General features: G+C 46.1%; 1 protein-coding gene across 1 annotated transcript; it reads left to right on the top strand.

The window, feature by feature from the left end:
• The first annotated feature begins 32,277 nt into the window (after positions 1–32,277).
• On the top strand, positions 32,278–36,678 carry LOC123150499 (65-kDa microtubule-associated protein 1). The gene is made up of 10 exons (XM_044570340.1): positions 32,278–32,491; positions 33,299–33,354; positions 33,469–33,672; positions 33,954–34,211; positions 34,355–34,570; positions 34,663–34,818; positions 34,907–35,218; positions 35,303–35,390; positions 35,518–35,666; positions 36,008–36,678. The coding sequence occupies exons 2-10, from the start codon at positions 33,310–33,312 to the stop codon at positions 36,326–36,328; spliced, it is 1,749 nt and encodes a 582-aa protein (XP_044426275.1). The 5' UTR covers positions 32,278–32,491; positions 33,299–33,309; the 3' UTR covers positions 36,329–36,678.
• Positions 36,679–72,089: the final 35,411 nt, after the last annotated feature.

Genomic DNA, 72,089 nt, shown 5'->3' with positions numbered 1-72,089 from the left:
TCTGAGCATCCAAGAGTCATTGTGGATCGCCGGTGAACAAAGTCTGTGAAGGTTTGGGAGTCTACCTTGAAGACTTACCAGAGTGATTGGGCAAGGTCCGTGTGACCTTAGCTCAAGGGGAATACGGTGAGGACTGGGTGTCCTGAGCTGCATGTTCAGGACTGGGTGTCCGGGACTGTGTGTCCTCAGGTTTGAATACCTAGCCGCCCTAACCAGACGTACAGTTGTCACAGCAACTGGAACTGGTCCAACAAATCATTGTCTTCAACGAGTCACTGGTTTCATCCTCCCCTTCCCTTTACTTACTGTTGGTCCTTGTGAAGTCATCGTATGATTGCACTATGTTTTGTCTTCACTGAGTGACTGCTTGTTCTGATTGGCTTCTTAATATCTTCCTACCTGATCCTTACTACCTAGCTGCTATTAGTCATTGTGATTTCACTTCATTGAATACTTGACTATGGTTTGCCTAGTGTAATCTACCTTCCGCTGCATGGTAATAGGTTTATTTCTATCGTTTGTCTTCGAAACTTCCCTGTTTTGAAGACTTTCATAAAAATCGCCTATTCACCCCCCCCCTCTAGTCGATATAACGCACTTTCAGTTTCTTCAACAAGCGGTAAACTAAGACCATGTATTTCTTCAATAGGAGGTAAATTCTTAACATCTTCAGCTTTAATACCTTTTTCTTTCATAGATTTCTTTGCCTCTTGCATATCTTCAGGACTGAGAAATAGAATACCCCTTTTCTTCAGAGTTGGCTCAGGAGTTGGATCAGAGATTGGATCAGGGAGTGTCCAATTATTTTCATTAGTCAACATATCATTCAATAGAATTTCAGCTTCATCAACAGTTATTTCCCTGAAAACACAACCAGCACAACTATCCAGGTGGTCTCTGGAAGCATCGATTAGTCCATTATAAAAGATATCAAGTATCTCATTTTTCTTGAGAGGATAATCAGGCAAAGCATTAAGTAATTGGAGAAGCCTCCCCCAAGCTTGTCGGAGACTCTCTTCTTCAATTTGCACAAAATTATATATTTCCCTTAAAGCAGCTTGTTTTTATGAGGGGGGAAATATTTAGCAGAGAAGTAATAAACCATATCCCGGGGACTACTCACACAGCCAGGATCAAGAGAATTAAACCATATCTTAGCATCACCCTTTAATGAGAACGGAAATAATTTGAGGATATAATAGTAGCGAGTTTTCTCATCATTAGTGAACATGGTAGCTATATCATTTAATTTAGTAAGATGTGCCACAACAGTTTCAGATTCATAGCCATAGAAAGGATCAGATTCAACCAAAGTAATTAAATCATGATCAACAGAGAAATCATAATCCTTATCACTAACAAAGATAGGTGAAGTAGCATAAGCAGGATCATATTTCATTCTAGCATTCAAAGTTTTTTGTTTTAGCTTAGCTAAAAGTTTCTTAAGATCACTTCTATCATTGCAAGCAAGAAAGTCTCTAGCAGTTTCTTCATCCATAACATAACCCTCAGGAACAATAGGCAATTCATATTTAGGGGGAGAATCTTCATCATCACTTTCATCAATATTATCAGTTTCAATAATTTCATTCTCTCTAGCCCTAGCAAGTTGTTCATCAAGAAATTCACCAAGTGGCACCGTAGTATCAAGCATAGAAGTAGTTTCATCATAAGCATCATGCATAGCAGAAGTGGCATCATCAATAACATGTGACATATCAGAATTAATAGTAGAAGCAGGTATAGGTGTCGCAAGCTTACTCAAAACAGAAGGTGAATCAAGTGCAGAGCTAGATGGCAGTTCCTTACCTCCCCTCGTAGTTGAGGGATAAATCTTGGTTCTTGGATCTTTCAAGTTCTTGATAATGATAAGCAGATATAAATCCCAAGTGGCTCAAAGAATAGAGATATGCTCCCCGGCAACGGCGCCGAAAAATAGTCTTGATAACCCACAAGTATAGGGGATCGCAACAGTTTTCGAGGGTAGAGTATTCAACCCAAATTTATTGATTCGACACAAGGGGAGCCAAAGAATATTCTCAAGTATTAGCAGCTAAGTTGTCAATTCAACCACACCTAGAAACTTAATATCTGCAGCAAGGTATTTAGTAGAAAAGTAATATGATAGTAGTGGTAATGGTGGTAAAAGGTAACGGTAGCAAAAGTAATATTTTTGGTGTTTTATAGTGATGATAACAATAGCAACGGAAAAGTAAATAAGCGAAGAACAATATATGGAAAGCTCGTAGGCAATGGATCAGTGATAGAGAATTATGTCGGATGCGATCGATCATGTAACAGTCATAACCTAGGGTGACAAAGAACTAGCTCCAGTTCATCAGTGTAATGTAGGCATGTATTCCGAATATAGTCATACGTGCTTATGGAAAAGAACTTGCATGACATCTTTTGTCCTACCCTCCCGTGGCAGCGGGGTCCTATTGGAAACTAAGGGATATTAACGACTCCTTTTAATAGAGTACCGGACCAAAGCATTAACACATAGTGAATACATGAACTCCTCAAACTACGGTCATCACCGGGAGTGGTCCCAACTATTGTCACTTCGGGGTTGCCGGATCATAACACATAGTAGGTGACTATAGACTTGCAATATAGGATCAAGAACTTGTTGGAAATATGCCCTAGAGGCAATAATAAAAGTATTATTATATTTCATTGTTCATGATAATTGTCTTGTATTCATGCTATAACTGTATTATCCGGAAATCGTAATACACGTGTGAATACTTAGACCACACTATGTCCCTGGTAAGCCTCTAGTTGACCAGCTCGTTGTGATCAACAGATAGTCATGGTTTCCTGACTATGGACATTGGATGTCATTGATAACGGGATCACATCATTAGGAGAATGATGTGATGGACAAGACCCAATCCTAAGCATAGCATAAAAGATCGTGTAGTTCGTTTTGCTAGAGCTTTGCAAGTGTCAAGTATCTCTTCCTTCGACCATGAGATCGTGTAACTCCCGGATACCGTAAGAATGCCTTGGGTGTACCAAACGTCACAACGTAACTGGGTGACTATAAAGGTACATTACAGGTATCTCCGAAAGTAGCTGTTGGGTTGACACGGATCGAGACTGGGATTTGTCACTCCGTATGACGGAGAGGTATCTCTGGGCCCACTCGGTAATGCATCATCATAATGAGCTCAATGTGACCAAGGTGTTGGACACGGGATCATGCATTACGGCACGAGTAAAGTGACTTGCCGGTAACGAGACTGAACAAGGTATTGGGATACCGACGATCGAGTCTCGGGCAAGTAACGTACCGATTGACAAAGGGAATTGCATACAGGGTTTTGATCGAATCCTCGACATAGTGGTTCATCCGATGACAACATCGAGGAGCATGTGGGAGCCATCATGGGTATCCAGATCCCGCTGATGGTTATTGACTAAGAGAGTCTCGGTCATGTCTGCATGTCTCCCGAACCCGTAGGGTCTACACACTTAAGGTTCAGTTACGCTAGGGTTGTAGGGATATGTATATGCAGTAACCCGAATGTTGTTCGGAGTCCCGGATGAGATCCCGGACGTCACGAGGAGTTCCGGAATGGTCCGGAGGTAAAGATTTATATATGGGAAGTCCTGTTTCGGGCATCGGGACAAGTTTCGGGGTTATCGGTATTGTACCGGGACCACCGGAGGGGTCCCGGGGGCCCACCGGGTGGGGCCACCCATCCCCGGGGGCCACATGGGCTGTAGGGGGTGCGCCTTGGCCTACATGGGCCAAGGGCACCAGCCCCACAAGGCCCATGCGCCTAGGGTTTCCAAGGGGGAGGAGTCCTACTAGTGGAAGGCACCTCCTAGGTGCCTTGGGGGGAGGGAATCCCCCCTTGGCCGCCGCACCCCCTAGGAGATTTGATCTCCTAGGGCCGGCCACCCCCCCTTGGCACCCCTATATATAGTGGGGGGAGAGGAGGGACTTCATACCTTGTGCCCTGGCCTTTGGTTGCCTCCTTCTCCCTCCCCAACACCTCCTCCAACTCCATAGCGCTTAGCGAAGCTCTGCCGGAGTACTGCAGCTCCACCAACACCACGCCGTCGTGCTGCTGCTGGTGCCATCTCCCTCAACCTCTCCTCCCTTCCTTGCTGGATCAAGAAGGAGGAGACGTGGCTGATCCGTACGTGTGTTGAACGCGGAGGTGCCGTCCGTTCGGCGCAGGTCATCGGTGATTTGGATCACGTCGAGTACGACTACATCATCACCTTGCAAGCTTCCGCACGCGATCTACAAGTGGTATGTAGATGCAAACTCTCTCCCTAGACTCGTTGCTTAGATGAACTCATAGATGGATCTTGGTGAAACCGTAGGAAAAATTTTAATTTTCTGCAACGTTCCCCAACAGTGGCATCATGAGCTAGGTCTATGCGTAGTTCTCTTTGCACGAGTAGAACACAACTTTGTTGTGGGCGTGGATTTTGTCATCTTACTTGCCTCTACTAGTCTTTTCTTGCTCAACGGTATTGTGGGATGAAGCGGCCCGGACCAACCTTACACGTACGCTTACGTGAGACCGGTTCCACCGACTGACATGCACAAGTTGCATAAGGTGGCTGGCGGGTGTCTGTCTCTCCCACCTTAGTTGGAGCGGAATCGATGAACAGGGCCCTTATGAAGGGTAAATAGAAGTTGACAAAATCACGTTGTGGTGATTCGTAGGTAAGAAAACGTTCTTGCTAGAACCCAATTGCAGCCACGTAAAAGATGCAACAACAATTAGAGGACGTCTAACTTGTTTTTGCAGCGATTGATCATGTGATGTGATATGGCCAGAAGTTGTGATGAATGATGAATTGTGATGTATGAGATCATGTTCTTTGTAATAGGATTCACGACTTGCATGTCGATGAGTATGACAACCGGCAGGAGCCATAGGAGTTGTCATTATTTTTGTATGACCTGCGTGTCATTGAATAACGTCATGTAAACTACTTTACTTTATTGCTAAACGTTAGTCATAGAAGTAGAAGTAGTCGTTGGCGTGACAACTTCATGAAGACACGATGATGGAGATCATGATGATGGAGATCATGGTGTCAAGCCGGTGACAAGATGATCATGGAGCCCCGAAGATGAAGATCAATGGAGCTATATGATATTGGCCATATCATGTCACAACTATATAATTGCATGTGATGTTTATTATGTATTATGCATCTTGTTTACTTAGGACGACGGTAGTAAATAAGATGATCCCTTATAAAATTTCAAGAAGTGTTCTCCCCTAACTGTGCACCGTTGCTACAGTTCGTCGTTTCTAAGCACCACGTGATGATCGGGTGTGATGGATTCTTACGTTCACATACAACGGGTGTAAGACAGTTTTACACAGCGAAAACACTTAGGGTTAACTTGACGAGCCTAGCATGTGCAGACATGGCCTCGGAACACGGAGACCGAAAGGTCGAACACGAGTCGTATGGAAGATACGATCAACATGAAAATGTTCACCGACGATGACTAGTCCGTCTCACGTGATGATCGGACACGGGCTAGTCGACTCGGATCGTGTAACACTTAGATGACTAAAGGGATGTCTAATCTAAGTGGGAGTTCATAATTTGATTAGAACTTTATTATCATGAACATAGTCTAAAACCTTTGCAAATATGTCTTGTAGATCAATGGCCAACGCTAATGTCAACATGAACTTCAACGCGTTCCTAGAGAAAACCAAGCTGAAAGATGATGGCAGCAACTATACGGACTGGGTCCGGAACCTGAGGATCATCCTCATAGCTGCCAGGAAACAATATGTCCTAGAAGGACCGCTAGGTGACGCTCCCGTCCCAGAGAACCAAGACATTATGAATGCTTGGCAAACTCGCGCTGATGATTACTCCCTCGTTCAGTGCGGCATGCTTTACAGCTTAGAACCGGGGCTCCAAAAGCGTTTTGAGCATCACGGAGCATATGAGATGTTCGAAGAGCTGAAACTAGTTTTTCAAGCTCATGCCCGGGTCGAGAGATATGATGTCTCCGACAAGTTCTACAGTTGTAAGATGGAGGAAAACAGTTCTGTCAGTGAGCACATCCTGAAGATGTCTGGGTTGCACAACCGTATGACCCAGCTAAACATTAACCTCCCAGATGAGGCGGTCATTGACAGAATCCTCCAGTCGCTCCCACCAAGCTACAAGAGCTTTGTGATGAACTACAACATGCAGGGAATGGAAAAGACCATTCCTGAAGTGTTCTCGATGCTGAAGTCAGCAGAGGCTGAAATCAAGAAAGAACATCAAGTGTTGATGGTCAATAAGACCACTAAGTTCAAGAAGGGCAAGGGTAAGAAGAACTTCAAGAAGGACGGCAAAGATGTTGCCGCGCCTGGTAAGCCAGTTGCCGGGAAGAAGTCAAAGAATGGACCCAAGCCTGAGACTGAGTGCTTTTATTGCAAAGGGAAGGGTCACTGGAAGCGGAACTGCCCCAAATACTTAGCGGATAAGAAGGCCGGCAACACCAAAGGTATATTTGATATACATGTGATTGATGTGTACCTTACCAGTAATCGTAGTAACTCCTGGGTATTTGATACCGGTGCCGTTGCTCATATTTGTAACTCACAGCAGGAGCTGCGGAATAAACGGAGACTGGCAAAGGACGAGGTGACGATGCGCGTCGGGAATGGTTCCAAAGTCGATGTGATCGCCGTCGGCACGCTGCCTCTACATTTACCTACGGGATTAGTTTTGAACCTCAATAATTGTTATTTAGTGCCAAGTTTGAGCATGAACATTGTATCTGGATCTCGTTTAATACGAGATGGCTACTCATTTAAGTCTGAGAATAATGGTTGTTCGATTTATATGAGAGATATGTTTTATGGTCATGCTCCGATGGTCAATGGTTTATTCTTAATGAATCTCGAGCGTAATGTTACACATGTTCATAGTGTAGATGCCAAAAGATTTAAAGTTGATAACGATAGTCCCACATACTTGTGGCACTGCCGCCTTGGTCACATTGGTGTCAAGCGCATGAAGAAGCTCCATGCCGATGGACTTTTAGAGTCTCTTGATTATGAATCGTTTGACACGTGCGAACCATGCCTCTTAGGCAAAATGACCAAGACTCCGTTCTCCGGAACAATGGAGCGAGCAACCAACTTGTTGGAAATCATACATACCGATGTGTGCGGTCCAATGAGCGTTGAGGCTCGCGGAGGATATCGTTATGTTCTCACTCTCACAGATGACTTGAGTAGATATGGGTATGTCTACTTAATGAAACACAAGTCTGAGACCTTTGAAAAGTTCAAGGAATTTCAGAATGAGGTGGAGAATCAACGTGACCGAAAGATAAAATTCTTACGATCAGATCGTGGAGGAGAATACTTAAGTCACGAATTTGGTACACACTTAAAGAAATGTGGAATCGTTTCACAGCTCACGCCGCCTGGAACACCTCAGCGAAACGGTGTGTCCGAACGTCGTAATCGCACTCTATTGGATATGGTGCGGTCTATGATGTCTCTTACCGATTTACCGCTATCATTTTGGGGATACGCTCTAGAGACAGCTACATTCACTTTAAATAGGGCACCGTCTAAATCCGTTGAGACGACACCGTATGAATTATGGTTTGGAAAGAAACCTAAGCTGTCGTTTCTAAAAGTTTGGGGATGCGAAGCTTATGTCAAGAAACTTCAACCTGAAAAGCTCGAACCCAAGTCGGAAAAATGCGTATTCATAGGATACCCTAAGGAAACTATAGGGTATACCTTCTACTTAAGATCCGAAGGCAAGATCTTTGTTGCCAAGAACGGGTGCTTTCTGGAAAAAGAGTTTCTCTCGAAAGAAGTAAGTGGGAGGAAAGTAGAACTCGATGAAGTACTACCTCTTGAGCGGGATAGTGACGCAGCACAGGAAACCATTCCTGTGATGCCCACACCAACTGAAGAGGAAAACCATGATAATGATCAAGGTACTTCGGATCAAGTTACTGCTGAACTTCGTAGGTCCACAAGGACACGTTCCGCACCAGAGTGGTACGGCAACCCTGTCCTGGAAATCATGTTGTTAGACAACAATGAACCTTCGAACTATGAAGAAGCAATGACGGGCCCAGATTCCAACAAATGGCTTGAAGCCATGAAATCCGAGATAGAATCCATGTATGAAAACAAAGTATGGACTTTGACAGACTTGCCCGATGATCGGCGAGCGATAGAAAACAAATGGATCTTTAAGAAGAAGACGGACGCGGATGGTAATGTTACCATCTATAAAGCTCGACTTGTCGCTAAGGGTTATCGACAGGTTCAAGGGATTGACTACGACGAGACATTCTCTCCCGTAGCGAAGCTAAAGTCCGTCCGAATCATGTTAGCAATTGCCGCATACTATGATTATGAGATATGGCAGATGGACGTCAAAACAGCATTCCTTAACGGGCATCTTAAGGAAGAACTGTATATGATGCAGCCGGAAGGTTTTGTCGATCCTCAGAACGCTAACAAAGTATGCAAGCTCCAGCGATCCATTTATGGACTGGTGCAAGCATCTCGGAGTTGGAACATTCGCTTTGATGAGATGATCAAAGCGTTTGGGTTTATGCAGACTTATGGAGAAGCCTGCGTTTACAAGAAAGTGAGTGGGAGCTCTGTAGCATTTCTCATATTATATGTAGATGACATACTCCTGATGGGAAATAATATAGAATTTCTGGACAGCATTAAGGCCTACTTGAATAAGTGTTTTTCAATGAAGGACCTTGGAGAAGCTGCTTATATATTAGGCATCAAGATCTATAGAGATAGATCGAGACGCCTCATAGGTCTTTCACAAAGTACATACCTTGATAAGATTTTGAAGAAATTCAGAATGGATCAGTCCAAGAAGGGGTTCTTGCCTATGTTACAAGGTATGAGACTGAGCTCAGCTCAGTCACCGACCACGGCAAAAGATAAAGAAGAGATGAGTGTCATCCCCTATGCTTCAGCCATAGGATCTATTATGTATGCCATGCTGTGTACCAGACCCGATGTAAACCTTGCCGTAAGTTTGGTAGCAAGATACCAAAGTAATCCCGGCAAGGAACACTGGACAGCGGTCAAGAATATCCTGAAGTACCTGAAAAGGACAAAGGACATGTTTCTCGTTTATGGAGGAGACGAAGAGCTCGTCGTAAAGGGTTACGTCGACGCTAGCTTCGACTCAGATCCGGATGACTCTAAGTCACAAACCGGATACGTGTATATGTTGAATGGTGGAGCAGTAAGCTGGTGCAGCTGCAAGCAGAGCGTCGTGGCGGGATCTACGTGTGAAGCGGAGTACATGGCAGCCTCGGAGGCAGCACATGAAGCGATTTGGGTGAAGGAGTTCATCACCGACCTAGGAGTCATACCCAATGCGTCAGGGCCGATCAAACTCTTCTGTGACAACACTGGAGCTATTGCCCTCGCAAAGGAGCCCAGGTTTCACAAGAAGACCAGGCACATCAAGCGTCGTTTCAACTCCATCCGTGAAAATGTTCAAGATGGAGACATAGAGATTTGCAAAGTGCACACGGATCTGAATGTCGCAGATCCGCTGACTAAACCTCTCTCGCGTGCAAAACATGATCAACACCAGAACTCTATGGGTGTTCGATTCATCACAATGTAACTAGATTAGTGACTCTAGTGCAAGTGGGAGACTGTTGGAAATATGCCCTAGAGGCAATAATAAAAGTATTATTATATTTCATTGTTCATGATAATTGTCTTGTATTCATGCTATAACTGTATTATCCGGAAATCGTAATACACGTGTGAATACTTAGACCACACTATGTCCCTGGTAAGCCTCTAGTTGACCAGCTCGTTGTGATCAACAGATAGTCATGGTTTCCTGACTATGGACATTGGATGTCATTGATAACGGGATCACATCATTAGGAGAATGATGTGATGGACAAGACCCAATCCTAAGCATAGCATAAAAGATCGTGTAGTTCGTTTTGCTAGAGCTTTGCAAGTGTCAAGTATCTCTTCCTTCGACCATGAGATCGTGTAACTCCCGGATACCGTAAGAATGCCTTGGGTGTACCAAACGTCACAGCGTAACTGGGTGACTATAAAGGTACATTACAGGTATCTCCGAAAGTAGCTGTTGGGTTGACACGGATCGAGACTGGGATTTGTCACTCCGTATAACGGAGAGGTATCTCTGGGCCCACTCGGTAATGCATCATCATAATGAGCTCAATGTGACCAAGGTGTTGGACACGGGATCATGCATTACGGCACGAGTAAAGTGACTTGCCGGTAACGAGACTGAACAAGGTATTGGGATACCGACGATCGAGTCTCGGGCAAGTAACGTACCGATTGACAAAGGGAATTGCATACAGGGTTTTGATCGAATCCTCGACATAGTGGTTCATCCGATGACAACATCGAGGAGCATGTGGGAGCCATCATGGGTATCCAGATCCCGCTGATGGTTATTGACTAAGAGAGTCTCGGTCATGTCTGCATGTCTCCCGAACCCGTAGGGTCTACACACTTAAGGTTCAGTTACGCTAGGGTTGTAGGGATATGTATATGCAGTAACCCGAATGTTGTTCGGAGTCCCGGATGAGATCCCGGACGTCACGAGGAGTTCCGGAATGGTCCGGAGGTAAAGATTTATATATGGGAAGTCCTGTTTCGGGCATCGGGACAAGTTTCGGGGTTATCGGTATTGTACCGGGACCACCGGAGGGGTCCCGGGGGCCCACCGGGTGGGGCCACCCATCCCCGGGGGCCACATGGGCTGTAGGGGGTGCGCCTTGGCCTACATGGGCCAAGGGCACCAGCCCCACAAGGCCCATGCGCCTAGGGTTTCCAAGGGGGAGGAGTCCTACTAGTGGAAGGCACCTCCTAGGTGCCTTGGGGGGGAGGGAATCCCCCTTGGCCGCCGCACCCCCTAGGAGATTTGATCTCCTAGGGCCGGCCACCCCCCCTTGGCACCCCTATATATAGTGGGGGGAGAGGAGGGACTTCATACCTTGTGCCCTGGCCTTTGGTTGCCTCCTTCTCCCTCCCCAACACCTCCTCCAACTCCATAGCGCTTAGCGAAGCTCTGCCGGAGTACTGCAGCTCCACCAACACCACGCCGTCGTGCTGCTGCTGGTGCCATCTCCCTCAACCTCTCCTCCCTTCCTTGCTGGATCAAGAAGGAGGAGACGTGGCTGATCCGTACGTGTGTTGAACGCGGAGGTGCCGTCCGTTCGGCGCAGGTCATCGGTGATTTGGATCACGTCGAGTACGACTACATCATCACCTTGCAAGCTTCCGCACGCGATCTACAAGTGGTATGTAGATGCAAACTCTCTCCCTAGACTCGTTGCTTAGATGAACTCATAGATGGATCTTGGTGAAACCGTAGGAAAATTTTTAATTTTCTGCAACGTTCCCCAACAGAACTCTCATATATTGATGAAAACATAATAGGTTCAGATCTGAAATCATGGCACTCGGGCCCTAGTGACAAGCATTAAGCATAGCAAAGTCATAGCAACATCAATCTCAGAACATAGTGGATACTAGGGATCAAACCCTAACAAAACTAACTCGATTACATGATAAGTCTCATCCAACCCATCACCGTCCAGCAAGCCTACGATGGAATTACTCATGCACGGCGGTGAGCATCATGAAATTGGTGATGGAGGAAGGGTGATGATGTGACGCCCCCGATTTAACCGTACACTAATCATACACGCAAACATGTACGATCAAGATCAGGGACTCGCGGGATGATATCACAACACAACTCTACAAATAAAATAAGTCATAGAAGCATCATATTACAAGCCAGAGGGCTCGAATACAAGAGCTCAATCATTGACGAGTCAGCGGAAGCAACAATATCTGAGTACAGACATAAGTTAAACAAGTTTGCCTTAAGAAGGCTAGCAAAAACTGGGATACAGATCGAAAGAGGCGCAAGCCTCCTGCCTGGTATCCTCCTAAACTACTCCTGGTCGTCGTCAGCGGCCTGCACGTAGTAGTAGGCACCTCCCGAGTAGTAGTAGTCGTCATCGACAGTGGCGTCTGGCTCCTGGGCTCCATCGTTTGGTCGCAGCAATCGGGTATAGGAAAGGGGAAAAGGGGGAGCAAAGCAACCGTGAGTACTCATCCAAAGTACTCGCGAGCAAGGAGCTACACTACATATGTATGCATTGGTATCAAATGAAAAAGGGGGTAACCTATGTGGACTGAACTGTAGAATGCTGGAATAAGAGGGGGATAGCTAGTCCTTTCGAAGACTACGCTTCTGGTAACCTCCATCTTGCAGTAGAAGAAGAGAGTAGATGGTAAGTTCACCAAGTAACATCACATAGCATAATCCTAACCGATGATCCTCCCCTCATCGCCCTGTGAGAGAGCGATCACCGGTTGTATCTGGCACTTGGAAGGATGTGCTTTATTAAGTATCTGGTTCTAATTGTCATAAGGTCAAGGTACAACTCCAAGTCGTCCTGTTACCGAAGATCACGACTATTCGAATAGATTAACTTCCCTACAGGGGTGCACCACATTTCCCAACACGCTCGATCCCCTTTGTCCGGACACACTTTCCTGGGTCATGCCCGACCTCAGAAGATCAACACGTCGCAGCCCCACCTAGGCACAACAAAGAGGTCAGCACGCCGGTCTAAATCCTATGCGCGCAGGGGTCTGGGCCCAACGCCCATTGCACACCTGCATGTTGCGTGGGCGCCCCGAGAGCAGACCTAGCAACCTCCATTACAAAGGAAGTTACGTTACGCGGTCCAACCCGGCGCGTGCCGCTCAGTCACTGACGTCACGAAGGCTTCGGCTGATACCACGACGTCGAGTGCCCATAACTGTTTCCGCGTAGTTGGTTTGTGTGTATACGCCAGTGGCTAGACTCAGATCAAATACCAAGATCTCGTTAAGCGTGTTATCTTGAAGTAACCATGAACGCCGACCAGGGCCAGGCCCACCTCTCACCTGGGTGGTCTCAACCTGCCCTGTCGCTCCGCCACAAAGATCCACACAGAGGGCCGTCGAGAAAGTATGTCCTTTCAGCCCCCAATTTGTGAATCACTCGCGGGTACTCTACGAGCCGACTCGTCTTTAGTCATCACATGTATCATGTGTATTATGTATAGTATATACCCGTGATCAACACCCGACGTGATCACGACCCGATAGTATAGCATGGCAGACTGACAAGAATGTAGGGCCACTGATGATAAACTAGCATCCTATACTAAGCATTAGGATTGCAGGTGAAGGTAACAACAGTAGTAGCAAGGACAGGCTATGCATCAGGATAGGATTAACGGAAAGCAGTAACATGCCACACTACTCTAATGCAAGAAGTAGAGATAAGAGTAGGCGATATCTGGTGATCAAAGGGGGGGGGCTTGCCTGGTTGCTCTGGCAAGAGAGAGGGGTCGTCAACACCGTAGTCGTACTGGGTAGCTGCTGCATCGGTCTCGGTGTCTAGCGAGAGAAGAGGGGGAAGAAACAATAAATATTAAGCAAACAGATGCATAGCGATGCATGACATGACAACTAGCAATGCTAGGGGTGCCCTAACGCGGTATGAGGTGGTACCGGTGAAGGGGGGAAACATCCAGGAAAATATCCTTGGGGTTTCGCGTTTTCGAACAGATGAATTGAAGGGGGAAAGTTGAGTGTTCGCTGTGCTAGTGATGCGTGGCAGACGAACGGGCTGCGTATCCGGATTCGTCTCGTCGTTCTGAGAAACTTTCATGTACAAAGTTTTCCCATCCGAGCTACGGTTTATTTTATATTAATTTTAAAATATTTAAATCATTTTTAGGATTTATTTAATTATTTAATTCAACATTATCCAGAACAATGTTTGCTGACGTCAGCATGACGTCAGCAGTTGACCTAGTCAACCTGACAGGTGGGTCCCACTAGGCATAGACTGTTTAGTTAATTAACAGTAGTTAATTAGGTTAATTTGAATAGAATTAATTAAGTTAATTATTTAGTTAATTAATTAATTAATTAATTTTATTATTATTTCTTTCTTTCTTTTTTTAAAATTTCGTTCTCAGGGCGCTGGGGCCCGCATGTAAGTGGCCTAGGGGGGGCATAGCGGTTACGGGCGTGCAGGCGCACGGGTGTTGTCGTGGAATTGTCACGGCAGATGTCCTTAGTGTCAGGACTTAGTCGCGAGGCCAACACATCTATGTGGTAGCTTGAGAGGGGTTGAGCGGGACGAGAGACGCGATGTTTTACCCAGGTTCGGCCCCTCACGGTGGAGGTAAAAGCCTACATCCTGCTTCATTGATATTGATGATCATGATCACGGTTACAAGAGTGCTCTATCTCGAGAGCTATTGTCTAAACCTAACTTATCCAACTTGTGGAACTTGTGAATCTTGTCCCTTCTGGGGAGCCTTGCCCCTCCTTATATAAGTTGAAGGGGCGGTTTACATGTGGAGTCCTCTTAGGATTAGGACTAGTCTATCTCTAATACAAACCGGATACAAGTCCAGGTCTTAACTCCTTGTAAGATAAACGTTCCTCATGCCTTTCCTCTTAAACTGGCCCACCGTTAAACGTGAACCAGCCTTTTGGGCCTTGGGCCTTGTCATCCGTTTGTCCCGCTTGCCGGATCACCAGTGAGTCATAATGACCAGGTGGGTTTTTATGGTTATTAATAACCGGTATTGTCGAGTTTTCAAAGTCGCTTTAGCGCAATGGCTATTATTTTATCAAAGGATATGATTTATTCTACAATGGAAGGAATAGTCCCGAGTCGTTGCAGGCTTACAACCCGGCACTTGGGGGCTACATTATTCAAATTGAGATTACATGCAAGTCTCATGTCGCTGCAAGCATGCACCATGACACTTGGGGGCTAATGCAAAGTCATTTTTACTAGTCTTATTGAAGACTTGACTCATCATTATCATGAGCTGGCCCTTGGGGGCTACCAATTGCTCCTGTCAACAATTCAAGGTACACAAGTTTTCGTCCATAATATTGAAGGATCCATTGCTTAATTGGTAAAGCATAAAGCTCTTAACCTTGTGGACGTGGGTTCAAGCCCCGTGATGGGAGTTACATAATATAATATTATTCTCAATGAAGTATATATAAAGTCCCAGCTCAATATTATCTTACTGAGCCGGCCCTTGGAGGCTACACGTTGCTATTAAAGTCTACATGATCATATTTTCAAAGTCCCTGCTCATTCTTTACATAATGACCCGGTCCTTGGGGGCTACACTGGTTGAAGTTTTTTATGAGCATCGGGAAATAACAACTCCCAGGTTGCTGCAAGCATGACAACCCGGCACTTGGGGCTACATATATGGAGTATTCAGTTTATATGACTGAGATGAACTAATCGGATTTCTTCAAGGTTGAAACACTTATTGGAGCAAGTCTTAAGTTATCACTATGTTCTCCTCTTAAGGCTTGGGGGCTACAGGTATTATGCATATAAACGAGGAACATCTTCATTTTATCAGTTTTGAGCAAATCAGGAAGATCAATTACATGACCCGGTGTCGACAACAATTATGACCCGGCGCCATCAATATTTATAAACCGACTATTTTGGTAATATTAAACCGGCAAGTTTTACATCTTCAAACCGGTTGAATATCAGATAAGTATTTTCAGACCCATGTTTCTTAAACCGGCGCTTTGGGAGCTGAGTCAAAGGAGTTATTCTTCACGATATTTCTCGGTGACAAACCAAGGTCGGCAAATTGATTATGAAGCTGGTCTGTTGACCCAGATTTCTCAGAAGGAGGAAATAACAAGGACTTAAGGATGATCAGGTACCGGTTTACAAAAATTCTTAACCCGGAGCATAACCTGTCAAATTTGTTCTTGTGTTTATTTTGCAGCATAAGTTTACCATGAATAAATCCAAGCTAAACTTGGGGGCTAATGTCGGGGATATACCCTGCGGCGTAAACCGGACGGAAGTTAACCCGGCCAGGACTTGGCGGTTTTTCTGAAGACCCCGCTAACACTTGGCGAGTTACTGGCAACCCGCCCTGACCTGGCGGTTTACAAGCAACCCACCTGGTCATTATGACTCACTGGTGATCCGGCGAGCGGGACAGACGGATGACAAGGCCCAAGGCCCAGAAGGCCGGTTCACGTTTAACGGTGGGCTGGTTTAAGAGGAAAGGCATGAGGAATGTTTATCTTACAAGGAGTTAAGACCTGGACTTGTATCCAGTTTGTATTAGAGATAGACTAGTCCTAATCCTAAGAGGACTCCACATGTAAACCGCCCCTTCAACTTATATAAGGAGGGGCAAGGCTCCCCAGAAGGGACAAGATTCACAAGTTCCACAAGTTGGATAAGTTAGGTTTAGACAATAGCTCTCGAGATAGAGCACTCTTGTAACCGTGATCATGATCATCAATATCAATGAAGTAGGATGTAGGCTTTTACCTCCACCGTTAGGGGCCGAACCTGGGTAAAACATCGCGTCTCTCATCCCGCTCAACCCCTCTCAAGCTACCACATAGATGCATTGGCCTCGCGACTAAGTCCTGACACTAAGGACATCTGCCGTGGCAATTCCACGATAGGTGTGGTGCCCGTGCCCGAGGCCGACCGGCCAGTGCTACGCCCTGCAGCGGCGAGCCGAGGCAGTGACCGGTCGCGGGAGGGCGACGCGTGTGCGCGGCGAGCGGCGGGGAGAGCGGCCGCAGGGTGGGCGCCGCCTGGCGAGCGCCGGTACCGCGGTGGCGCGCGGGCGTGTAGGGGAGGCGGTGGTGGCCGGAGCGTGTGGGCGGAGGCGGGGCACGGCAACGGAGGTGGCGCGCGCGAGCAGAGGCGCAGGTAGGCACGGGCGAGCGCGGGGAGCGGTAACAACGACGGCCGGCGTGGAGCTCCGGCGGGAGACAGAGGAGAGCGGGGTGGACAGCAGTGGGGCAAGCGGGCGGCAGGGCGAAGCGGGGCCACGCGGGCGAGGCGCTGGAGAGCAGCAGCAGCGACCGCGAGCAACGAGCGGCAGCGACCGGCGAGTAGCGCGGGAGGGATGGCCACGGCGGAGCAAGGGCGGTAGCGGGCGACGGCGCGGGGAGTTTGGCAGCGCGGCTCGCCGGCCGGCCGCGGTAAGTGGAGGCGCCGCAGGGGCGGCGATGCGCGCCGCAGGCAGGCGAGGAGGCCAGGAAGCGTCGGGCGGGGCGCCCGTGGGGTGCGCCGAGCGCGAGCGGGGAGGGTGGTGGTGCACGAGCGCGCGCGTGGCCAGGGCGCGGCCAGGCCACGATGTCCAACGGGGCAGGGGGAAAGAGGAGGAAAGGGAGCATGGGGAGGCGCTCACACCGGAGCCGTAGGGTAATTGGCAACGGGGCGCGAGGTGGGGGCGGGGACGACGTGCATTGAGGATGCAGGTCGGCGGGGAGGCGGCACGGCGTCGGGGTGGTCTTCAGGTGGCGTCGACGATGGGTACGGCGTCATGGGGGGGTTTCGTTCCCTCGATCCAGTTCTGGATCGGGGGAGGGGGAGAGCGAGTGGGGGAAAGTGGGGCGAGTGGTGCGGTCACGGGGCTAGGGTGTCGGTAGTGGGTGTTATGAGGAGTGTGGGGTGGGCCGACCGGTTGGTTGGCCAGGTGGGCCGGTCGGGCGGCCTGGTGGCCTGCTGGGCCGGAGCCCAGGAGGGGGTTGCTTTCTCTTTTTTGGGGTTAGTTTTGTCTTTTCCCCTTCTATTTTATTTATTTCTCTTTTCCGTTTTAATTCCTTTTATGTATTTAGGTTTTTTATAAAAGCATGGATCCCACACCATAAATTCCTAGGCATTTATTTGCACACCCGAACATTTTTGTTTTAAGTTTTGAAAATCTTTTATTGTTGACAATATTTTGAATTTAAATTTTGAAAAGTTTTGATCCAACGCGATATTAACAACAAACACCAGAGTGGCGTGGCACCGTTAACATGGGATTACTGTAGCTTAATTACCCGGGCGTTACAGATGATGACGATGGAGACGAATTCCCCTCTCCGAAGCCCCGAATGGACTCCAGATCAGCCCTCCCGAGAGAGTTTAGGGCTTGGCAGCGGCTCCGTATTGTAAAACGCAATGAATCCTTCTCCATGATTTTTTTCTCCCCGAAAGTGAATATATGGAGTCAGGGTTGAGGTCGGTGGAGCGTCAGGGGGCCCACGAGGCAGGGGGCGCTCCCAGGGGGCAGGTGCGCCACCCACCCTCGTGGATAGGTGGAGGCCCCCTGACGTGGATTCTTCTTCCAGTATTTTTTATATATTCCAAAATAATTCTCTATTGATTTTCAGGTCATTCCGAGTACTTTTATTTCTGCACAAAAATAACACCATGGCAATTATGCTGAAAACAACATTAGTCCGGGTTAGTTCCATTCAAATCATGCAAGTTAGAGTCCAAAACAAGGGCAAAAGTGTTTGAAAAAGTAGATACGACGGAGACGTATCAGATGCAGCTTTGCGGAATAGACCATCCAATGGACGAATGCCTTCATCAATAATTGCAGTAGCCTTGCCCTTTTCATCAGATGATGAGAATGTCCACTTGAGGACTTCTATTGGGGGCAGGTAACTGACGTGATTCTAAAAATCAGCCTTGTAGTTGAGTGGAGACCTTGTTCTGAGGAATCTCATACTCCAAGGAACATAAGGCTTCAACTCAAATGAAGAGAGTGCAACATTCGCCAGAGTCCTCATGAAGAAATCATGGTAGTTGATAGGAATGCCATGTATGATATTGAATAGCAGATTCTTCATGTTGCCAACAACTTCTTTGTCATTGGAATCGTGGCCTTTAATAGGACTCAATGTCTTCGTCAGAATGCGATAGACAGTTTTAGGCACAAACATCAATTCCTTCACGAGGAACTTGGTCCTTGGAGCTCGACCGGGCTTTAGCGGCTTCATCAACACTTGCATATAGTGAGCAATAAGTTCAGGTTCATGGTATATGCAACAAGCGCCTTCAAGAGGAGGACCGAGAGGCAGGGCATGAAGCAATTCAGAGGCCGGTGCTTTGAAATGTGTGTTCTCTGTCATCCAGTCCAATACCCAAGAGTTCACATCTTCAGCTTCTCCTGTGATATGCAGCATGGCATAGAACTGAAGAATTAGCTCTTCATCCCAATCAACAATGTCAGTGCAAAAGTTGAGCAGTCCAGCGTCATGAAGAACACTGAGGACTGGCGCGAAGCAAGGCAGTGATTCCATGTCCATGTGAGGAATATGCTCGTGGTCGAAGACTTTGTCTTTGTTGAAAAGCAGCGAAGAATAGAAGTTTGCTTGGCTGGCAGTCCAAAAACGCTTCCTTCTAAGACGAGCAGAGTCATAGGGGTTGTAGTCCGTGAAGAAGACATGCTCGTGGAAGAAGTCAACAGCCTTGAATTTTTGCTTCTTTGAGAAAGGATCCTTTGGCTTGGGCTGAGGAGTGTCAGTTAATTGCATCACAGCCTCAGGAATCGCAATCTCAGGATCCGCAGGCTGAGGAATTTCAGTTTCTTCTTTAGTGGCAGCCTGGGTCTTCAATTCTTCAGCAGCAATTTCATCAGCACTAGTGGCTGGAATCTCTTCAGGGATAAACAAAGTGGGGTGTGGTTCTTCAGATCCCATTTGAACTTCAGTAGTCACTTGGCACTGAGGAATTTGTTGCAGAGGAGTGAACAAAGGAGAATTGGGGTGCTGACTTTCCCAAAAGTCATCATTCAGCACTGGCGTTGTGCACCCAATGTCCACATCCTCATCTTCTCCATTCATTTCTTCAACACTGGCCTCTTCAGCAGTAAACTGAGGCATGGGCGATGAGACAACCGGGGTTGACGGTATTGCATCCACTTCAATTTCTTCATCCAACTGCTCTAAAGAAGCAGTAGAAGGAATATCTTCATCGGATCCGCTTGGGATAACGTATTCTTCATCAAAAGGAACGAGTTCCTTTGATGGCATGCTCGAGACTAGAACAACATCAATCAGATTTTCAAATGAGCTGGTCAATTTCTTCATCTTCTTCGTAGCTAAAGATTTTGATAAAGTTGATGCTTTCCGTTTCTTCACCGCTGCACGCTCCGCAACCTTGGTCTTCTTTGCTTCTGATGCAGAAGGAAGAATTGGACTTGGTGTAGGTGCAGGAGGAGCAAAGGAAATTGGTTCTGTTTCTTTAGGCACATCAGTTGAAGCTTCAGCTGTCCTGACAGTTTCTTCAGGCGCGACACTAGTGGTTGCCCTGGCAGTTTCATCAGCAGCTGGAATGCAGTCATCAGCCCTGGTAGTAGCATTTTCTTCAGCAGCCTGATTGTCATCAGCGGTGTTGGCATTTTCTTCAGTAGGCTGAGCAGATGCTTCAGCCTGAGGAATTTCTTGTTGCATTGGAGCTGCAACATTGGTAGTGAATTTTTCAGCCAACTTCACAAATTTGACCTTGGCTACAAGCCAATCTGTGTGGTAGACATTGAATTTATCACCGAGTCCTTTGATCTCAGTTTGAATAGACAGAAGTTCATCAGATGTCATATTTACAACATTTTTCTTCAGGTAGCGCTCTTTCTTGTATTGCGCCTTCTTCAGCTGTCTGGCCTTCTCAAACTTCCGTTTCTCTTCATTAATGAAGGCAGTCAACACATGACTTTGACCAGGAGTGAGGTTCAACTCAGGCAGATGTGTGTTGGGGTCCTTGAGCCACAAGTCGATGAAGTCGAGGATCAGCTTTAGATCCAGTAGCAATGGCACGTTACTTCCTTTGGCTTTAGCGGCCCTGTGTTGTCTGTCTTTGATGATTTCTTCAAGTTCTTCATCATCAGCTTCGTCCTCACAGGACGGGACCTGAAAGGTGACCTGCTTCTTTTCAGGACTTGGTCTAGTGCCTCGTCCAGCAGTGGCCTTGGTCTTCAGCAAAGTGGGGCGGCTTGAGAAAATGCTCGTGAGGGCTTAGCAGATGTTGGCCATGAGGGCATTGCAGAGGAGCTTGGTCGTGAGGGCATTGAAGAAGAAGGGGCACTATGCTTGTGTGCAGGCTTCTTAGGCATGGCCTTCTTCGGCTTGCTAGCAGAGGCCTCAGTAGTGGCAGCAGCAGCAGCAGAGTCTTCATTGAATTTCCTCACTGCCTCTTTTGCTACTCTGGCCAACTTAGCTTGACGCTTTGCCCATTCATCAGGATAGTCCTCACCGCGCTTGAGGCTAGGGGATCAGGTTCTTGGCCAGGTGCCAATGGAGGTTTTGGGCAAGGGGGGTGAAGAGCAAATTTCTTCATATATTTTGGAGTGACATATATGTATTCTCTCCATTCTCGTGCCCATATCCTCTCTATCCTTTGTATGCGCACCTTGCGCTGATTTTTGTCCTCCTTTCCATGTGTGGCCTCATCAGGAGTGCAATAATCCTTGTAAATGTCATCAGGGATCTCAAAAGCTGTGTTGACTTCCAGTTTCTTTCCTCCCTTCTGAGGTTTCTTTCCGTCAGCCATTTTCTTTAGCTGAGGATTTTGATCAGTTGAATTCTCTGAAGAGGTATGCAGTTTTTCTTCGAGGAACGCTGCAAATCAGTTAAGTTGATGAGAACCTAGAGATTCAGCAGCAGACATGTGTACCTGTGAACAGAGTATAGGTGCAAAGAATTTGGAGAGGTCATATGCGTTCTCAGAAGTTTTTGCAAAAAGAACAAGTTTGGGGAATTTGACCGGATGAGTCTTGAGGAATTTCACTAAGCGTTCTTTGACTTAGGTTCCAGAGTTGTACAGATTTGAAAATCCACACAATTGAGGAATCTTGAAGAGAAATGTTTCTTAGAGAAACAGATCAAGAACAGATGATATGTGAGGTGTTTAGTGTGTGATGATTTGAGGAATAAACACCTTTTGAAGATTTGAATAAAACATCAGAATCAACAAGGGCGGTAAAAGTAACTTTTAATTACCCTTGACAAAGAACACGACGAACTGTGAAGGCTAGATTTAGAAGCTCGTCAGTTCAGATCTTCCACGCCCTAACTTGGCTGAGGAAGATAGCTACGCCGGCGGCGGAGTGAAGAAATCTGCAGCCGACGCGAGTACGATGGCGACGAGGTCGAGGCAGTGAAGCTCTTCCTCACCGGTGACGATGGAAGTAGTGGCGGCGCTAGGGTTTGAGAGCTCGAGCGAGGGAGTAAGGTCGAGCGGAGTAAAAACGAAGTGAGGAAGGGAGGGGGTTATTTATAGCCGAAGTGAAAAACTGCTCGCTCGAGGAAATTGGACGAACGTGCCCCCGACCCTTCTCATTCACGTGACATGTGTCACCCACGTACAGAGAGGTGACGATTGTGTGCGATCGTGGGTGAATAAGATAATATATCACGAAAGGTGGAACGGTTTGAGCAGCAAAAGGCCGAAAATTCAGATCAGATAAGTTTAAGGTCTCGTTCGCAAATTCTTCAGCTGACAAGGACGCAGTGAAGATTTTGAACGAGTTTCAAATAGAACACGCATGAAGAATTTGTGAATAGACTGGGTTCAGTTTAGCATAGAGGGGGAAGGGTCCGATCACATCCACTTAGCAGAACAAGCAACTTGAAGAAATAGCAATAAATGAATGTTGTAGAGGACATGAACTCATATATATTTGTATTGCCAATGAAAACGAACAACAGAAAGGGTGAAGACATTGCAAAGTTGAAGAAAATGAACAACTGCGGAATTTCAAAAACTCAAATTGAAGATTTTCAACTTTTGGTGGTGGCGTGACCCACCGTATAAGAATGATGATTACAGACACCGCGTACAATTGTCGTAGGGTTCTGAGAATCAAATTCTTCATTAATTTCTTCATACTTAGAGGGTTAGTCTTCATTGATTGAAGAAAAACATTACTTCGTGTGTTGCACATATAAGTCATCAATTTTGAATAAGTGTTAGGATGTGTGTCCTTTTCAAAGGACATTCGAAGATTCTAAGATATTTAGCTCACACCTCAACTTGCTAAATCTCTTCTCATCCAAGGGCTTTGTGAAGATATCGGCTAGTTGTTCTTCAGTCTTCACATGCTCAATAGCGATGTCGCCCTTCAACACATGATCACGAAGAAAATGATGATGAATCTGAATGTGCTTTGTCTTCTAGTGCTGAACTAGGTTATGAGCAATCTTGATGGCACTCTCATTGCCACAGTAGAGAGGCACATTCTTCATGTTGATGCTGTAGTCCTTGAGGATTTGCTTCATCCACAGTAATTGAGCACAGCAAGAACCAGAAACAATGTACTCAACTTCAACGGTAGATAGTGATACACAGTTCTGTTTCTTCGAGGACCAACATACCAAGGATCGTCCAAGGAAATGGCATGTGCGTGATGTTGACTTGCGGTCCACACGATCACCAGCATAATATAAAATGAGATCAAAAGCCGAGCCCTTGGGATACCATAATCCAAGTGTTGGTGTGTGAGCTAGATATCGAAGAATATGCTTCACAGCCTTATGGTGTGATTCCTTCGGTGTAGCTTGAAATCCGGCGCACATGCAAACACTAAGCATAATATCTGGCCTAGATGCACATAAATACAATAAAGAACCAATCATGGAGCGGTATACCTTTTGATCGAAGTCAATACCATTTTCATCAGTGCATAGATGGCCATTTGTGGGCATAGGGATTTTGACTCCTTTGCAATCTTGCATGTCGAATTTCCTCAGTACATCCTTGAGGTATTTCTCCTGAGATATGAATATGCCATTGCACTGTTGACGAATCCGAAGACCTAAGAAGAATTTCAATTCTCCCATCATAGACATTTGATATTCTTGACTCACCATATAGGCAAATTCATCACTGTAACGTTAGTCAATACAGCCGAAAATGATATCATCAACATATATTTGGCACACAAACAATTCACCATCATAAGATTTAGTGAAAAGAGTTGGGTCAAGTGAACCGTGTTTAAAGCCTTTCTTCATGAGGAATTCCTTCAAAGTATCATACCATGTCCGAGGGGCCTGCTTGAGGCCATAGAGGGCCTTATTGAGTCTGAAGACTTTATCGGGATGCTTTGGATCTTCAAAACCTGAGGGTTGAGCAACATATACTTCTTCCTCAAGCTTACCATTGAGGAATGCACTTTTCACATCCATTTGATGTAAAATGATATCATGATGGTTAGCATAAGCAAGTAATATGCGAATAGCCTCAAGTCTAGCAATAGGTGCAAAAGTTTCATCGACATCAATTACTTCAACCTGTGTGTAGCCTTGAGCTACAAGTCGTGCCTTATTCCTCACCATAAGGCCATTTTCATCATGCTTGTTGCGGTCGATCCACTTTGTGCCAATCATATTGTGCTTGCGAGGATCTGGATGTTTGACCAGTTCCCAGACGTTGTTGAGCTCAAATTGATGTAATTCCTCTTGCATAGCTTGAATCCACTCAGGCTCCAGAAATGCTTCATCTACCTTAGTGGGCTCTGTGATAGAGACTAAAGCAAAGTGCCCACAAAATTTAGATAAATGTGAAGCTCTTGAGCGTGTGAGAGGACCTGGAATGTTGATGTCGCTGATGATTTTCTCAATCTGCACTTCATTTGCAACGCGAGGATGAGCTGGTTGTCGTTGAAGAATTTGATCAGCATTTTCCTCAACACCATTTTCTTCGGGTGCATCAGCATGCCGTTCTTCATGTTCTGGGACAACTTCTTCAGCAGATTCTTCGGTAGGAATGACATCCTCAATAGCTTTGAACTTAATAGATTCCTCGGGAGGTATTCATCTGTCACAGGAGGTAGGTGCTCTCTTTGCGAGCCATTAGTTTCATCGAACCGCACATCTACAGTTTCAACAACCTTGTGGTGATAGGTGTTGAAGACTCTGTAGGTGTGCGAGTCCTTACCATAACCAAGCATAAAACCTTCATGTGCTTTCGGTACAAATTTAGAACTGTGATGAGGATCTCTAATCCAGCATTTAGCACCGAAGACTTTGAAATAACTCACATTGGGTTTCTTGTTAGTGAGGAGTTCATATGCAGTCTTCTTGAAAAATTTGTGAAGATATGCCCTGTTGATGATGTGGAAAGCAGTATCAAATGCCCCAGGCCAGAAGCGAGTAGGCGTCTTGTACTCATCAAGCATAGTGCGAGCCATCTCAACAAGAGTCTCGTTCTTGCGCTCCACGACGCCATTCTGCTGAGGAGTATATGGAGCAGATAACTCATGAGTGATACCAAGTTCATCAAGATAGTCATCAAGACCAGTGTTCTTGAACTCAGTTCCATTGTCACTTCTGATGTGCATGATCTTCACACCAAAGTTGGTTGAAGCCCTCGAGGAAAATCATTTGAAAACTTCCTACACTTCAGTTGTGCAAGTGATGATATGCACCCATGTATATCGAGAATAATCATCAATAATGACAAAGCCATATAAAGATGCAACATTAGTAAATGTGGCATAGTGAGTAGGGCCAAAGAGATCCATGTGAAGCAATTCAAATGGACGAGTGTTAGTCATATTGGTATTTGAGGGATGCTTGGCCTTGGTCATCTTTCCGGCTCCACAAGCTCCACACAAATGGTCCTTGAGGAATTTGACACCCTCGATGCCAATGACATGCTTCTTCTTCGCGAGCGTGTGCAAGTTTCTCATCCCAGCATGACCAAGTCATCGATGCCATAGCTAGCCTTCTGAAGCTTTTGCAAGTAGACATGTAGCAGGTTGTGGTCCTGTAGAAAAATCAATAATATACAAAATCTCCTCTCCTAAAGCCTTCGAAGACTTTGGAATTGTCAGCTTCCATGATCACAACACAACGATACTTGCCAAAGACAACAACCATATCAAGATCACAAAGTATTGAGACAGACATGAGGTTGAACCCTAAGGACTCGACAAGCATGAATTTATCCATGTGTCGATCCTTTGAGATTGCAACCTTACCTAGACCCAATACCTTGCTTTTGCCTTTGTCAGCGTAAGTGATATGCTTCAGATGCGATGGAGATAAGGGAGCGTCCATCAATAGATTCTTGTCACCAGTCATGTGATTTGTACATCCACTATCGAGGACCCACTCAGTGGCTTTGGGTTGATCATCCTGCAGATGAATCAGTGCAGCTTACGAACTCATATACTTCATCAGTGAATAATATGATATCAATTTCATCAGATCAAATTCATCAAACAATAGAACGGATAAAGCAGTAGAGGACGTGAGAAATGAGAATTCATTTCTTCATGATTAGCTTGCGTCCTTTCAAGCATATTCAGGTCTCCAGCAAATTCTTCAGACATTTAAGTTCGACTGGAGACCTGACCCTGCATAAGAGATCAGTTCTTTTTTTCACCACCCACATCTAAAGGGGTGGCAAAGAGTTCATCATTCTGCGAGCTCCATAAGATAAAGGTGGCATAGATGCGAATCCACTTCGTTTCACATGAAGGGTTATGGTAAGCATAAGAGTAAGCGGAGAAATTCTTTGAGGATTTATGAACATAATGATTTGACGAATAATGCACATATCCATAATCCTTAGATCTTCCCTGCGAAATAGAAGGGTTAGCACGATGATGTTCATATGAGGACTTTGATCCTTTTGAGGAATTTGATTCATGGGAGGAATTTGGTCCGTATGAGGACTTGGATCCATATGAAGAATTTGGTCCATATGAAGAATTTGATCTGGGGTTCCTATTCTTCACAGGTGGTGTCATGATGACATTCATCTGAAGATTTTCAAGGCACCTTTTGGGAACCCAGATTTTCTTCATGGGAGGACCGTTCCTGCAGTTAGTGCCAACATATCTAGCAAATACTTCACCATTCAGATTTTTGAACAATTTATAGTTGGAGTCAAATGACTCATCAGAAGAATATGAAGATTCACATGTAAAGTCAGATAAAGTAGATGGATCCACTGAAGGTATCTTTGCAGCAACCCATGAGGTTTTGGGATACTGCTCAGGTTTCCAGTAGGTCCCATCAGCACTGAGTTTCCTCTCAAAGGCAATACCCTCTTTCCTGGGGTTCCTGTTGAGGATCTGCTTTTAAGCACATCACAAAGAGCCTGATGCCCTTTGAGGCTTTTGTACATGCCTGTCATATAAAATTCCTTCAGCCCTGCATCATCAGTGATACTAGCAATGTCCTTAGATGAGGAATTAGTGATAGCAGAGACAGTTGAAGAATTTGCAGCAATGGAAGCATTTGAGCATTCAGGTGAAGAATTAGCAGATTCACGTTCAATGCACTTCAAACATGGAGGAATAAATTCTTCCTGAGTAGCGCTGATTTGTTGAGAAAGTAATGAATCACACTCCTTCTGAAGATCTTCATAACTCACTCTTAACTGCTCCAGATCTTGCTTTCTTTGAAGAAATTCATAAGAAAGCTTCTCATGATCAGACAAAAGAGTGTTATGATGACCTTGAAGATTGTCGAACTTGGACTGAAGTCTCTGAAGATTTTCAGTCAAATTTTTAGTGCGATCCATTTCCTCGCCCAACATATCATCGCTTTTATCTAGCATGTTTTGAACTTTTTCTAGAGCCTTTTGCAGTTTCACAACAATCTTAGCAAGTTTAAAATAGTTGGATTTGAGGTTTTCATCAGATTCATCCTCACTTGATTCAGAGGAGGGATATTTGAGTACCTTTGAGCCTTTTGCCATGAAGCAATAGGTGGGAGCGTAGTCATCATCGCCGTCATCAGTAGTGTTGGGGAGGTCCTTTTCCTTAGAGTTGAAGATGGAGTTGCTGATGAACACAGTAGCGAGGGCTAGGCTCGCCACACCAGAGTCTGACTCCTTAGATTCCTCATCTTCCTCATTTTCCTCAGATTCAGCCACAGAGTTCATTTCCTTGCCAATGAATGTCCGAGCCTTCTTGGAGCTGCTCTTCTTGTGAGATGAAGACCTTGAAGGTTTTGATGAAGAGGACTTTGAAGATTTATTCTTCTTTGAATCATCAAAACTGTAGTCCTTGTACTTCTTCTTCTTTGATTCCTTTTCCCACTAAGGACAATCTTGAATATAGTGACTGGGTTTCTTGCATTTGTGACAGAGTCTCTTCTTGTAATCATGGGATGAGGAATCTAATCTCAAGTCATCACTTCTTGAGGATTTTCCAAAACGACCACATCTTGAGAACTTCCGGAATTTCCTCACGAGCATTGCTAGCTCTTGGCTCAGTTCTTTAGGGTCACCAAGGCTGCTACCAGAATCTTCACCTTCAGATTCAGACACTGCCTTGGCCTTCAGAGCTCGTGATCTGCCATAACTTGATCCATAGATCTCTCTCTTCTCAGCAAGCTGGAACTCATGAGTGTTTAGTCTCTCGAGGATATCACCGGGATCAAGTGACTTATAGTCTCCACGTTCTTGTATCATCAATGCCAAAGTATCAAATGAGGAATCAAGCGATCTCAGCAATTTGTTCACCACCTCATGGTTGGTGATGTCAGTGGCACCAAGTGCTTGAAACTCATTTGAGATGTCAGTGAGGCGACCGAAGGTTTGCTGAACATTTTCATTGTCGAGTCTTTTGAAGCGGTTGAAGAGATTGCGAAGAACGTCAACTCGAGAGTCACGCTGTGTTGAGACTCCTTCATTGACCTTGGACAACCTGTCCCAGATAAGCTTTGCTGTCTCCAAAGCACTCACTCTGCCATACTGCCCTTTGCTCAGATGGCCACATATGATGTTCTTTGCTTGAGAGTCGAGTTGCTTGAATTTCTTCACATCAGCAGCGTTGATGGTAGGAGTGACAAAGGGAACGCCATTTTCCACAACATACTAGAGATCGTTGTCAATTGCCTCAAGATGCATGCGCATCTTATTCTTCTAGTAGGGGTAGTCCGTCCCATCGAAGGTAGGACACCCGGCAGAAACCTTGATCATACCCGCGATCAACATAACTAAAACTCCAGACGGTTAAACCAAAATCACACAGAACAAGGGAGTACCTTGCTATGCTACCAATTGAAAGTGCGTTAAGTCGACTAGAGGGGGGTGAATAGGCGATTTTTATGAATTCTTCACTGAGGAATTTCAGGGTGAGGAAATTCCTAAGAGAAGAACTACTTGCAGCGGAAAGTACTTAGAAGTAAACATAACAGAACATAAGCATGGTCTTCATGATGAAATGAAAACAAATACAGAGTACAGAAAGCGTAAACACAAGATAAAACATGATGAAGACAAACAGACTGAAGAAATTGAACTGAGGAAATTGAGAAAGCCTTCAGTCAAAGTCTTCAAACATATATGAACAAGCACGCAACACGGTAATGAGGAAATGGAAGGGTTAAGGAAATAGAACCAGTAGACTTGGTGAAGATAATGATTTGATAGACCAGTTCCAATTGCTGCGACAGTTGTACGTCTGGTTAGGGCGGCTAGGTATTCAAACCTAAGGACACACAATCCCGGACACCCAGTCCTGAACACGCAGCTCGGGGCACTTAGTCCTCACATTATTGCCCTTGAGCAAAGGTCACACTCACCTCGCCCAATCACTCGTGGTAAGTCTTCAGGTGACTTCCAAACCTTCACAGACTCGGTCACTCGGCGATCCACAATTTCCTCTTGGATGCTCTAGACCATGACGCCTAACCGTCTGGAAGATGCATAGTCTTCAAAGGTAACAAGCGTCGGATCCACGCAGGATCAACCTCTTCAGTGATGCTCAATCACTTTGGGTTTGTAGGTGTTTGGGTTTGGGTTCTCCTCACTTGATGATTTCCGCTCAAAGTCCTCGGAGGATGGGATGCTCTCAAATGATAAGTGTCAGTTTCTCTCGGAGCAGCCAACCAGCTAATGGTTGTAGGGGGCGGCTATTTATAACCTAGGGAGCAGCCCAACATGATAAGATATAAATGACCTTCAATGATATGAAGATATTTTGGGACAGCTGGCGCGTAGCACAGGAACGGGCGGAAATTTGACTATCAAATTCCTCAGGGCTATCATGTTTCTCACTTGTAGGCAATCCGCACTGGCGAATTCGTAACTCCTCAGTTAGAAAAAATTCCTCAGAGATCAGAACAGCTTCGTCTCTGTCACTCAAGAAATTGACTAAACTGCATGAGATTTCCAATGGCTTCACTCGAAGGGATTGGTAGGTGTAGGATTTTGAGTTGAGCATCACTTGGAAACTTTCTCTTAGTATTTCCTCGACCCCCTTTAACAGTATGGTGTTTCCTATGACTCAAGAAAGAGAAAATGAAACTACGAAAACAAAAGTCTTCACGCTTCATGTTCCTCGAATGAATACCAAGTCTTCATGGTCACACCAATTTCTTCACTTTCAAAGTCTTCAGAAAGTCTTCAGAAATCCAAAGTCTTCAGTCGAAGAACTTCATTTTTAGGGGTCGACTTTCTCTGTAAATATGAAACTCCTCATAGACTTATAGACCTGTGTATACCCACAAACGCATCAGTCCCTTAACCTATAAGTCTTCAATACACCAAAATCACTAAGGTACCACACCGCACCACTACCCTTCTACCTCGTCCACACTACACCGCACCATGTCGAAGTCATGGTTCTCTATGCCGGCTGGCCGCGCTCTAGATCTCCTTCCAGATATGGATCTTGGTGCATCCGCCGCCGTTCTCCGGTGCCCTTAACCTTCATGGAGGCCGGCTCCTTCGACAAGGAGGAGATCATCATATCCTTCAATGATAAGGAGGAGCTGCTGCCACATCAGCTGCACCTCCTCACGGAGGCGGCGTTCACGGACGATGAGTGCCAATGACAAATGAAGCTCATGATGAGCGGTCACTTTGGGGCCCTCGACCTCCAGGGAGGACGGCCCCTCCAACAAGGAGGAGATCATTATCTCCTCTAGCAATGAGAAGAAGCCTCCGCGGCAATAGCTCCACCTCCTCAGCAGGCGGCGGTCACTCACGATGAGTGTCGATGGCAAATGGGGCTCATGTTTGAGCGCCGCCCTCGTTGCCGCAAGCCCGCGTCAAGGAGGAGTCGGCGCCACGGCCTCTCTAGTGCGTGAAGGCGGAGCCGGCGTCACCACCGCACAATCGGTACGGCCGCATCGACCAGCCAACATCGTCGCCGTGAAGATGGTGCCGCTGGCAATCGCGAAGGCACATGGGCGCCTCCTCAACCACTCCTCCCGTGGCGGCCGCGGCTCCACGTAGCCGCGAAGCATTGTGCCAGTCCAGAAAAGGGCGGTCATGGCGGCTGCGCCGCGTTTGTAAAGTTCTATGAGGCGCTGGTCTCGATCTGCGCGGACACAGACCTTACGGAGGCTCGGGCTCATGACCGATCGATGACACCGCGGAGACGGTCGCGCGGCGACCATGCCGCCTCGACTGGGACCTGGCTAAGGTTGGCGAGGAGTAGTCTCTCAATGAGACCGCCACCACCGCCGGCAAGGGCAAGGCTCCTTGGACACTGTCGGTGTTGGCCGTGGCGGCCTTCCGCACGACGCAGGAAGAAGCAAAGCGGCTCCTCCGCGAGCACCAGACGGCTGCTGGGCAGAGCTGTGATGCCTCCCGTGCTCTTCCGCCAGCCAGCTCGGGCACGCGTACAAGATCACTGTTCGGCGTCCGCTACATGCTTGTTCAGTTTTCCTACATTTTATTAATTGAACAGACAAAATACTATTCATGTAAAAAACATCGAACTTATGTCCGTGAAAGATTTCCGTCATGTTTGTATGAACTACATCCAAACTTGCTCGCATCGCGGGCGGGCGTTTACGACGAGCTTTGGAAGGCCGGTTCGGGTATCATTGTCCATGGATTAAAGACAGGCACTGGAGATGACACAAACCAGGTCGGACGCGAACGCGATAGACGAGTTCGTATGATGCGTGGAAGTTTCGTCTCCAATCGACTGAGACTGAACCTTTTTTAGCGAGACCTGACGCACTCCTATCCCCTTCCCCGAGCACGAAGGAGCATCGCGGCTAATCACGTGGGCACAAGCAGGCGAGACCAGAGGGAGTACGATACCTAAACCCCAAACCGCGCTGAAACACCGCTGGATATGTGGGAAGCCCAGATCGCAACGGGACAACTCTGACCGGTCAACACTCCCTAGATTAACTAAACAAACAATCCACCATTTCGTTAATAACGCCGCCCGAGGGCACCAGACACCAAAACTTCACGCACGGAATTTACAGCTCCCGAGCCGCCCGCCCGTCCTTCCTTCCTCCCCGCGCCGCGCGGGCCCGCCGGCCGCATTATTCTCGCCGTACCGTTTTTTCACCGACACCCGCGGTGAAAAACACCGCCCCGGCCCATCCGGGCCGTCCGATGCCCCGACCGCTCGCATCCGGCGGCGGGACCGCCACCCACCCACCCCCATTAATTGGGCTGGCTGCCCCGTCCCGCGGCAGCATCAGCATTTCAGCAGCAGGGAGGTCCAGTCTCAGCTCACTCTCGCCACTGCTCTCCTCCTGCTACTTTCCTCGCCAGCGGCGGCGGGCTCCTGCGGCGACGAGGCTCGAGGAGTCTACGGTCAAGCCCCGTCCGTCTGAATCCTGCGCGCTTCGGTGCGGCCGCCCGCTGGCGCCGGCCGCGTGATCTGGTGAGTGCCTTTTGTTTTGCTCTGCTATCGTTTCTCCTCCTTCCCGTTCATGGTGGGGTTGTAGGGGAGCTGCCGGGGGGCGGAGATCTGGCGATGCGGGGCGTAATGGCGGCGCTGCGGGCCGGGGGTTTAGCTGGGAGGTGTGGGTTTTGGGCGGTGGATTCAGCGGGGATCTTCTCTCCATGCCTCATCTGTGTGATGGCGTAGCATTCTGGTTTGGGTGTTGAGACTGAAGTCATGATAAAACCAAATTGTTCTCTTGGGTGCTCGATTTGTGAGGGCTGGCTGCTCAGATCGCGATCTTCTGGAGCTCCTTTGCTGCTTGGCCGGACGGGGCCGGTCAACTGCCCGCGGGTTTCCATGTTTTGGAGTCGGATTCTAGGGTTCCTGGATGCTATTGCCTTATTGCTGGGTTTAAGGCCAGATATGTTAGATTTGGTAAAGTGGGATCCCCTGGCGTTTAGGCGTTCAGATGTCATTATTGGTGGCCATCATGGGGTGCTCTACTTCAGTAGGGCCATCTAGGCTTTATTTTTAATTAATTATTAGAGTGCTGCTAATTGGGGATAAGTTTATCATTAGTTAGTGATAGGGCTAGTTACTCAAAAAAAGAGTTAGTGATAGGGCTCACGAATGCGACACTTGCAGTGCATGTGAGATTTAGTGCCTACCATGGGCCGACGTGATTGTTCGGGTTGGTTTGATTCGACTAAGTGTTGATGCCGTCAGGCTTAGAACTGCATTTCGTGTTGAGGGTTCTAGTTTGGTAAGCAAGATTTATTCTCAAGCGATGCTCCTTCCTTGCAGGTTGTGCTGAAATGGCCGGCGGCATCACTTGTGGATCCTTGCTGCAGAAATTACAGGTATGCGGCACTCTGCGAACTGCAACAAGTTATATTTTTTTTTGCTTTGTTTGTCAACTTGGCTTTGTGCAACTGATGGTGACATGCTTCTTCTCTGAAATCTTCCTGCTGTAGCTTGTGTGGGATGAAGTTGGTGAGAGTGACGAGGACCGTGACAAGGTCCTGTACCAGCTGGACCAGGAGTGCCTGGATGTTTACAAGAGGAAAGTTGATCAGGCCACCAACTCTAGGGATCTCCTTATCCAGGCGCTGGATGACTCAAAGATTGAGCTTGCCAGGCTTCTTTCTGCTCTCGGGGAAAAAGCGGTAGCAAGAACTGTAAGTTAATATTGTCACAATGCTTAGAATTGCTGGTTGATTTTCATCCTAGATAATTCTGTGGAGTACATGCATGATACATTCTAGTGCATATTCAGTGGAACTAGGTACCGACCTATGGAGCTTTTCTGAATTTGCAATTCTCACCTCGTTCTTTTCCTCTTGATGTTCGTGAGATTGATTGTCATAGCCGAGAATTGAAATGATACCTCACTTTGAATGCTTAGAGCCATTTTTTTATTATTATTGAAGTTAATTGAGAATTATGAATGTGCATGCAGCCTGAGAAGACATCAGGGACAATCAAGCAACAGCTAGCTGCTATCGCTCCAACACTTGAGCAGTTGAATAAGAAGAAGAATGAGAGGAAGAGGGAATTTGTTAGTGTACAGTCACAAATTGATCAAATATGTGGTGAGATTGCTGGTACCACAGAGGTTGGTGAGCAGGTAGCTACACCACAGGTCAACGAGGATGATTTGACACTTGAGAGGCTTGAAGATTTTCGGTCCCAACTCCAGGAGCTTGAGAAAGAGAAGGTAATACCCACTCCTTCCCTAATTTTTTTTGTTTTTTACATGATCGAGGAGAAAATGTTTTGTTATGATGTTTTGACTATTTCTTCGCCGTTGATTCCCAATGGCTAACAAGAGTTTCTTCCTGCTTGAAAATTGGTTTGCAGAGCAATAGGTTGGAGAAAGTTCTTGAGTATGTAAGTATGGTGCATGATCTATGTACTGTCTTGGGGATGGATTTTCTCAGCACCGTGACTGAAGTTCATCCCAGTCTAGATGACTCTATTGCTGATAACTGCAAGAGCATCAGCGACGATACATTATCAAAACTTGACAAGACAGTAGCCACACTTCATGAAGATAAAAAGTTGAGGCTAAGCAAGGTAAAAATAAAATCACATTTCTTAAAATCTGAAACACATACCTTATTTTACTACATGCACAATCTCATTAATGGCTTATTTTGTATTCTCAGCTTCAAGAGCTTGCTGGTCAACTGTATGATCTTTGGGATCTCATGGATGCTCCGACACAAGAAAGGAGCATGTTTGGTCATGTTACCTGCAACAGATCAGCATCTGTAGATGAAGTCACTGCTCCTGGAGCTCTTGCCCTTGATTTAATTGAACAGGTCAGATCATGTTTGAAATTATCTGGTAGGATTATTTCCTGGTATGAATTGTTTGTTCAGCTCTATTTGGCCTTTTCTTCCTGTCCAGGCTGAGACAGAGGTTCAAAGGCTAGACCAGCTAAAATACAGCAAGATGAAAGAAATCGCTTTCAAGAAGCAAACTGAGTTGGAAGACATCTATGCCGGTGCTCACACAGTAATAGACACCGCAGCTGCCCATATGAAATTGTTGGCACTGATTGAGGCAGGGAACATAGAACCAACAGAACTAATTGCAGATATGGAAGATCAGATAGCAAAAGCAAAGGAAGAAGCATTGAGCAGGAAAGATATATTGGATAAAGTTGAAAAATGGATGTCTGCGTGTGAAGAAGAAAGCTGGCTTGAAGATTATAACAGAGTATGCTAATAATTTACTTTCACAAATCAGTGCTGCTGGTTTTGGAACTTGCTTCTGATGCACAAATTCAAAATTCTTCTGCAGGATGACAACAGATATAACTCCAGCCGAGGTGCCCATCTGAATCTCAAACGCGCGGAAAAAGCTCGTATTCTTGTCAGCAAGATTCCAGGTACTTTCTAAAATACAAACATGATGGAGACCAATTTATGTTTATTGGATTTTCTTCTGGTCATGCATTTTATTCTGCACTTATGTAATTCTGTTTGTTGCTAATGCAATCAATGCTTTCATTCTAGCGCTTGTCGAAACTCTGGTGGCCAAGACTAGAGCATGGGAAGAGAGCCGTGGTCTGTCCTTTATGTATGACGGTGTACCGCTTCTAGCTATGTTGGACGAGTATGTTATGCTGAGGGAGGAAAGAGAAGAAGACAAGAAAAGAATGAAGGTATGTTCTCTTAAAATTGGAAGCCAATCATTCCCCAGTTTAGAATGCCCTTGAATTGTCAGTCCAATTATTTTGAGCGTCTCTTGTACGCGGTCCGTGTTTTAAATATGCTCACTGTGTTTAGAAATAGGCATTGATTGTCTGGTTTGTACACTTCTGAGTTCAGTTTGTTAGGATGCTGTTGCATGTCATCATAGGTAGGAAAAATGGAACTGGGAATGCAAACATTACTTGATTCATCACTCGTGCCTATTGCTGATGTTTCTATATGCAGCATATGCTCTTGACCCCTATTTCCATAACATTAACTCTCCATTTTGTGTGTTGCATTAACATCCCAGGAACAAAAGCGCTACGTCGAGCAGAAACTGAACACTGACCATGAAGGGCCGTTTGGATCGCGAGTCAGCCCCAACAGGCCTGCTACGGCGAAGAAGATACCTGGCCCAAAGTCCAACGGCACCTCCATGAACGGCACTCCTCCGAGCAGAAGACTATCAATCAGTGGCCAGCAGAATGGAAGGTCTGGGGGGAAGGACAGCAAGAGAGACAGCATGACGAAGGCCGTGTCGTCTCCGGGGAACGGAGCCGCCGCCGCAGCTGCCAAGGAAGACGCATCCTCCCACATCTCCGGCACCGACCTGGCTCCGACCACGCCGTGATCTTTGACCTAATATGGTGTATTAGAAGATAAGAAAAGGACATTTGCTGATGTTTTTTCCCATTGTTTTGTGCTAATATAATGTGCTGTGTTTGTAGCGAGGAGAGGGAGTATATGTGACGTCCATCGACCCCTCTGTAGTTCGGCTACCTGGCCAGGGTTTGTTTGCTCCTGGTGTAAAGTGGTGTTCCACTCTTGATTAGTTTCACCGAGGCGTACTATTTTCTACCACCTGTGATCAGACGCTGTAGTATAGACTTTGCTGGTCTGTGTTATTAGTCGTTGAAATAACCTTTTTGTGTGCCCTCCCTGGTCATTGCCTCCTAATCCTATTAGCATGGTTTTTGTTTCCTTCTGTTTTCCACGTTTGCTTGTGATACTCTGATTTGCAGCTGATGCCTGACGTAGTAGAGTCTCTACGTGTGGCCGACCACATCAATAAAACAACACTGCAATCACAACGAACTATGCGATGATGGTGAAGATGAAGTTCATCCTAGATGGAACCCTCCCTCTCTCTTTATACTACATACCACTTCTAGCATGATAGAAGAGCAACAATTCAAGCAGCAAGCAAAGGAGCACACGACGAACTATGCGATGATGGTGAACATGAAGTTCTTCATCCTAGATGGAACCCTCCCTCTCTCTGTATACTACATACCACTTCTCCTAGCATGATAGAAGAGCAACAATTCAAGCAGCAAGCAAAGGAGGACACGACGAACTATGCGATGATGGTGAAGATGAAGTTCTTCATCCTAGATGGAACCCTCCCTCTCTCTATATACTACATGGAGGCGGGGACGTCCTTGGGCAGCACCGCTGCTGGCCATGGCGGCTTCCCTCGCCACCTGCTCCTCAGACTTCGTATGTGAAGGAAAGAGATGGAGCAGGGTTCGGCTGCTCCTTCCCCTTGTCCCGCCCTATCCATCTTCCCCGTAGACCCCACTGCTTCTTGTCCCCGTCGGTGGTCTCTCTTTGGCTGCGTAGGCACGTGGCAAGAGGAGGAGGAGCAAAGGGCGCGGCGAGGAAGGCAGACCTCCTTCATCTTCCCCGTAGCTGCACCCCATCGTGACTGGAGCTGCTCTTCTCCAGCACGGATCCGTCGCCCATGCACGCCTACGGTGGTGGAGGGGAGTAGCAGGCACCGGCGAGGCTCCTATGCCGGAGGCCATGGCGACGAGTGAGGAGGGAGGGGCTGCGGGGGTCAAGGGGAAAGGGGCTAGGGTTGTGTGGCAGCCGGTGTGGAGTGGATTGGGTCGGAGCGCGTGCGGATTGGGCAAAAGCCCTTTGCACATGAGAATGACCAACCCAACCAATGAACACGTAGCCTGAGCCCACCCGTCATTGAACGAACAAAATGACTACCGGGTGAAAATAGTTTGACTGCGAGGTGGAGATCCAACGGCCCAGACAAGCCAGAAAGACAGATCCGACGGCCAACGAAGGGCCAATTGGGGGAGCTCCGTGGAGGCGAGTTGGCTAGCCTCCTTATTGGTTTAAATACCACTTCTAGCATGATAGAAGAGCAATAATTCAAGCAGTAAGCAAAGGAGGACACGACAAACTATGCGATGATGGTGAAGATGAAGTTCTTCATCCCATATGGAACCCTCCCTCTCTCTGTATACTACATACCACTTCTCCTAGCATGATAGAAGAGCAACAATTCAATCAGTAAGCAAAGGAGCACACTACACAGTTCAAAAAAGGAGCTCACTACACATGAAACATAAGAAACTTATATCATAAGGTAGAGCAAGTTCATCCTAACTAATATTGTGCCATCCTACCACCACATCAAAAAGAGAGTGTAATCTTACCACCGCAACTTCGCCATCAACGTGAGGGGTTAGTATATACCACCCCCTGTTCAAGAATTCATCCGATTAACCAGTTAACTTGCCAATTAATCCCTACTCATAGGGTCACCGAGTAGCCGATAAACCAAAAAATCATCCTATTAATTGATTAAATGGCCGATTAACTTGCCGATTAGCCGATTAATCCCCTACTCGCTAGCCAACCGAGCAGCCACCAGTTAACGATTTCCTCAACAATGATACCACCTCATCAAAATATACATGCCAACAACAGTTTTCAAGCCCTAAGTACCACAAAATGTACACCGTCATCGTCAAGGATCATGCACGCCTTGTTGTCTAGCAGGTGGCTTAGACCAGCCATCAGAGCCTCTGGACTGAAGCCACCTTGGTCCATGACGAAGTTGTACTGTAAGTGCATCTAGTGCCACCCCTAGTTGGTTTTGGAGTATTGACGACAAACCTGGTTGAGGGACTAATGTGTTTGTGAGAACTGCAGGATAACACAGGTAGAAGTCCCTCATTGATTCGGTTTTCCTACCAGAGATGACCCCTAAAAATGTATGAAGACATTGAAGTCAAAGGTGGTATGTGAATACATTCACATTGAGGACTATGACAAAAGAAGACATCGCGTGAAGACTATGGAGCGTGAAGACTTAGTTGTTTCATCGTTCTTTTTCTTTTTTGTTGGGTCATAGGAACCACCGTACTATTAAGTGGAGTCCAAGTGAACCATTCAGAATGACTGAAGTGATGCTTAACCAAAATCCTATGTCTTCGAGCGAAGACAATGAGAGCAAATCTTATCTAGAGCTGGATAAGTCAGCTTTGCTTGTAGCCCAAGTAAAGTTGCCGTGTGTGTTTGAAATCTGACCCGTTGGAACACGTGTCAGTTCCTTAGTGACCCAGGGTCATTTCGGACAAATCAGGTCGGGTTGCCTAGTGGCTATAAATAGCCCACCCCCTACAACCATAAACGGTTGGCTGCTCAGAGTTAGTGTACGGCTTTTGTCGTTTGAGAGCAACCCACCTCGAAGACTTTGAGAGAGAATTCCTTGCGAGGACAAAGCCCTAAACACCCAGAGCCAAAGAGTGTTAGGCATCACTGAAGTCTTCCTGTCTGTGTGATCTGAAGACTTATTACACTTGAGGATTGTGAATCCTCCAGCTGGTTAGGCGTCGCGTTCTGAGCATCCAAGAGTCATTGTGGATCGCCGGTGAACGAAGTCTGTGAAGGTTTGGAAGTCTACCTTGAAGACTTACCAGAGTGATTGGGCGAGGACTGGGTGTCCTTAGCTCAAGGGGAATAAGGTGAAGACGCGGTCTTCTGAGTTGAATCTCAGCCTCCCTAACCAGACGTACAGTTGTCACAGCAACTGGAACTGGTCCAACAAATCATTGTCTTCAACGAGTCACTTGTTCCATTCTTCCCATCTCTTTATTTGCAGATTGGTCCTTGTGAAGTCATTGCCTGTTTGCATTATCTATTTGTCTTCACTGTGTGACTGCTTGTTCTGTTTGGCTTCGTACTATCTTCCATCCTGATCTATACTGCCTAGTTGCTATTAGTCTTTGTGCTTTCATCTCATTGAATACTTGACTATGGCTTGCTTAGTGTAGTCTACCTTCTGCTGCATGGTAATAGGTTTGTTTCTATCGTTTGTCTTCGAAACTTCCATGTTTTGAAGACTTTCATAAAAATCGCCTATTCACCCCCCTCTAGTCGATCACTAGCACTTTCAATTGGTATCAGAGAAAGGTACTCCCTTGTTCTGTGTGATTCGGTTTAACCACCTGGAGTTTTAGCTATGTCGACTGCAGGGATAATCAAAGTCTCCGCTGCGTGCCCAGTCTTCGATGGAACTGAATATCCCTACTGGAAGAATAAGATGCGCATGCATCTTGAAGCCATTGATGTCGACCTCTGGTATGTCGTCAAGAATGGCGTCCCCAAGGCTGGTGAAGGTGTCACCGCTGCTGATGTCAAGAAGTTCGTTCAACTGGATTCCACTGCCAAGAACATCATCTGTGGTCATCTGACCAAAGGACAGTATGGCCGTGTGAGTGCTCTGGAAACATCCAAGCTAGTCTGGGACTGGCTCTCCAAGGTCAACGAAGGCGTCTCAACCCAGAGAGATCAAAGAATCAGTGTCCTTCGCAACCTCTTCAACCGCTTCAAGAGAAACGACAATGAGAATGTTCAGCTCACGTTTGATCGACTCACTGACATCACAAATGAGCTTCAAGCCCTCGGCGCTACTGAGATCACCAAGCATGAAGTCGTCAAGACACTCCTGAGATCACTTGACAGCTCGTTTGACACCCTAGCCCTGATGATTCAAGAACGCCCTGACTTCAAGACACTCGATCCGTCTGACATACTTGAAAGGCTCAACACACATGAGTTTCAGCTTTCTGAGAAAAGAGACATCTACGGTCCCAACTATGGGCGAACTCGTGCTTTGAAGGCAAAAGTTGTTTCCTCATCTGAAGAAGAATCTGATTGCAGTTTGATGATCCTGAAGACATTGGAAAGGAGCTTGCTATGCTTGTGAAGAAGTTCCAGAAATTCACCAAGAAGAAAGGCTTCAGAAAGTCCTCACGATCTAGCTCAAGGAATGATGAAGCTTCTGCTCATGACTACAAGAAGAGAACATGCCACAAGTGCAAGAAACCTGGCCACTACATCTCTGAGTGTCCCCAGTGGGACAATAAGAACAACAAGAAGAAGAAGAGCAAGGAATATGATTCTGACGACAAGAAGAAGAAGAAATACTCAAAGTCTTCTTCCAAGTCTTCATCAAAGTCTTCATCACACAAGAAGAGCTCAGCTGGCAAGGCTCGTGCGTTTGTTGGCAAGAAAATGGATTCAGAGGAGGAGTCCGCTTTTGAGGAGGCGGAGGTGGAGTCTGAGGAGGAGTCCGATTCTGGCATTGCAAGTCTGGCTACAACCTACGTTTCCAAGTCCATCTTCAACATTGAAGATAATGACTCCATCACCGACGCCGATGCTAATGACCAGGATGACTCCGCTCCCACCTACTGCTTCATGGCACGCGGTGCCAAGGTAAACTCACACACTACTCACTATCAAACATCCAGTGAAGATGACTCTGATTGTGGTTCCAAACCCAGCTACAAAACACTTGCTAAAATTGCAACTGAACAACAGAAAGCTATGGAACATATTCAAAAACTGTTAGACAAAAGCAATGACCTGTTAGACGCTGAAGTGACTCGATCTCAGTCCTTAATTAAAGACATAAAAAATCTTCACGTTAAGTATGAGGAACTTGAAAGTCGTCATGAAACGCTCTCAACAACTCATGAAAAGCTTTCCTATGATTATCTTCAAAGGAAGCAAGATCTTGAGAAATTGAGAGCGGGTCATGAAGATCTTCAAAAGGAAAACGAGTCACTTCGCGCCAAACAGATCAGTTCCGCTCAGGAAGGATTTGAACCACCATGTCTTAAATGCATTGAGCGTGACAATGCTACTTCTGTTGCTGGATGTTCTACTGCTGCTACTGTTGCAATATCTTCAACTGTTGATGTGGTAACTAACCCCTCTGCTGAGGATGCCACTGCTATTGCTGATGAACATGCTAGGTTGAAGACATTGCTTGAAACAGGGATGTACAAAAGTCTCAAAGGGCATCAGACACTATGTGATGTCCTCAAAAGGCAGATCCTGAACCGAAACCCTAGGAAAGAGGGTGTTGGGTTCGAAAGGAAAATGAATGCTGATGGCTCTTACTGGAAACCTGAGCAGTACCCCAAAACCACATGGGTTGCTGCAAAGGAACCTTCAGTGGATCCATCCACCCTATCTGGCTTCACTTGTGCTAATCCCATTGTTATTTATGAATCCTTTGATGCAAACTATAAACTGTTTAAGAATCAGAATGGTGGAGTGTTTGCTAGGTATATTGGTACTAACTGCAAGAATGGGCTACCTATGAAGAAAGTCTGGGTGCCGAAAAGGTGTCTGGAGAATCTTCCTGTGAATGTCATCATGACACCACAAGTGAAGAAGACAAACCCCAGACCACAAGCTTCATATGGTCCAAAGGCTTCATACAGACAGAGGACTCACCTGAGTCGCACTAACGCAAATATTTTGCAGGGAAACCACACTCAGGCCTATGAATATGAGCGCATTTCATCAAACCGCCATGTTCATAAGACCAAGAACTACTCTGCTTATTCTTATGAGTACTATTGACCCACTGCAAGACTATTTGCTAGGGCTTCAAAGCCAAAGTTCTCAGATGCTGCACTTAGACTCATTGCTTCGAAGCCACCCTTGAAGATGTGGGTGGCTAAGAAAGCTTAACTCTCTTTTGTAGGGAAGGGTCTCCAGCCAAAAATCAAATTTGTCTGAAGCTATTGCTGGGGACCTTAAACATCTTGTAGGGCGCAAGATCAAATGCCCAAATGGTCTTATTATGTATTTTGTTCCTGAGTCGCTTGCTACTTGCCCTATCAGTCCTAACCTCGATCTAACCTTTCATAATCCACTTGCTCGTCAAATGTTTATGCTTCACAATTCTCTTCGTGAAGCCTATCCCCCTAACTACACTGTAGGGTATGACACCAGCTGCTTCAGAATGGATTATTGATAGTGGGTGTACTAATCACATGACTGGCAAGCGAAGTCTTCTCATGGACTCAACTTTATGTCCATCTGACAAGAGTCACATCACATTTGCTGATACTGGTAAAAGCAAGGTATTGGGTCTAGGTAGAGTTGCAATCTCAAGGGATCAACACATGGATAAAGTGATGCTTGTTGAATCCCTTGGTTTCAACTTAATGCCTATCTCAATGCTTTGCGATTTAAACATGATTGTGATATTTGGAAAATATTGTTGCCTTGTTCTAATGGAATCTGACAAGTCTCTAGTCTTTGAAGGGTATCGGAAAGATGATTTGTACGTGGTAGATTTCTCAGCAGGACCACAGCTTGCCGTATGTCTTCTAGCAAAAGCTTCAGAATGCTGGCTCTGGCATCGGAGGCTAGGGCATGCTGGCATGAGGAACTTGCACACTCTTGCAAAGAACAAGCATGTCATAGGCATCGAGGGCGTCAAGTTCAAGAAGGATCACCTATGCGGTGCTTGTGAAGCTGGAAAGATGACGAGGGCCAAGCATCCCTCGAAGACAATCATGACAACGACTCAACCCTTCGAACTGCTACACATGGACCTCTTCGGTCCCACTCACTACTCAACTCTTACTACTACTGCTTGTCTCTATGGCTTCGTCATTGTTGATGATTATTCAAGATATACATGGGTGCATATAACCCTCTACAAGACTGAAGTGCAGGATGTCTTCAGACGCTTCGCCAATCGATCCATGAACAACTATGGCGTCAAGATCAAGCACATCAGAAGTGACAAATGGCACTGAATTCAAGAACACTGGCCTCGACACTTATCTTGATACTTTGGGCATCACTCATGAGTTCTCAGCTCCATACACGCTGCAGCAGAATGGCGTCGTGGAACGCAAGAACAAAACACTTATTGAGATGGCCCGGACGATGCTCGATGAATACAAGACTCCAAGAAAGTTCTGGCCTGAAGCCATTGATACTGCATGCCATATTATTAACCGTGTTTATCTTCACAAGCTTCTGAACAAAACATCCTATGAGCTCCTCACTGGTAAGAAGCCAAATGTCAGTTACTTCAGAGTATTTGGTGCCAGGTGCTGGATCAAGGATCCACATCACACTTCAAAATTTGCACCGAAAGCACATGAAGATTTTATGCTTGGATACGGAAAGGATTCGCACTCCTACAGAGTCTTCAACCTCTTTCACTATAAAGTGGTTGAAACTATGGATGTGCGGTTCGATGAGACTAACGGCTCGCAAAGAGAGCACCTGCCAAATGTGCTAGATGAAGTTCCATCCAGTGAATCCATCAAGCTTATGGGAACTGGAGAAATCATACCGTCTGAAGCTCAGCCTGAAGAGGAACTCATCATCTCTGCACCTGATCAACCTGAAGACAATGCTCAGCCTGAAGACAATCCTTCTAACGATGACAATGATCAGCAAGAGCAAAATCTTCGCCCTGTTCATCCTCGTGTTGCAAATGAAGTACAGACTGAGAGAATAATTGACAGCATCAATGCACCTGGTCCACTCACTCGTTCAAGGGCAACACAACTAGCAAATTTCTGCGGACACTTCGCATTCGTCTCAATATCTGAACCCAAGAAAGTTGATGAAGCCTTCATGGAGCCTAAATGGATTCAAGCAATGCAAGAAGAGCTTCAATAATTTGAGCTGAATAATGTATGGGAATTGGTCAAGCGTCCTGATCCTCATAAGCTCAATATCATAGGCACTAAATGGATATATCGCAACAAGCAAGATGAGCATGGTCAAGTTGTCCGAAACAAAGCTCGTCTCGTTGCTCAAGAATACACTCAAGTTGAAGGATTTGACTTCGGTGAAACATTTGCTCCTGTGGCTAGGCTTGAAGCTATACACATACCGCTGACCTATGAAAATCATCATAACATTCTTCTGTATCAAATGGATGTGAAGAGCGCTTTTCTCAATGGCAAGATTGAAGAAGAAGTGTATGTTGCACAACCGTCTGGCTTTGAAGATCCAAAACATCCTGACATGGTTTATAAGCTCAACAAGGCACTGTATGGCCTCAAACAAGCCCCTCGTGCTTGGTATGACACACTCAAGGACTTCTTGAAGAGCAAAGGCTTCAAACCTGGTTCTTTGGATCCCACACTCTTCACGAAGACATATGATGGTGAACTGTTTGTGTGCCAAATATATGTGGATGACATTATCTTCGACTGCACCAACCAGAAATAGGGTGATGAGTTTGGATATATGATGCAAGAGCAATATCAGATGTCCATGATGGGTGAACTGAAGTTCTTCCTTGGTCTTCAAATACGACAGCAACGCAATGACATCTTCATATCTCAAGAGAAATACCTCAAAGACTGCCTGAAGAAGTTTGGAATGCAAGACTGCAAAGGTTACACGACGCCAATGCCAGCTAAACACCATCTGGGTCTCGGCGACAATGGTAAAGAGTTCGATCAAAAGGTATACCGCTCCATGATTGGTTCTTTGCTTTATTTATGTGCATCTAGGCCAGATATCATGCTTAGTGTTTGCATGTGTGCCCGATTCCAAGCGGCACCAACGGAATCGCATCACTTAGCTATGAAGCGAATTCTTCGATATTTGGCTCACACCCCAACACTAGGATTATGGTATCCAAAGGGCTCAGAGTTTGATCTAGTTGGATTATCGGATGCTGATTATGCTGGTGACATGGTGGATCGCAAGTCTACATCAGGCACATGTCACTTTTTGGGACGATCACTTGTATGTTGGTCTTCAAAGAAGCAGAACTGTGTATCTCTCTCCACTGCTGAATCTGAATACATTGCTGCTGGATCTTGCTGCGCTCAGCTTCTATGAATAAAGCAAACACTTAAAGACTATGGCATTCATCTGAAGCACGTTCCACTCTACTGCGATAACGAAAGCGCCATCAAGATTGCAAACAACCCAGTTCAACACTCAAAGACAAAGCACGTTGAAATTCGTCATCACTTTCTCAGAGATCATGTCATGAAGGAAGATATTGATATCATACACGTCATCACTGAAGAGCAACTGACAGATATCTTCACAAAGCCCTTGGATGAGAAGAGGTTTTGCAAGTTACGGTGTGAGCTAAATATCTTGGAATCCTCAAATGTCCCGTGATCAGGCACACATCCCAACACTTATGCATGTTGATGACGTAGATGTGCAACACACGAAGTAAAGTATGTCTTCAATCAATGAAGACTTACATTCTGAGTGTGAATACATTAACGTGGAATTTGACTTCGGAGCGCCATGATAATTGTGCGCCGTGCCTGGGTCTAATACTTCCTATACGATGGGTAACGCCACCACCAAATTCTTCCCTTAGAAGTGTTTTTCACATGGCGTTACATTTGCAAAGTCTTCGCATTTTGTTTGTCTTCAATGTTAACATGGCCTCATGTTTATCTTCAATTTAGTTTATGTCCTCTACAACATTCACTTATAGCTATGTCTTCACGTTGAATCTTTTGAACTAAGTGAATGTGATCGGACCCTAACCTTGTTAGGGAACGTTGCAGAAAACAAAAAAAATTCCTACGTTTCACCAAGATCAATCTATGGAGTCAACTAGCAACGAGAGGAGAGTGCATCTACATACCCTTGTAGATCGCGAGCGGAAGCGTTCAAGAGAATGGGGATGATGGAGTCGTACTCGCTGTGATCCAAATCACCGATGACCAAGTGCCGAACGGACGGCACCTCCGCGTTCAACACACGTACGGAGCGGATGACGTCTCCTCCTTCTTGATATAGCAAGGGGGAAGGAGAGGTTGATGAAGATCCAGCAGCACAACGGCGTGGTGGTGGATGCAGCAGTGATCGCAGCAGGGCTTCGCCGAGCTTCTGCGAGAGGGAGAGGTGTAGCAGGGGAGAGGGAGGCACCAAGACTTGAGGTGCGGCTGCCCTCCCTCCCCCCTTTATATAGGCCCCCTAGGGGGGTGCGCCAGCCCTAGGAGATGGGATCTCCTAGGGGGGCGGCGGCCAAGGGGTGGAGTACCCCCCAAGGCAAGTGGAGGCGCCCCCTCCCCTAGGGTTCCCAACCCTAGGCGCATGGGGGGCCCAAGGGGGGGGGCGCACCAGCCCACTATGGGTTGGTTCCCCTCCCCACTTCAGCCCATGGGGCCCTCCGGGATGGGTGGCCCCACCCGGTGGACCCCCGGGACCCATCCGGTGGTCCCGGTACAATACCGGTGACCCCAAAACTTTTCCAATGGCCGAAACTACACTTCCTATATATAATTCTTCACCTCCAGACAATTCCGGAACTCCTCGTGATGTCCAGGATCTCATCCGGGACTCCAAACAACTTTCAGATTACTGCATACTCATATCTATACGACCCTAGCGTCACCGAACCTTAAGTGTGTAGACCCTACGGGTTCGGGAGACAAGCATACATGACCGAGACGACTCTCTGGTCAATAACCAACAGAGGGATCTGGATACCCATGCTGGCTCCCACATGCTCCTCGATGATCTCATCGAATGAACCACGATGTCGAGGACCTAATCAATCCCGTACTCAATTCCCTTTGTCAATCGGTACGTTACTTGCCCGAGACTCGATCGTCGGTATCCCAATACCTTGTTCAGTCTCGTTACCGGCAAGTCACTTTACTCGTACCGTAATGCATGATCCCGTGATCAACCACTTGATCACATAGAGCTCATTATGATGATGCATTACCGAGTGGGCCCAGAGATACCTCTCCGTCATACGGAGTGACAAATCCCAGTCTCGATTCGTGCCAACCCAACAGACACTTTCGGAGATACCTGTAATGTACCTTTATAGTCACCCAGTTACGTTGTGAAGTTTGGCACACCCAAGGCACTCCTACGGTATCCGTGAGTTGCACAATCTCATGGTCTAAGGAAATGATACTTGACATCCAGAAAAGCTATAGCAAACGAACTACATGATCTTTGTGCTATGCTTAGGTTTGGGTCTTGTCCATCACATCATTCTCCTAATGATGTGATCCCGTTATCAATGACATCCCCATGTCCATAGCCAGGAAACCATGACTATCTGTTGATCAACGAGCTAGTCAACTAGAGGCTCACTAGGGACACATTGTGGTCTATGTATTCACACATGTATTACGATTTCCGGATAATACAATTACAACATGAATAATAGACAATTATCATGAACAAGGAAATATAATAATCATTTTATTATTGCCTCTAGGGCATATTTCCAACATTCTCCCACTTGCACTAGAGTCAATCATCTAGTTACATTGTGATGAATCGAACACCCATGGAATTCTGGTGTTGATCATGTTTTGCTCTAGGGAGAGGTTTAGTCAACGGATCTGCTACATTCAGGTCCGTATGTACTTTACAAATCTCTATGTCTCCATTTTGAACACTTTCACGAATGGAGTTGAAGCGACGCTTGATATGCCTGGTCTTCCTGTGAAACATGGGCTCCTTGGCAAGGGCAATAGCTCCAGTGTTGTCACAGAAGAGAGTCATCGGGCCCGACGCATTGGGTATGACTCCTAGGTCGGTAATGAACTCCTTCACCCAGATTGCTTCGTGTGCTGCCTCCGAGGCTGCCATGTACTCCGCTTCACATGTAGATCCCGCCACAACGCTTTGCTTGCAACTGCACCATCTTACTGCCCCACCATTCAAAATATACACGTATCCGGTTTGTGACTTAGAGTCATCCAGATCTGTGTCGAAGCTAGCATCGACGTAACCCTTTACGACGAGCTCTTCGTCACCTCCATAAACGAGAAACATTTCCTTAGTCCTTTTCAGGTACTTTAGGATATTTTTGACCGCTGTCCAGTGTTCCATGCCGGGATTACTTTGGTACCTTCCTACCAAACTCACGGCAAGGTTTTCATCAGGTCTGGTACACAGCATAGCATACATGATAGACCCTATGGTCGAGGCATAGGGGACGGCACTCATCTTTTCTCTATCTTCTGCTGTGGTCGGGCATTGAGCCAAGCTCAATCTCGTACCTTGCAATATAGGCAAGAACCCCTTCTTTGACTGATCCATTTTGAAGTTCTTCAAAATCTTGTCAAGGTACGTACTCTGTGAAAGACCAATGAGGCGTCTCGATCTATCTCTATAGATCTTGATGCCTAATATATAAGTAGCTTCTCCAAGGTCCTTCATTGAAAAACACTTGTTCAAATAGGCCTTTATGCTTTCCAATAATTCTATATCATTTCCCATCAACAGTATGTCATCCACATACAATATGAGAAATGCTACAGAGCTCCCACTCACTTTCTTGTAAATGCAGGCTTCTCCATAAGTCTGCATAAACCCAAACGCTTTGATCATCTCATCAAAGCGAATGTTCCAACTCCGAGATGCTTGCACCAGCCCATAAATCGAGCGTTGGAGCTTGCACACCTTGTCAGCATTCTTAGGATCGACAAAACCTTCCGGCTGCATCATATACAATTCTTCCTTAAGGAAACCATTAAGGAATGCCGTTTTGATGTCCATTTTCCATATCTCATAATCATAGAATGCGGCAATGGCTAACATGATTCGGACAGATTTCAGCTTCTCTACGGGTGAGAAAGTCTCATCATAGTCAACCCCTTGAACTTGTCGATAACCCTTAGCAACAAGCCGAGCTTTATAGATGGTCACATTACCATCCGCGTCTGTCTTCTTCTTAAAGATCCATTTATTTTCTATGGCTCGCCGATCAACGGGCAAGTCAGTCAAAGTCCATACTTCATTTTCATACATGGATCCTATCTCGGATTTCATGGCTTCCAGCCATTTGTCAGAATCCGGGCCCGCCATCGCTTCTTCATAGTTCGAAGGTTCACCGTTGTCTAACAACATGATTTCCAAGACAGGGTTGCCGTACCACTCTGGTGCGGAACGTGTCCTTGTGGACCTATGAAGTTCAGTAGAAACTTGATCTGAAGTTTCATGATCATCATCATCAACTTCCTCTCTAGTCGGTGCAGGCACCTCACGAACATTTTCTTGAGCTGCGCCACTTACCGGTTCAAGAGGTAATACTTCATCAAGTTCTACCTTCCTCCCACTTATTTCTTTCGAGAGAAACTCCTTCTCTAGAAAGGACCCATTCTTGGCAACAAAGATCTTGCCTTCGGATCTGAGGTAGAAGGTATACCCAACAGTTTCTTTAGGATATCCTATGAAGACGCATTTTTCCGACTTGGGTTCGAGCTTTTCAGGTTGAAGTTTCTTGACATAAGCATCGCATCCCCAAACTTTTAGAAACAACAACTTAGGTTTCTTCCCAAACCATAATTCATACGGTGTCGTCTCAACGGATTTCGACGGAGCCCTATTTAAAGTGAATGCAGCAGTCTCTAAAGCATAGCCCCAAAATGATAGCGGTAAATTGGTAAGAGACATCATAGATCGCACCATATCTAATAGAGTGCGATTACGACGTTCGGACACGCCATTACGCTGAGGTGTTCCAGGCGGCATGAGTTGTGAAACTATTCCACATTTTCTTAAGTGTGTGCCAAATTCGTGACTCAAGTATTCTCCCCCACGATCTGATCGCAAGAACTTGATTTTCCTGTCACGTTGATTCTCAACCTCACTCTGAAATTCCTTGAACTTTTCAAAGGTCTCAGACTTGTGTTTCATTAAGTAGACATACCCATATCTACTCAAGTCATCAGTGAGGGTGAGAACATAACGATAGCCACCACGAGCCTCAACACTCATTGGACCGCACACATCAGTATGTATGATTTCCAATAAGTTAGTTGCTCGCTCCATTGTTCCTGAGAATGGAGTCTTGGTCATTTTACCCATGAGGCATGGTTCGCACATGTCAAATGATTCGTAATCAAGAGACTCTATAAGTCCATCTGCATGGAGCTTCTTCATGCGTTTGACACCTATGTGACCAAGGCGGCAGTGCCACAAGTATGTGGGACTATCATTATCAACCTTACATCTTTTGGTATTCACACTATGAATATGTGTAGCATTACGCTCGAGATTCATTAAGAATAAACCATTCACCAGCGGAGCATGACCATAAAACATATCTCTCATATAAATAGAACAACCATTATTCTCGGATTTAAATGAGTAGCCATCTCGTATTAAATGAGATCCTGATACAATGTTCATGCTCAAAGCTGGCACTAAATAATAATTATTGAGGTTTAAAACTAATCCCGTAGGTAAATGTAGAGGTAGCGTGCCGACGGCGATCACATCGACCTTGGAACCATTCCCGACGCGCATCGTCACCTCGTCCTTCGCCAGTCTCCGCTTATTCCGCAGCTCCTGCTTTGAGTTACAAATGTGAGCAACCGCACCGGTATCAAATACCCAGGAGCTACTACGAGTACTGGTAAGGTACACATCAATTACATGTATATCACATATACCTTTTGTGATGCCGGCCTTTTGTCCGCTAAGTATTTGGGGCAGTTCCGCTTCTAGTGACCACTTCCCTTGCAATAAAAGCACTCAGTCTCGGGCTTGGGTCCATTTTTTGGCTTCTTCCCAGCAGCTTGTTTACCGGGCGCGGCAACTCCCTTGCCGTCCTTCTTGAAGTTCTTCTTACCCTTGCCTTTCTTGAACTTAGTGGTTTTATTCACCATCAACACTTGATGTTCCTTTTTGACTTCTACCTCTGCTGATTTCAGCATTGCAAATACTTCAGGAATGGTCTTTTCCATCCCCTGCATATTGAAGTTCATCACAAAGCTCTTGTAGCTTGGTGGAAGCGACTGAAGGATTCTGTCAATGACCGCGTCATCCGGGAGATTAACTCCCAGCTGAGTCAAGCGGTTATGCAACCCAGACATTTTGAGTATGTGCTCACTGACAGAACTATTTTCCTCCATCTTATAGCTGAAGAACTTGTCGGAGACTTCATATCTCTCGACCCAGGCATGAGGTTGGAAAACCATTTTCAGCTCTTCAAACATCTCATATGCTCCGTGTCACTCAAAACGCTTTTGGAGCCCCGGTTCTAAGCTGTAAAGCATGCCGCACTGAACGAGGGAGTAATCATCAGCACGTGTCTGCCAAGCATTCATAACGTCTTGGTTCTGTGGGACGAGTGCATCACCTAGCGATGCTTCTAGGACATAATCTTTCTTGGCAGCTATGAGGATGATCCTCAGGTTCCGGACCCAGTCCGTATAGTTGCTGCCATCGTCTTTCAGCTTGGTTTTCTCTAGGAACGCATTGAAGTTGAGGACAACGTTGGCCATTTGATCTACAAGACATATTGTAAAGATTTTAGACTAAGTTCATGATAATTAAGTTCATCTAATCAAATTATTCAATGAACTCCCACTTAGATAGACATCCCTCCAGTCATCTAAGTATAACATGATCCGAGTTGACTAGGCCGTGTCCGATCATCACGTGAGACGGACTAGTGAACATCGCTGAACATCTTCATGTTGATCGTATCTTCTATACGACTCATGCTCGGCCTTTCGGTCTTCTGTGTTCCGAGAACATGTCTGTACATGCTAGGCTCGTCAAGTCAACCTAAGTGTATTGTGAGTGTAAATCTGTCTTACACCTGTTGTATGTGAATGTTGGAATCTATCACACTCGATCATCACGTGGTGCTTCGAAACAACGAACTATCGCAACGGCGCACAGTTAGGGGGAACACTTTCTTGAAATTATTATGAGGGATCATCTTATTTACTACCGTCGTTCTAAGTAAACAAGATGCAAAAACATGATAAACATCACATGCAATCAAATAATAGTGACATGATATGGCCAATATCATATAGCTCCTTTGATCTCCATCTTGGGGCTCCATGATCATCTTGTCACCGGCATGACACCATGATCTCCATCATCATGATCTCCATCATCGTGTCTTCTTGAAGTTGTCTCATCATCTGTTACTTCTACTACTATGGCTAACGCTTTAGCAATAAAGTAAAGTAATTACATGATGTTTATGTTGACACGCAGGTCATAAATAAATAAAGACAACTCCTATGGCTCCTGCCGGTTGTCATACTCATCGACATGCAAGTCGTGATTCCTATTACAAGAACATGATCAATCTCATACATCACATATATCATTCATCATTCATCACAACCTTTGGCCATATCACATCACAAAACACTTGCTGCAAAAACAAGTTAGACGTCCTCTAATTGTTGTTGCAAGTTTTTACGTGGCTGCTATAGGTTTCTAGCATGAACGTTTCTTACCTACGCCAAAACCACAACATGAATTGCCAATTTCTATTTACCCTTCATAAGGACTCTGTTCATCGAATCCGATCCGACTAAAGTGGGAGAGACAGACACCCGCCAGCCACCTTATGCAACTAGTGCATGTCAGTCGGTGGAACCGGTCTCACGTAAGCGTACGTGTAAGGTTGGTCCGGGCTGCTTCATCCCACGATGCCGCCGAATCAAGATAAGACTAGTAACGGCAAGCAAATTGACAATATCGACGCCCACAACTACTTTGTGTTCTACTCGTGCATAGTAACTACGCATAGACCTAGCTCTGATACCATTGTTAGGGAATGTTGCAGAAAACAAATTTTTTCCTACGTTTCACCAAGATCAATCTATGGAGTCAACTAGCAACGAGAGGAGAGTGCATCTACATACCCTTGTGGATCGCGAGCGGAAGCGTTCAAGAGAACGGGGATGATGGAGTCGTACTCGCCCTGATCCAAATCACCGATGACCAAGTCCCAAACGGATGGCACCTCCGCGTTCAACACATGTACAGAGCGGATGACGTCTCCGCCTTCTTGATCTAGCAAGGGGGAAGGAGAGGTTGATGAAGATCCAGCAGCACGACGGCGTGGTGGTGGATGCAGCAGTGATCGCAGTAGGGCTTCGCCGAGCTTCTGCGAGAGGGAGAGGTGTAGCAGGGGAGAGGGAGGCACCAAGACTTGAGGTGCGGCTGCCCTCCCTCCCCCCCTTTATATAGGCCCCCTAGGGGGGTGCGCCGGCCCTAGGAGATGGGATCTCCTAGGGGGGCGGCGGCCAAGGGGTGGAGTACCCCCCAAGGCAAGTGGAGGTGCCCCCTCCCCTAGGGTTCCCAACCCTAGGCGCATGGGGGGCCCAAGGGGGGGCGCAACAGCCCACTATGGGCTGGTTCCCCTCCCCACTTCAGCCCATGGGGCCCTCCGGGATGGGTGGCCCCACCCGGTGGACCCCCGGGACCCATCCGGTGGTCCCGGTACAATACCGGTGACCCCAAAACTTTTCCAATGGCCGAAACTACACTTCCTATATATAATTCTTCACCTCCGGACAATTCCGGAACTCCTCGTGACGTCCAGGATCTCATCCGGGACTCCAAACAACTTTCGGATTACTGCATACTCATATCTATACAACCCTAGCATCACCGAACCTTAAGTGTGTAGACCCTACGGGTTTGGGAGACAAGCATACATGACCGAGACGACTCTCTGGTCAATAACCAACAGAGGGATCTGGATACCCATGGTGGCTCCACATGCTCCTCGATGATCTCATCGGATGAACCACGATGTCGAGGACCTAATCAATCCCGTACTCAATTCCCTTTGTCAATCGGTACGTTACTTGCCCGAGACTCGATCGTAGGTATCCCAATACCTTGTTCAGTCTCGTTACCGGCAAGTCACTTTACTCGTACCGTAATGCATGCCGTGATCAACCACTTGATCACATTGAACTCATTATGATGATGCATTACCGAGTGGGCCCAGAGATACCTCTCCGTCATACGGAGTGACAAATCCCAGTCTCGATTCGTGCCAACCCAACAGACACTTTCAGAGATACCTGTAATGTACCTTTATAGTCACCCAGTTACGTTGTGAAGTTTGGCACACCCAAGGCACTCCTACAGTATCCGGGAGTTGCACAATCTCATGGTCTAAGGAAATGATACTTGACATCCAGAAAAGCTACAGCAAACGAACTACACGATCTTTGTGCTATGCTTAGGTTTGGGTCTTGTCCATCACATCATTCTCCTAATGATGTGATCCCGTTATCAATGACATCCCCATGTCCATAGCCAAGAAACCATGACTATCTGTTGATCAACGAGCTAGTCAACTAGAGGCTCACTAGGGCCACATTGTGGTCTATGTATTCACACATGTATTACGATTTCCGGATAATACAATTATAGCATGAATAACAAGGAAATATAATAATCATTTTATTATTGCCTCTAGGGCATATTTCCAACAAACCTTTCTATGCTCCTGTCTCAAGTCTATCTATCCAAATCATATGCATTCTATTGAAACTATCGAATGTCTTCGATGTGTCCTTGTCAGCAGAAGATACAGAGACAAACATTAAAATTCGCTTTTAAATGCTCAATCCTTTTGCCTGAAACCCAGAGAAGTGGGAACGACCACCCGACAATCCAGGCGTGCGTGGGAACGTGGAACAACCTCCAATGTGTTGCATGATCGCCACATGTCCTTCAGATGTGAACCGCCTGGGGCACCTACGTAATAACGATGTGCCATCCCTGTCTCTATAAATACACGCCTCACCCCAGTCATTATCTCTTCTTCCACTCTCGCACAAACCCTAGCGCCACCGCTAGCACTCGACGACGTCGGCAACGAAGCGCTTAGCTGCCGTGACCTCACCGACGTCGTCCTCACGCCGGCCGCGGACATCGTCTTCTCCGCCGTCGCCGTAGGTGTCCCCCGTCGCCAAGTTAGGGCACGGAAGATCGAACTGCTCGGCCTCCTCTCCCACTCCGTCTAGCAGTTCCTCATGTGGTAAATAAAACCTCCTTTTTACAGTCTTTTTGATCCGATAGATTCATCCTTTTGAACCACAGGTGGTTTCTATTCCCACAAGTTGGATCTATCTCATTCTGCATCTCATAGCATGCCTAGTATGTTCACTTATGCTTCACAAAGTAGTTAGATTCCTCACTTGTACTTATTCGTGGATTCATACAAATCTAGAACCAACTCTCTACATATGAGTGAATGTCTTCGCACTATGAGGTCAATGTCTTCTAAACTGATTTATCTTCAAAATCTTCTGAGAATGCATATGACCTCTTCCCCTTCCCTCGTACCTTTAATGCTGTCACAGGTACATGTCCATGGGAGAATCCCTTGGTTCTCATAGTCTGCATTCATTTGCAGAGTTCTTACAGCATCATATAAATTCTCCTGAAGCCAGTTCTTGTCTGATCAGTAGAGGGAAGACTTTGACAGTGTTGAAGCCTTCCAGTCTAAACTTCATGGCAACAGAGAAGTCTGCAAGAAAGGGTGGCAGACAACGCCGTGGAAACACCTCAAGAGATTTGCCTCCTGACCTCTATGAGCTGTACAAGACAGATTCAGAGGAGGACTACAATCAGCGGAAAACCCAAATCCAATGGATTCGAAGATATTGGGCAGAACAATGGTACAAGTATAGGTTCGTGACCCAGTAATATGCTGAGAAGAATGCCATCAAGCGACCCCGGGGAGACATCTTGTACAAAAACCTTCAACCCAGATCCAGAGTTGAAGCCATTGAACAAGGCTTATATCCTTGCATGGTCCATGGACCACAGCCTGCAGATGCAGACCCATCTTCATTACTATGGTGCCGTGACGACAATCTGTTCAAGCACAACTTCCAGTTTGCCAAGAACTCGGCCAAAGAAAACAAGAAGCCGCGGGGATTAGACTTCAATCCAGGCCCCTCTGCTCCTTGTGCTGACGGCACACGCGAAGCTGAACCCAATCTGGTTGGGCCCTTCTATAACTTAGAAGGTCTCATCACTCACATAAAGGTTCAAGGGGCAGTCATGGATCAACCTGCAGACGACGCTGATTCTGACGAAACGCCTGCACCACCGAAGCCAAAGAAGTTGAAGAAACCTAAAGCGTCGAAGCCTTCCCCTACACCAAAGGTTTCATGGGCGAAGCTTCTGGCCACTGCACCTCCTGAAGACAGTGTGAAGTCTGAAGATCTTTCATGCATCTCCAAGCCCGCCAAAGTGAAGAAGCCCATGCAACCCACTGGTCAAGCACTGACCCCTGCTGCTGTTTTACGAAATTAAAATGACGCCATTGATCTGTCCAGTGACGACGATCTTGGCGATGACGCTCTTGAGCAGTTGATCAAGAGCAAGCAAGAGGCGGAAATCTTCAATGACCTTCCTATCTTTGATGTGGAAATCTTAAACAAGTTTATTGATGAGTGGTTTGACAGCCCAAATGTCAGCTTTGATGATCTTCAGCTTCCTATTGGCCTCAGCGTCGCCTTCCACGGAGCCATTGCTCTGAGCTGGCTCCAGCTCAGAAAATTGTTGAGCTGAAGCATAAGATAGATTATGAAAAGGCTCAGTTCAAGAAGCACATGGCCAAGCTCAATGTTGAAGACATTCAAAACTTCAAGGTCGTGATGCATGAGCTCAAGGAAGCATTCCACAAGAAACGCGAAGAAGCCAAAGGTTCTCGTGAGCGCATGAAGGATCTTGCTGTCAAATGTGTTCAAGGATATAATGAAGCTGAAAAGCGCAAGGCTTTGGGGCGACCAGGCATCGACCCCAGAATGGCTGCCAAGAAGAAGAAGAAGCCAGCTGTGGCAGAACCAGAAGCATCAAGGCAGGAAGAACCTCACATTGTCTTTCGAGCCAGTATGACAGACTCGAAGCCTAAGGTCCCCACAGTGGCTTCCGAACTCAAGAAAACAAGGGCAGCTGAAGCCGAAGCCAGAAAACACAAGACCAAAGCCACCACTGATGATGCTCCCCCAACCAAGAAATGGAAAACCAAGAAGAGAGACCGGGCTGCTCCCACAGAGCCCCTTGATGTCGAGACAATCTCTATGGCTCGTCCTGCGTTCGAACATCGAGAGCGCCAGTTGATAGTTCATGAGCCTGCTTCCACAGAGGCTCCTGAAGTTGAAGACAATCCAGCTGTTGACCCCACCACAGCTGAAGACATTGGTCCTCATGACAATGTTGAAGATGATGAAGTCCTTCCTCAGATCGAGCGCAATTTGGTATCATCGCCTGTGCTCACGCACAACGAGCTCATCAGCATTGGTCGTCCTCTGACGCCAACTGCTCAGGATGCATCATGGGCTGATCACCCACAACAACAAGACACCCCAAGTGCTCCCCAACCACAAGATGACGATGACTTTGAGGCCCAGCCGACTCCATCTCCACAAGCACTGTCAGCATTCCGCAGACTTCGCAAAGGATCAAGGCCCCAAGTCCCTCCAACTGTGAACGTCTCTGAGTCTGAAGCCAAAACGGCTGAAGATATTCCGGTTGCATCAGCCGATGAAGAAGAAGAACCAAGAGTTGAAGTAGAAAGAGTTGCTACACCCCCGTCCTGTTGGGGAACGTAGCAATTTCAAAAAATTTCCTACGCACGCGCAAGATCATGGTGATGCATAGCAACAGGAGGGGAAAGTGTGATCTACATACCCTTGTAGATCGACAGCGGAAGCGTTAGCACAACGCGGTTGATGTAGTCATACGTCTTCATGGCCCGACCGATCAAGCACCGAAACTACGGCACCTCCGAGTTCTAGCACACGTTCAGCTCGATGACGATCCCCGGACTCCGATCCAGCAAAGTGTCGGGGAAGAGTTCCGTCAGCACGACGGCGTGGTGACGATCTTGATGTACTATCGTCGCAGGGCTTCACCTAAGCACCGCTACAATATTATCGAGGATTATGGTGGAAGGGGGCACCGCACACGGCTAAGAATATGATCACGTGGATCAACTTGTGTGTCTAGGGGTGCCCCCTGCCCCCGTATATAAAGGATCAAGGGGGGTGCGGCCGGCCAGGAGGAGGGCGCGCCAGGAGGAGTCCTACTCCCACCGGGAGTAGGATTCCCCCCCTTTCCTAGTTGGAATAGGATTCAGGAGGGGGAAAGAGGAGAGAGAGAAGGATGGGGGGCGCCGCCCCCCTCTCCTTGTCCTATTCGGACTAGGGGGGGAGGGGCGCGCGGCCCAGCCCTGGCCACCTCTCCTCTCTTCCACTAAAGCCCACTAAGGCCCATATACCTCCCGGGGGGTTCCGGTAACCTCCCGGTACTCCGGTAAAATCCCGATTTCACCCGGAACACTTCCGATATCCAAATATAGGCTTCCAATATATCAATCTTTATGTCTCGACCATTTCGAGACTCCTCGTCATGTCCGTGATCACATCAGGGACTCCGAACAAATCTTCGGTACATCAAAATGCATAAACTCATAATATAACTGTCATCGAAACCTTAAGCGTGCGGACCCTACGGGTTCGAGAACAATGTAGACATGACAGAGACACGTCTCCGGTCAATAACCAATAGCGGAACCTGGATGCTCATATTAGCTCCCACATATTCTACGAAGATCTTTATCGGTCAGACCGCATAACAACATACGTTGTTCCCTTTGTCATCGGTATGTTACTTGCCCGAGATTCGATCGTCGATATCTCAATACCTAGTTCAATCTCGTTACCGGCAAGTCTCTTTACTCGTTTCGTAATACATCATTTCGCAACTAACTCATTAGTTGCAATGCTTACAAGGCTTATGTGATGTGCATTACCGAGAGGGCCCAGAGATACCTCTCCGACAATCGGAGCGACAAATCCTAATCTTGAAATACGCGAACCCAACATGTACCATTGGAGACACCTGTAGAGCTCCTTTATAATCACCCAGTTACGTTGTGACGTTTGGTAGCACACAAAGTGTTCCTCCGGTAAACGGGAGTTGCATAATCTCATAGTCATAGGAATATGTATAAGTCATGAAGAAAGCAATAGCAACATACTAAACGATCGAGTGCTAAGCTAACGGAATGGGTCAAGTCAATCACATCATTCTCCTAATGATGTGATCCCGTTAATCAAATAACAACTCTTTGTCTATGGTTAGGAAACATAACCATCTTTGATTAATGAGCTAGACAAGTAGAGGCATACTAGTGACACTCTGTTTGTCTATGTATTCACACATGTATTATGTTTCCGGTTAATACAATTCTAGCATGAATAATAAACATTTATCATGAAATAAGGAAATAAATAATAACTTTATTATTGCCTCTTGGGCATATTTCCTTCAGTCTCCCACTTGCACTAGAGTCAATAATCCAGTTCACATTGCCATGTGATTTAGCACCAATAGTTCACATCATTATGTGACCAACACTCAAAGGGTTTACTAGAGTCAATAATCTAGTTCACATCGCTATGTGATTAACACCCAAAGAGTACTAAGGTGTGATCATGTTTTGCCTGTGAGAGAAGTTTAGTCAATGGGTCTGCTATATTCAAATCCGTATGTATTTTGTAAATTTCTATGTCAACAATGCTCTACTATAGCTAAGTGCTCCCACTTTCAATATGTATCCAGATTGAGACTTAGAGTCATCTAGATCAGTGTCAAAATTTGCATCGACGTAACCCTTTACGACGAACCTTTTTGTCATGTCCATAATCGAGAAATATATCCTTATTCCACTAAGGATAATTTTGACCGCTGTCCAGTGATCTACTCCTAGATCACTATTGTACTCCCTTGCCAAAATCAGTGTAGGGTATACAATAGATCTGGTACACAGCATGGCATACTTTATAGAACCTATGGCTGAGGCATAGGGAATGATTTTCATTCTCTTTCTATCTTCTGTCGTGGTCGGGCTTTGAGTCTTACTCAATTTCACACCTTGTAACACAGCCAAGAACTCTTTTCTTTGACTATTCCATTTTGAACTACTTCAAAATCTTGTCAAGGTATGTACTCATTGAAAAAACTTATCAAGCGTCTTGATCTATCTCTATAGATCTTGATGCTCAATATGTAAGCAGCTTCACCGAGGCCTTTCTTTGAAAAAATCCTTTCAAACACTCCTTTATGCTTTGCAGAATAATTCTACATTATTTCCGATCAACAATATGTCATACACATATACTTATCAGAAATGCTGTAGTGCTCCCACTCACTTTCTGTAAATACAGGCTTCACCGCAAGTCTGTATAAAACTATATGCTTTGATCAACTTATCAAAGCGTATATTCCAACTCCGAGATGCTTGCACCAGTCCATAGATGGATCGCTGGAGCTTGCATATTTTGTTAGCACCTTTAGGATTGACAAAACCTTCTGGTTGCATCATATACAACTCTTCTTTAAATCCATTAAGGAATGTAGTTTTGTTTATCCATTTGCCAGATTTCATAAAAATGCGGCAATTGCTAACATGATCTGGACAGACTTAAGCATCGCTACGAGTAAGAAAATTTCATCGTAGTAAACACCTTGAACTTTTTCAAAAACCTTTTTCGACAAGTCTAGCTTTGTAGATAGTAACACTACTATCAGCGTTCGTCTTCCTCTTGAAGATCCATTTATTTTCTATGGCTTTCCGATCATCGGGCAAATCCATCAAAGTCCATACTTTGTTCTCATACATGGATCATATCTCAGATTTCATGGCCTCAAACCATTTCGCCGAATCTAGGCTCATCATCGCTTCCTCATAGTTCGCAAGTTCGTCATGGTCTAGTAACATGACTTCCAGAACAGGATTACCGTACCACTCTGGTGCGGATCTCACTCTGGTTTACCTACGAGATTCGGTAGTGACTTGATCTGAAGTTACATGATCATCATCATTAGCTTCCTTACTAATTGGTGTAGTAGTCACAAGAACATATTTCTGTGATGAACTACTTTCCAATAAGGGAGCAGGTACAGTTACCTCATCAAGTTCTACTTTCCTCCCACTCACTTCTTTCGAGAGAAATTCCTTCTCTCGAAAGGATCCATTCAAAGCAACGAATATCTTGCCTTCGGATCTGTGATAGAAGGTGTACCCAACATTTTCTTTTTGGGTATCCTATGAAGACGCACTTCTCCGATTTGGGTTTCAGCTTATCAGGTTGAAACTTTTTCACATAAGCATTGCAACCTCAAACTTTAAGAAACGACAACTTAGGTTTCTTGCCAAACCATAGTTCATACGGTGTCGTTTCAACGGATTTAGATGCTGCCCTATTTAACATGAATGCAGCTGTCTCTAATGCATAATCCCAAAACGATAGTGGTAGATTGGTAAGAGACATCATAGTTTGCACCATATCTAATAAAGTACGGTTATGACATTCGGACACACCATTATGCTGTGGTGTTCCAGGTGGCGTGAGTAGTGAAACTATTTCACATTGTTTTTAACTGAAGGCCAAACTCGTAACTCAAATACTCTTCTCTACGATCAGATCATAGAAACTTTATTTTCTTGTTACGATGATTTTTCACTTCACTCTGAAATTCTTTGAACTTTTCAAATGTTTCAGACTTATGTTTCATCAGGTAGATATACTCATATCTGCTCAAATCATCTGTGAACATCAGAAAATAATGATACTTGTCGCGAGCCTCAATATTCATTGGACCACATACATCAGTATGTATGATTTCCAACAAATCTGTTGCTCGCTCCATTGTTCCGAAGAACAGAGTCTTAGTCATCTTGCCCATGAGGCATGGTTCGCAAGCATCAACTGATTCATAATCAAGTGATTCCAAAAGCCCATCAGCATGGAGTTTCTTCATGCGCTTTACACCAATATGACCTAAACGGCAGTGCCACAAATAAGTTGCACTATCATTATTCACTTTGCATCTTTTGGTTTCAATATTATGATTATGTGTATCACTATGATCGAGATCCAACGAACTATTTTCATTGGGTGTGTAACCATATAAGGTTTTATTCATGTAAACAGAATAACAATTTATTCTCTTACTTAAATGAATAACCGTATTACAATAAACATGATCAAATCATATTCATGCTCAACGCAAACACCAAATAACACTTATTTAGGTTCAACACTAATCCCGAAATTATAGGGAGTGTGCGATGATGATCATATCAATCTTAGAACCACTTCCAACACACATCATCACTTCACCCTTAACTAGTCTCTGTTTATTCTGCAACTCCCGTTTCGAGTTACTAATCTTAGCAACTGAGCTAGTATCAAATACTGAGGGGTTGCTATAAACACTAGTAAAGTACACATCAATAACATGTATATCAAATATACTTATGTTCACTTTGCCATCCTTCTTATCCGCCAATCACTTGGGGTAGTTCCGCTTCCAATGACCAGTCCCTTTGCAGTAGAAACACTTAGTCTCAGGCTTAGGACTAGACTTGGGCTTCTTCACTTGAGCAGCAACTTGCTTGTCGTTCTTCTTGAAGTTCCCCTTCTTCCCTTTGCCCTTTTCTTGAAACTAGTGGTCTTGTCAACCATCAACACTTGATGTTTTTCTTGATTTCTACCTTCATCGATTTCATCATCATGAAAAGCTCGGGAGTCGTTTTCGTCATCCCTTGCATACTATAGTTCATCACGAAGTTCTACTAACTTGGTGATGGTGATTAGAGAATTCTGTCAATCACTATCTTATCTGGAAGATTAACTCCGACTTGATTCAAGCGATTGTAGTACCCAGACAATCTGAGCACACACTCACTAGTTGAGCAATTCTCCTCCATCTTTTAGCTATAGAACTTGTTGGAGACTTCATATCTCTCAACTCGGGTATTTGCTTGAAATATTATCTTCAACTCCTGGAACATCTCATATGGTCCATGACGTTCAAAACGTCTTTGAAGTCCCGATTCTAAGCCATTAAGCATGGTGCACTAAACTATCAAGTAGTCATCATATTGAGCTAGCCAAACGTTCATAATGTCTGCATTTGCTCCTGCAATAGGTCTGTCACCTAGCGGTGCATCAAGGACATAATTCTTCTGTGCAGCAATGAGGATAAACCTCAGATCACGGATCCAATCCGCATCATTGCTACTAACATATTTCAATACAATTTTCTCTAGGAACATATCAAAATAAACACAGGGAAGCAACAGCGCGAGCTCTTGATCTACAACATGATTTACAAAATACTACCAGGACTAAGTTCATGATAAATTTAAGTTCAATTAATCATATTACTTAAGAACTCCCACTTAGATAGACATCCCTCTAATCCTCTAAGTGATCACGTGATCCAAATCAACTAAATCATGTCCGATCATCACGTGAGATGAAGTAGTTTCATTGGTGAACATCACTATGTTGATCATATCTACTATATGATTCACGCTCGACCTTTCGGTCTCCGTGTTCCGAGGCCATATCTGTATATGCTTTGGCTCGTCAAGTATAACCTGAGTATTCCGCGCGTGCAACTGTTTTGCACCCGTTGTATTTGAACGTAGAGCCTATCACACCCGATCATCACGTGGTGTCTTAGCACGAAGAACTTTTGCAACGGTGCATACTCAGGGAGAACACTTCTTGATAATTAGTGAGAGATCATCTTATAATGCTACCGTCAATCAAAGCAAGATAAGATGCATAAAAGATAAACATCACATGCAATCAATATAAGTGATATGATATGGCCATCATCATCTTGTGCTTGTGATCTCCATCTTCGAAGCACCGTCATGATCACCATCGTCACCGGTGCGACACCTTGATCTCCATCGTAGCATCGTTGTCGTCACGCCAATCTTATGCTTCCATGACTATCGCTACCGCTTAGTGATAAAGTAAAGCATTACAACACGATTGCATTGCATATAATAAAGCGACAACCATATGGCTCCTGCCAGTTGCTGATAACTCGGTTACAAAACATGATCATCTCATACAATAAAATTTAGCATCATGTCTTGACCATATCACATCACAACATGCCCTGCAAAAACAAGTTAGACGTCCTCTACTTTGTTGTTGCAAGTTTTACGTGGCTGCTACAGGCTTAAGCAAGACCCAATCTTACCTACGCATCAAAACCACAACAATAGTTTGTCAAGTTGGTGCTGTTTTAACCTTCGCAAGGACCGGGCGTAGCCACACTCGGTTCAACTAAAGTTGGAGAAACTGTCACCCGCTAGCCACCTTTGTGCAAAGCACGTCGGGAGAACCGGTCTCGCGTAAGCGTACGCGTAATGTCGGTCCGGGCCGCTTCGTCCAACAATACCGCCGAACCAAAGTATGACATGCTGGTAAGCAGTATGACTTATATCGCCCACAACTCACTTGTGTTCTACTCGTGCATATAACATCAACACATAAAACCTAGGCTCGGATGCCACTGTTGGGGAACGTAGCAATTTCAAAAAAAATCCTACACACACGCAAGATCATGGTGATGCATAGCAACTGGAGGGGAGAGTGTGATCTACGTACCCTTGTAGATCGACAGCGGAAGCGTTAGCACAACGCGGTTGATGTAGTCGTACGTCTTCACGGCCCGACCGATCAAGCACCGAAACTACGGCACCTCCGATTTCTAGCACACGTTCAGCTCGATGATGATCCCCGGACTCCGATCCAGCAAAGTGTTCGAGAAGAGTTCTGTCAGCACGACGGCGTGGTGACGATCTTGATGTACTATCATCGCAGGGCTTCGCCTAAGCACCGCTACAATATTATCGAGGATTATGGTGGAAGGGGGCACCGCACACGGCTAAGAATATGATCACGTGGATCAACTTGTGTGTCTAGGGGTGCCCCCTGCCCCCGTATATAAAGGATCAAGGGGGGGTGCAGCCGGCCAGGAGGAGGGCGCGCCAGGAGGAGTCCTACTCCCACCGGGAGTAGGATCCCCCCTTTCCTAGTTGGAATAGGATTCGGGAGGGGGAAAGAGGAGAGAGAGAAGGAAGGGGGGGCGCCGCCCCCCTCTCCTTGTCCTATTCGGACTAAGGGGGGAGGGGCGTGTGGTCCAGCCCTGGCCAGCTCTCCTCTCTTCCACTAAAGCCCACTAAGGCCCATATACCTCCCGGGGGGTTCCGGTAACCTCCCGGTACTCCGGTAAAATCCCGATTTCACCCGGAACACTTCCGATATCCAAATATAGGCTTCCAATATATCAATCTTTATGTCTCGACCATTTCGAGACTCCTCGTCATGTCCGTGATCACATCCGGGACTCCGAACAAATCTTAGGTACATCAAAATGCATAAACTCATAATATAACTGTCATCAAAACCTTAAGCATGCGGACCCTACGGGTTCGAGAACAATGTAGACATGACCGAGACACGTCTCCGGTCAATAACCAATAGCGGAACCTGGATGCTCATATTGGCTCCCACATATTCTATGAAGATCTTTATCGGTCAGACCGCATAACAACATACGTTGTTCCCTTTGTCATCGGTATGTTACTTGCCCGAGATTCGATCGTCGGTATCTCAATACCTAGTTCAATCTCGTTACCCGAAAGTCTCTTTACTCGTTTCGTAATACATCATCTCGCAACTAACTCATTAGTTGCAATGCTTGCAAGGCTTATGTGATGTGCATTACCGAGAGGGCCCAGAGATACCTCTCCGACAATCGGAGTGACAAATCCTAATCTCGAAATACGCCAACCCAACATGTACCTTTGGAGACACCTGTAGAGCTCCTTTATAATCACCCAGTTACGTTGTGACGTTTGGTAGCACACAAAGTGTTTCTCCGGTAAACGGGATTTGCATAATCTCATAGTCATAGGAACATGTATAAGTCATGAAGAAAGCAATAGCAACATACTAAACGATCTAGTGCTAAGCTAACAGAATGGGTCAAGTCAATCACATCATTCTCCTAATGATGTGATCCCGTTAATCAAATAACAACTCTTTGTCTATGGTTAGGAAACATAACCATCTTTGATTAATGAGCTAGTCAAGTAGAGGCATACTAGTGACACTCTGTTTGTCTATGTATTCACACATGTATTATGTTTCCGGTTAATACAATTCTAGCATGAATAATAAACATTTATCATGAAATAAGGAAATAAATAATAACTTTATTATTGCCTCTAGGGCATATTTCCTTCATGTCCCACCAAGATGTTGTTCTTAAGGAAAACGTGTCCGACCCTCCAGCTCCTGAAGTGGAGGTCACTACTGGAATCAGCTACTTTGCCATCTGCCAGCTCTTTGCCGTCAGCTAGCAGACGGCAAAGAAGCTCTTTGCCATCAGCTACCAAAAAGCAGACGGCAAAAAACTGGCTGATGGCAAAGACCTAATTTGCCATCAGCCAGTTCTTTGCCGTCGGCTAGCAGACGGCAAAGATTCTTTGTCGTCGGCTAGCGGACGGCAAATAGGGTGGGGCCCCACTGACGAGCTGCTAAAAAAAACCTAACGGCCCCCCTCTTTGCCGTCCGCTAGCGGACGGCAAAGTGTGAAAAGGCGGACGACAAAGGGGGGCGGACGGCAAAGAGGGAGGGCCCCACTAACGTTAACGGCCACCCTACCCTGCCCCTCTCTCTCTCTCTTCCTCTCCCCAGTTACTCGCCGCCGCCCCGTCGCCCCACCACCCCGCCGCCGCCTCAGCGCCCCCCGCCCCGTCGCCCCACCACCCCGCCGCCGCCCCGCCCCCCCCCCCGCTCCCTCGCCCCCGTCACCCCCGCCGCCCCCGCCGCCCTGCCGTCTGGGCGCCGCCACGCCCCGGCGCCCCGACACCCCCACGCCCCGCCGGCCCAGGCCGCCCCGCCCCCCTCCTCCACCCAGGTGAGCTCTCTGCCTCCTTTTTTTTCCTTTTTTCTGTTTTTTTAGTTTTAGGTTTATGTTTAGTTTAGATTTAGTTTTAGTTTTAGGATTCGTTTTAGGTTTATAGGTTTAGTTTTAGTTTAGTTTTAGGTTTAGATTTAGTTTTTTCCTTTTCTGTTTTTTTAGTTTTAGGTTTAGGTTTAGTTTAGTTTTAGGAAAGAAGAAGAAGAGAAAAAGAGGAGAGGAGAAGAAGAAGAAGAGGAGGAGGAGAAGAAAAAAGAAGAAGAAGAAGAAAAAAGAGGAGAGGAGGAGAAGAAGAAGAGGAAAAAGGAAAGGAGGAAGAAGAAGAAGAAGAAGAAGAAGGAAAAAAGGAAGAAAAGGAAGAAGAGGAAGAAGAAGAAAAGAAAAAAAACCGACCCGACACGGTACCCAGACCCCAACCCGGCACCCCGACACGACACCCCGACCCCAAGACCCCGACCCCGACACCCCGACCCCGAGACCCCGACCCCGACACCCCGACACCCCGACCCCGACCCCGACCCCGACCCCGACGCCCCGACCCCGAGCCTGACCCGACACCCCGACCCCCCGAGCCTGACCCGACACCCCGACCCCGAGCCTGACCCGACACCCTGACCCCGACACCACACCCCGACCCAGAAACAACACCCCGACACCGACACGGCACTACCCCGACATCGACACGACACCCCGACCCCCCGACCCCGAAACAGCACCCCGACCCCGACACGGCACCCCGACACCGACAGGACACCCCGACCCCTGACACCTCCTGAAAAGGTGTTCTTTGGCCTTCCAGAGGCCGACGGGGTCATATATTTGTGAATTATTAGTTAGGTCATATATTTTTCGATTTTGTTATGAAAAACATCATATATAATTGTGTTGATCGTGTAGTTTTAAATGTGCAGTTGTTTCATCGCTGCGAGGTTTGGTGTTCGACGACCTCGCCGTGCGTTTGACGAGCTCTACCCCTTCGTTCGTGGGTGAGCACAAATGACAAGTCCTCCTCCCCCATTAATTATTTGATCTATTCCGATGAAACTTGATAGCTAGCTATATATGTGTCTTGAATCATCAGTATGCGTAACCAATATGTGTCTCCCGTTCGAAAGCGTCATAGTTATAAATATGCATGCATTTGTATATTTATAACCTTGATTCTTTCGAATTGTCCAACGCTATCCATGGACAGCCCGAGTATGCGTAGATTGGGTTCGTTTTCCCATATGCTTTGCTCTGGATCCGACGTAAAATTTCGGCAGCACAAATGGAGCGCTGAATGGTTCACAAAAACCAAGGGGTTTGTGCAAGCCGCATTTGCAAATGGCCAAAAGAAAACCTGGTGCCCCTGTTTCCGGTGCGGCAATTGGGAAAAGAAGACAGAGGCTGAAATGGGCAAACACCTGCAGAAGAGTGGTTTTACGCGCGATTATATGGTGTGGACATTTCATGGTGAGTCTGCCCAATGTGACCGAGCTGAGGTGGATCGTCGTCGCACCGACGAGCATGGTACCGGGATGGAAAACATGGTGCAAGACTATGATGATGCTCGGGATTCGGACGAGGAGATGGAGGAATCTACAAAGGCCTTCAATGAAATGTTGGAGTCTTCAAAACGTCCGCTCCACGAGCACACTGAGTTTTGTCAGTTGGATGCCATCTCACAAGTAATGGCTCTGAAGGCTCAGTTCAACTTGGGCAGAGAATGCTATGACGCATTTATGACAGTATTTGGACGCTTTCTACCCAAAGGCCATGTAATGCCTGCAAACCTGTACCATCGGACAAAATCCTCCGTGCACTGAAGATGCCCTATGAGAAGATACATGCCTGTGAGAAAGGATGTGCCTTATTTAGGCTTGACTATGCGGACTTGAACTATTGTCCCATTTGCAAGTCTTCCAAGTATATTGTGGTAGACAACGGTATGGGTGAGAAGACACAGACCAAAATCCCCGTTAGTGTTCTTCGGTATATGCCAATCGTACCAAGACTTCAACATCTTTTCATGGTCGAAGAGACGGCCAGACAGATGACATGGCACAAAACAGGCAAAAGAACCAAACTAGATGCAGATGGGAATCTGATGATGGTACACACATCGGATGGTGTTGCGTGGAAAAAGTTTGATGAATTACATGCTGACAAAGCGGCAGATCCGAGGCATCCTCGAGTCGGTATCAACACGGATGGGTTCAGTGTGTTTGGTATGACGGCAGCCCAATACAGTTGTTGGCCCGTATTTGTCTTTCCACTCAATCTCCCCCCGGACAGATTATGCAAAGAAAGAACATTTTCCTGACGTTTAATTCCAGGACCCAACTATCCGGGGAAAAATATGAATGTGTACGTGCAGCCGCTTAAGGACGAATTGCAAGAAGCCTGGGATAATGGGTTCAAGACATACGACGCCTTTAGCAAACGGAACTTCATAATGCGTGTCTGGTACATGTACTCGACGCATGACTTGCCGGCGTATGCGCTATTCGTTGGCTGGTGTGTGCATGGAAGGTTCCCGTGCCCCACATGCAAGGGAGCTCTTGAGTTTCATTGGCTTCAGGCCGGTCGCAAGTTTTCTTGCTTCGACATGCATAGACAGTTCCTGGATCCTCGCCATAAGTTCAGGAAAGGCAAGAAGAACTTCATCAGGGGTAGAGTTGTCAAAAACTCTGCACCACCTGCATTGACAGGCCAACAGACCCTGGATCAGTTAAACGCTCTCGAGTCAGATCCATAACGTCCAGGGTACTTCAAGGGGTATAATACTAAGCACGCGTGGACTCACAAAACATGCTTATGGGATCTGCCTTACTTCAAAGACCTCCTTTGCCCACACAACATCGACGTGATGCACACTGAGAAGAATATCACCGAGGCACTTTTTGGTACATTGTTCGGCATAGATGGGAAGTCAAAGGATAATACTAAGGCTAGAGTCAATCTAGAGGCACTATGTGATAGGACGTTACAAAACATGAAAGAACCGAAAGGAAAGCAGAACTGGACGAAGCCAAAGGCATGGTTCAATCTTGGAAGGCCAGCTATGAGGGAAATTCTCTTGTGGGTGCAACAGCAGTTGATGTTCTCCGATGGGTATGCAGCGAATCTAAAGAGGGGAGCGAATCTTGATAAACTGAAGATATTTGATCTCAAGAGTCATGATTGGCACATATGGATTGAGCGGGTAATGCCGGTGATGTTGCGTGGCTTCATTCCTGAGGATGAATGGCTAGTACTGGCAGAACTCAGCTATTTCTTCTGTGTTCTTTGTGCAAAAGAACTATTGCCTGGCGTGCTAGAAGAAATGGAAGAGTTGGCGCCGGAGTTGATCTGCAAGTTAGAGAAGATCTTTCCACCGGGCTTCTTTAATCCAATGCAGCATTTGATTTTGCATCTCCCGACCGAGGCAAGATTGGGGGGGGGGGCGTGCAAAATCGTTCGTGCTACCCAACTGAGAGGATGCAGAAGACGCTTCGAGAAAAATGTAAAAATAAATGTAGAATTGAAGCATCGATGGCTGAGGCATTCATCATAGAGGAGGCGGCAAAGCGCACTACGAAGCCAAAAATCGTCATTTGCATAATCCGAAGCCTCGGTACAATGTTGACGAGCCTAAAAAGGGTGGATCCAACCTCAGCCTATTCAAAGGGAATCTCGCACCAGCTAGTGTTTCACATCCAGTATCTTTGGATAACGAAGAATGGCGGACCATTTCGTTGTATATCTTCAACAACCTGATAGAAGTGCGGCCGTACATCGAGTAAGTTCTCGGTACATTGTTTCGCAACTTCTATTTCCTTTGAACTGCTCTTATTCCTGGATATGTCATACAGTCGATACGTCGCCATATTCTCGTATGGAGCGGAGATCCAAAAGGATTCCGTCGAAGAGTATGAGCTTCTCGCAAAGCAAGGAGGCGGCTATCCCGGTTTCATCTCTTGGTTCAAACAAACGGTAATTTCTATTAGACAATTTCATTTCATTCGCTAATTTGTGCGTAGTGCAACAATCCTTTCATATTAAACTTGTAGGCTAATTCAGAGTCTATGGACGCCGAATTGAGACAAGTCACTAATGGTTTTGACTATAGGGTCCGTTCATTTGACAAGTATGACATCAAGGGGTATCGCTTTCGTACCTATGGCAAAGAGCTATCTATGGCCGACCGAAATTCTACAAATTGTTGTGTATCTGCTATCGGCGAAGGAGGTACCGAGTATTATGGGAGAGTTGAAGCAATTTATGAACTTCTGTTCTATGGTGAAAACCCACCGAATGTCGTAGTCTTCAAATGTTATTGGTTTCAGCCGAAGGAGACTAGAAGGACTCATGAACATATAGGGCTAGTTGAAATCAACCAAAGCACCCATTTAGATGTTCCCGATGCCTATATTACGGCTCAACAGGTGACCCAAGTATTCTATCTACCGTGGGCCTGCCAAACTAATCCAAATCTGAAAGGTTGGGATGTCGTTTATGAAGTGCCGCCACGTGCTAGACTTTCTCCCCCAAAGGAAGAGGATTATGAACCTCACATTAACCCAGACACATATGAAGGAGAATTCTTCCAAGAGACACGTCTTTCCAAAAAGCGTTTCAAGAACCGCTATACTTCACCCCCAAACATTGAAGTAGACAGCGACAATGAATCCGACATCACCCCAGAGGAGGAACAAGAAGAGCCGGAACAAGAAGAGGTTACTGCTGCGGATGACCTGTCAATGCTTGACCGATTACGTCAAGGTGGCCTTGCA

This window comes from Triticum aestivum, chromosome 7A (assembly GCF_018294505.1).
Source record: "Triticum aestivum cultivar Chinese Spring chromosome 7A, IWGSC CS RefSeq v2.1, whole genome shotgun sequence".
Classification (NCBI taxonomy): Eukaryota; Viridiplantae; Streptophyta; class Magnoliopsida; order Poales; family Poaceae; genus Triticum; species Triticum aestivum.
Note: the sequence above shows the minus strand (reverse complement) of the source record. Positions and strands in the feature narration are given on the sequence as shown.

What these genes read in the sequence shown, in the direction of transcription:
- LOC123150499 (XM_044570340.1), top strand. Translation starts at nt 33,310, where the DNA reads ATGGCCGGCGGCATCACTTGTGGATCCTTGCTGCAGAAATTACAG. An exon ending in CCTTGCTGCAGAAATTACAG is followed by an intron (nt 33,355 to 33,468) that starts GTATGCGGCACT and finishes TTCCTGCTGTAG; the next exon opens with CTTGTGTGGGATGAAGTTGG. An exon ending in TCTTGTCAGCAAGATTCCAG is followed by an intron (nt 35,391 to 35,517) that starts GTACTTTCTAAA and finishes CTTTCATTCTAG; the next exon opens with CGCTTGTCGAAACTCTGGTG.